The sequence below is a fragment of the Dicentrarchus labrax genome, unplaced genomic scaffold, assembly GCF_905237075.1.
Source record: "Dicentrarchus labrax unplaced genomic scaffold, dlabrax2021, whole genome shotgun sequence".
Lineage (NCBI taxonomy): Eukaryota > Metazoa > Chordata > Actinopteri > Moronidae > Dicentrarchus > Dicentrarchus labrax.
This window is the reverse complement of record NW_026136707.1, coordinates 7,055,836-7,127,924: the sequence shown is the minus strand read 5'-3', so window position 1 is coordinate 7,127,924 and position 72,089 is coordinate 7,055,836. Positions and strand designations below refer to the sequence as shown.

The 72,089-nt window shown below is 40.5% G+C and overlaps 2 protein-coding genes across 4 annotated transcripts; one reads left to right on the top strand and one right to left on the bottom strand.

Annotated features, from left to right (window-relative positions):
- Positions 1–12,061: 12,061 nt before the first annotated feature.
- fhl3a (four and a half LIM domains 3a) lies at positions 12,062–39,736 on the bottom strand. 3 transcript variants are annotated; one of them, XM_051406913.1, is made up of 7 exons: positions 39,498–39,736; positions 36,129–36,319; positions 17,756–17,928; positions 16,775–16,949; positions 14,434–14,603; positions 14,070–14,256; positions 12,062–13,428 (listed from the first exon to the last, which is right to left on the bottom strand). In XM_051406913.1, exons 3-7 carry the CDS (start codon positions 17,909–17,911, stop codon positions 13,277–13,279), a joined length of 840 nt encoding a protein of 279 aa, XP_051262873.1. In that variant the 5' UTR covers positions 17,912–17,928; positions 36,129–36,319; positions 39,498–39,736; the 3' UTR covers positions 12,062–13,276. The 3 variants fall into 3 exon arrangements, with proteins under 3 accessions (XP_051262873.1, XP_051262872.1, XP_051262874.1); XM_051406912.1 differs by lacking the exon at positions 36,129–36,319 and having other exon boundaries at positions 39,498–39,735; XM_051406914.1 differs by lacking the exons at positions 36,129–36,319; positions 39,498–39,736 and adding an exon at positions 38,490–38,510.
- A 6,087-nt stretch (positions 39,737–45,823) lies between these two features.
- On the top strand, positions 45,824–48,200 carry utp11 (UTP11 small subunit processome component). The gene is made up of 8 exons (XM_051407513.1): positions 45,824–46,025; positions 46,211–46,272; positions 46,408–46,510; positions 46,642–46,761; positions 47,241–47,334; positions 47,443–47,573; positions 47,730–47,840; positions 47,961–48,200. The coding sequence occupies exons 1-8, from the start codon at positions 45,966–45,968 to the stop codon at positions 48,042–48,044; spliced, it is 765 nt and encodes a 254-aa protein (XP_051263473.1). The 5' UTR covers positions 45,824–45,965; the 3' UTR covers positions 48,045–48,200.
- The last annotated feature ends 23,889 nt before the right edge of the window (positions 48,201–72,089 follow it).

Here is a 72,089-nt window from a genome sequence, read left to right as displayed (position 1 = left end):
TCACTCTCAAATTTACCGACAGGTCTTTATATAGAAAGACAACCATTAGACTATACCAAAATCTAATTGATTTCTTAATGCTGTTTATGCATTGTGAGATAAAACAATCTCAACTCAAAGGTTCAATTATACTAGCTTTTTCAAAGTTCTCATCTACATCCCAGTCCTCATCAGTAAACAGAGCTGGCTCAGGCGTTATCATGTGACCTCATGTAGTTGAAAACTTTGAGGAAACAATACATTGATCTTTGAAATGATCATGTTTCAGGGTTGCTTTTATCATCTTCCAAAAGAGAACATGGTCTGATCAAAAGGAATTACTGCATACAAAAGAGACACGTCACAAAAAGACTTAAATAAAAGGAAACCCTTCTTCCGTGTTGCCAGTAGCGTTATCCCATTTTGTCACACATACTGTACTGTTCCAAAGGTCAAGAATAAACTTCTAGTTTGTAGTTTGTTTGTACCAGTAATGCTTTCAGACAGTAATATTTACAGTCATGATGCTTTTACTCAGCCAAGTAGAGTTTAGTTGCAACATCATTTTCCAGAAATTACATACCGCTACCTTGGGATAATCCACAAGCTTTACTCTAAAGTTTTGAGAATGAATCATTTCTTTTTAAAGCTACAGTAGGTAACCTTCTGGTCTTCCGAATGGCATTTGCAAGAATCCACTGCACCTAAAGGAAAAACAACCAATCAGAGCCGAGAAAGATAGAAAGCTTTGCGACTTTAAGAAGTTGATTGTTGAGTCTTATTCCTAGTGTCTGTATTTGACAATCTGGGAATGAGAAATGAACAGTCAGCTATCTTTCTTGGCTCTGATTGGTTGTATTCTTTCAGGTGTGGTAGATTCCATCTGGAGGACTAGAAGAAGCCAGAGGAACCAGAATTTTTCACAGATTTTCTGTCTTATGTACTACTGTCAGGATATAGGGAAATTATCATGATATGTTGCTGTTGAGATATTCAAATGTAATTGGTCAATGTTGTGAGAATCATAAATAATAATTATTTCATTTATATTATGATCATATCATTTATCATACATAAAAATGATAGAATGTAATTCCATTCACCTCTACTGGCCTGTGTTGGGACACCAGTCGATATGTCAAAATCTTTGTGAACCCCCTACAAGGTGTAAATGGGAATGGAAAACTATGACCTGACCTTTGAAACTCTTACTCTAGCTAATTATTTCAGTGATGTCTTACTCAAAATGATTGTGAAAACCCTGCTAGACTGCAACTAAATTTCCTTGGTCATCAGTTCCATTATAATGCACAGCACAGTGACATAATTCTTGAAACAATCTCCTGAAGATGTTCTGTCATCAGCTGGGTGAATAAGAGGTCTGGGGTACATGAGGCCATTGGAGTCTCCAACTGAGTCACCAATGACTGCCAGAAGCATCTACTGGACTCTTCCCTCCCAGTATAGTGGCTTCCAGCTCTTTAAAGATCAGCCTTTGGAGATGTCCTGTCAGCAATCCCACTGATCCATGATAATTTCCATCTCTAAAGCTCTACAACCGTCCTCTCTCTATGGCTCAAGATCTGAGAGGTTAAATCTGGAAATCTACAAAGAGAAAATGTCCTCTTTGATTCGAAAATATTCCAAAGAATTATACATCAACACTGACAGCCTGGCATGTTAGATCAGCAACAGATATCTATAAAAGTAGGGCTGCTAAATCAAAATAACAATGCTATTTCATGTTTTGGGCATGCCAATACTCTTTGTGAAAAGGACAAATCTACATCTGATGATAGTTAAGAGGCATAAGTTAGTTGAAGTGGAAATCATAACTGAGGCATGAGGGTGGTGTGTGCAAATCTGGCAAACTTGGATTCAATCTTTAGTGTCAGTGCCAGATGTTTGAATTGTCATTGAGAGATTTGCTGAATTTCTACAGTGTCATCTTCTCTAGGGCCTGTAGCTGAGTCTATGCTCAGTACCTACTGCAGAAAGCAGCAAGAAACAGTAGGGTTTCCCAGGGAGAAACAATGACGTATCAAGCAATAAAATAAGCAAGTGGAAAACCCAGGGTATGCATGGGACAAGCTGCACACTTAATGAGATTTAGTTGCTATTTACAAAGCTTAATCTAACCCAAATGTGTCTTAGACTGAGGAAAGGGTCAGAAACTCCTGATACTGGAGAGGAAAAGTTGGAAGATGCTTGTAGAATGGTAGATATGATACTTAACATGTACTGCCACCTTTTGAAATTAATCAGTACTGCATGGGAAAACCTAGAAGATCTTTAGCACAGCTGAGTTAAGAATGGGAGTGATTCTGTGTGCATGCATGTTTAGAGGGAGAGCAAAAGAGAAAAACTGTCTGCTATAAAAGCTTTGTCGTTGTTGTTACAATAATCACATCATTTTTAATATTATTTTAAATGACTGGGTCCTTGCTTGTAAAATTGTAAAAAAACACAACTGCAGTCTTTATACAAGGTGCCAAAACGTAGGAGGATACTTGTGTATTTGGTGTCGTTGTTTGCACAGTGATGAAGTTCATCCCTTTTTTGTCTATGAAAATAGGTCTAACCTTGCTGCAGATCAAGGAGGAACCAGTATATGACACTAAAACCTGTTTTTTCCCCTTTTTATTTATATCTATATTTATTTAAATTATCTAGGTTTTTTTGTCATAGAAACTTGCATTCTGTTGGACCTCTGTGGCCCAGGGTGAGAACCATTGATCTTAATAGCAAGTGGTTGCTGAATGAGAGTTTATATTTTTATGGACGAACATTAAGAATGAACATCATCATCATATATTAAAGAATTTTAACAAAGCATTACTTTTTCTCCAAACATCATCATCATTCTCACTCTCATATTCAGGTCTCTGGATCCAAGCTCATGGATCACAACTTTAAATCAACAATGTTATGACAGCATGAGTTCATGGTGAGGAGCAAGGAAGTGTGTGGATCAACAATGTTGTGATGTGTGGATGTAAAGAAATGGGTCGCAGGGCAAGGTTATATGTCATAAATTTTATTTTAATTACACAATAACATTTTATAGATTATGGTCTTGTGGTGCACTTATGGTGGTGAATAGTTGCAATGAAAGAAATAACCACAAGAGGGAGCCACGAAGACATAAAATGCATCATGTTCCAAATAAGCAATTAGTTACTAATGGAGAGGCAAACATCATTATCTGAATTGAATGCTAGGTTTGCTGTATTATTCAAGAGGTCATAGTAAAGGATATGCACAATTTAAAAAATAAGTAATAACCCTTTTCAGCCTTTGGAAATGAAAAAAAAGATTTTAAAGAAAGTTCTTGGATAGGAACCCAAGCCAAAAGAAAAACAATAAAATAGTGGACAATGATGAATTAAAATACACTGTAACGAAGATGTGAGACCATATTTTATGAATAATCTGTTTTATACAGAATCTATTTTTTTTCTCTCTTTTCCAGTGTATCAAACAAAAATCAGTCACAAATTAGTCTGTGACAATTGGCTTCTACTGGTGTCCTTGTTGAACTTTTGGTGATGTGTGTGTGACTTTAAATGTCTGCCTTGACCATCGTGCTACACATGCATTGGAAAGTTATGTGTTTTTTTATGGCAATATGAAAGAACAATACTTTGTTAGGTAGGTGATTGCAAGTTGGTGAAAATTAAGAAAATAATGCAGAAATGTGCAAAATCCATTCATGTAGATCTAGCTTTTAATTTCAAGATATTTACAACATGAATAAACATGCCTCTTGACATCTCACACATCATCTTAATAATTCCAGTCCAAGTAAATCCTTTCAAATGACTGATAACTGTATAATCACCAGATTTCCAAACTCTATGTACTTGCTTTTCTCTTTCATTCCATCAAAATCCCAAAATTATACAAGTTCTCTTAGGAATCGGATCATTCCTCAACAAAGAGCTGGAGAGTTTTACTGCTTTTTTAAAAATGCTAAATCTTCCTGACATTTTGAATTATACAGTCAATCTTGGTCAATCCACTCCTCAAACTTTTTAAATTCCAAACATCTCATCCCCAAACAACTGTTCCAACAGAGCTGCCCAGCTGCCAGCAGCAGAGGACTGTAGTTACACTGAGGTGCTCCAAGATTTAGAGCAATGCAACTGTAGGAATATTAAGTTGAGATAGTTTTTAAAAAGCATGCTCAACAAACTGCTGGTTTATCCTAATTCACTTCTAAAAATAATAATAATAATAAATGGAATATAAAATGCATAACTATGTTTTCATTAGTGTATAACCACTTGAGAATAAGTTGTAATAAAGGTTGCCTTCCTCAGAGGCTGCTATGTTGAACCGCCATACTTCTACAGTAGCCCAGAAAGGATGGTGCTTCTAAGAGGAGGGTGAAGCGAGGTATGTAATCTGTAGCTACAGCGCTAGATGCCACTTAATGATACACACTGGTCCTTTAACTGCTGCCAGATCTAAAAACAAATATAAGCTAAAATAATCTGCTGACACAAATTGCTTTCCTTTTCAGGAATAAAGAAACTTTTACTGCATACTGTACATTTCAGGCATTAGATTTTTTTTGTATGTTTTTCGCCAGAGCAATAACCAAGAAGGCAAAGCTCAAAACCACAGTAAGACAATAGACGTGAACAATATTCTTTTGTCTTGAAGATGTCCATGTCTGAATTGCTTTATAAGAATTCATCACATTCCTACGCTCCCACATTAATAAACTGTTTTAGTTTCAAAACCACATCAAAGACTTCAAAAAAAGTGTAGTGAAGTGTAAAAGTAAAGTGTCAAAAGTAAAAATGTATGGGGAAAGAGAATAGCAACAGAACAAACAAATGTGTGTCAGAACACACTGTAGAATGTGTGAAACACAGTGTGGGTGTCAAAATCCAAATACAATGCATATACTGAATAATTGCTTATATAAATGAACATTTGCTGCACATTGATCATTGATTACTTTTCTTCTATAAGTTGTAGTGGTTTTTGTTCATTCAAGGGTATGTATGTGGTAAGTTACTATATCTGAGGTGTCAGGTATGCCTTATAATATTATACAGTACACCAACTTGGATGTCGTCTAGAGTTGCAGTTGTCATCATTCATCTTCAGGAAAGGAGGGATTTTAACAGAGGTTGGATTAGAGGGGTGGATGCATCAGACCCTGAACTCTGGAAAAACAAGCCCTTGTTTTCCTGCTGAGAGCGCTCATTACAAGACAGTATAAGAGCTTCCCACAAGCAAGCACAACTCCTTGACCTCAGATGGGAGTGAATGGAGAGGACGAATGCTTGGGCCAAGCCACAGAGGCAGACAAACCTCGCCAACAAGCACCAGCCCTGTTAGTGTCAGCTTGGGACACAGATGTATGTTGTTTTTTTCTCTCTCCATCCACAGCACATAGGCCTTCCGTACACAGCGACAGCTGCTTTGCTGTAGAGTCTTACTTTATGTTGTGGTACAGTGCTTCACTTAAAAAGAAACACAACAAATTTAGACAAAACAAAAACGTTGTGTACGTTGTGTCCTTGTGTACACGTCACTGCACTCAGAATTATCCAGCTGGAATTGACAAAGTAACTTAAGTATTTGTCTTTTGCTTGGTCTCTGTAAAGCCACAGGTGGTGAACAAAGTACATCTACTTCCCAAGAAATGATAAACAAGACTAAGAGTCATGGGGGGCTACCATGGTCAATATCTTAGTTTAGTGCGTTAGTATTCTTTGCAACTTAGCACCCAATGCAAAGTACAGCTTTTTTGGGGGTTATAAACCAAAGTATTGGACATATTAAGATTTTATCCTGATGACAGCGCTTGAAGAAAATTCATTAGAGAGTGGGACATGAATGTCTGTACCAAGCTGGGAGGAGGCCTCGATTATGTCTTGGTACAGACCAAATTTAAACAAATATGCTATCTTGTAAAAAAGTACAAAAATGATATTCAACAAAACCCTGGAACAATTAACCTTCAGATAAAAAAAAGGGACATCAATTTGTGTAATTTACTGTAGCAGCAGTGTGTTATCAGTGAAAAGATGTCAATATATTTCTTTAAACTGATGATAGCAACTCCATCGTAGCTTACCGAATGGAAACATATCAGTATTTGAAATAAATTGTAAACTGACATGCTTTATAACTTAATTTGTCTGACTCTTCATCACCCCATTCTCCAGCTTCTCCAGTAGCAAACATGCAGTTAAGTAGTCACTGAGGTATGCTGAATTACCAATGAGAGTATAATCTCTCAGACATTTGGGGTTAACCTACGTCTGCTGAGGTTACATGGTACAGACAGGACTGTGGTGGACCATTGCACTTTGTCAAGTGAACACCTAACACTAAACTGAGTAATGACATAGGCCAGGGAAGCGCAGGAAAAAAAAACATTTAAATGTATGGCCCGGGTTAAACTTTCTGCCTTTTGACAGCTGTGGCAACCTTCATGTTCCACCATGGAAAATATTAAAAGTCCTTTTTCTGTCAAAACTAGTCCATCTCTTTTTTCCTCGAAGTGCATACAGTAAACACGAAATATATTGCATTTTTAATTAATTAAAGGATGTTTAAAACACCCTTTGTGACCTTTGGCTAGCTTCATTCTTTAGGTTGCCTCTGTTGTTAAATAAATTCATAGATCTTCCCCTCATAGTCACGAAATATCTTTCTATGTTGACCTATAATCATACGTTGTGTGGTCAAAAAAGTGAAAATCCCAGTGAGAATATATTTGACTGTGGGATTGAATGTAGAAACACAGTGTTAACAACACTGAACAGCCACAATTTTTCCATTCCCACATAAATTAAACTTGTTTCTACAGTTTTTGCACTCACTGTAGAGTGACTCACACTTAAAACAAAAACCCAGCGATGAGTCTGGTGTGAAACAATAGTTCTTGCCCCCTCACTGCCTCTTTTCCAGCTTTGGTTGCATCACTGATGATAACTGGGCATTAGACTCCCACACTTCCAGCTACTCTTGGTTTTCGGATTTAAAAAAGAGGTTATATGAAACGGCAGTTGATTGAGTTTCCAATGGATCCCTAATTTATGAGAGTTAGAATGACAAGTAAGGTTCTTCTTGGAGGCAACTCCAGTGATTAAACAGTCTTAGGAATGCTTACTCACCTATCTGCAGAAAAAGAGCATCCAACTATGTTAGTAAGTCACAAAAAGGGTCTGAACTTTGGTAGGGAAAAGGAAGGAGCTGTTAAATCTTTATCCCAGATGTATTGTTTGAGTAAAATTACATGTTGATGAGAGATTTGGATGTTGGGTGTTTTCAGTACTGATTTAACTGTCAAATTATGAGATTTAAAATATTGAATGTTGACTGCAACTTGTCAACACTTTAATCTTGCATGAGGAATCCAAATTTCAACAGTGCTAATGACACACCATCGTTTGAGGTGTTGCACTTTGGAGGAAAGTCCCAAAACAGCTCAAACGCACTGTCTTAGGTGCAGCTTAAAATACTCTTTGTTAAGAAAATAGTTTAGTAACAGCAGCATTCTGATTGGGCTTAACTTCTTAAAGCAGCAAAAGGAACAGATGACACAAACCTTGCTATATTTATATATATATATATATATTACTCACACAAGTGTTTTTCCCAATCAGTAATCAACAGGTGAGCCACTTACACAATAATTGCTCCTATCAGGTGTGTCGGTGCTGCCAATTCAGCCTTAGGATAGTCAGACTAATAACAGTGCTGTCAATAAAAAATTCTGAAATGAACAATATTGTAAGTCCTTATTGTTGTCACACATATTAATGCAAGAAATCATACCAAATTATTGTCTTCATCTCCTCATCCTGATACTATGAAACTAATAAGGTGTATTGCCTGCAGTATTTGGGATACATGGGATAGAGCAGGCTACAATGTCAACAGCAACATTGTGTAACTGACTCATACTATGGTGTGCTTGTCTAGACATCAAACAGGATGTGACCTGAAGTTGCTGCAACACTCACAGCTGCTGCTTCAAGCTTGATCAAATTTTATTTGATTACGTCTGCCTTGATGTTTAGCAAATGAAAAACAGGAGGATGGTCATTCATTCATTATTTCATTCAATGTCTTTTATACTTGCAATTCAGGGTCATGGGATGGTGGCCGGGCACATGCAAACAAACACGCTGAATAGGTTTACGAAACACACAGGGTAACATAAACAATTACAATCACATTTTTACCAGTAGAAAATCAAAAATTACTATTTGAAACCCATGCTGGCAGTGCTCACTTACCTTCTCACCTATCTTATACACTAAAGTATCTATAAACTTAAGTATAACAGGCATCCATTCATAAACAATGGCACATCTTGCCAATTCACTGGCCAAGGCAGATTCAGTTCACATAAAACTAAATAGTTTACTGTATGTTAAACACACAAACAAAAATGTCTAAAATTACACCTTAGTTTGATGCTTTGGTGTATATTCTCTGACACTGTGGGACACTGAGATAATGATATACCCAGAATGTAGTTCAGTTAATACATGGTTTGTTGCAAGAAGCCTGATTTAGACAGTACCTCCCAGTTGCTTTAAAAAATGTACCTACGGTAGGTTACCCACAATCCTAAGCAGTGCAATAAAGAGGGAAGGAGAATGAGTTGAAAAGACATAAGGTTTCACTGCTGCTACCTCTCAAGTGTAACTTGTGTAACACATCGCTGAGGAGGTAGAATGTGTAGATTTGCTCACAACAAAGACTGCATACTGGGATCCCTGTTGCTGCTTGACATTTTCAGTCACCTGCTCCGGCCAAATGGCAGGGACTGGACATCCATTGGCTGTTTATCTGCTAAATCTGTTCAGATACACATGGATTTAATTTAAATTAACTCAATCACTTATTCAAGAAAATGCATGACATGGATTAAGCAGACAAATTTCTCATATCACATCAAGCATCAATTAAATTTGGCTCCACACAGTTTGATACATACTGAAAGAAATTTGATTAGTCTTTGTTTTCAGACAGCTGCTCCAAAAGGTTTTTATAAAACCGTTTTATTGTTTCATAAAAAAGTGTGGTATTAAGATTCTGACAAATATAATTAGAATATATAAAATTCTCTAAAATCTTTTTTTTGGAATTGATTTAAAACAGAAGCATGTAACATTAAACACAAACCTCATAAGTTATGTAAATTACCATAAATAGATAGATACAGCAGTGTAGTATACCTACTTATTTTTCAGTCGACATTAGGTATAAATAAATCCCCTCTGGGCATTATTATTATTCAGTTGTGTTCTGTGAAATTTATTTTCCTATGGTACACCTATAGGATGGTGAAGGTATGACATAGTTGCCCATAGTAGATGGATAAATAAATCACAGTGTGCAAATACTACTTGGCCATTTTTGGGTGAATATGGATGTAATCTCACTTGTCACTTGGTGTTTATCCTTCGCTGGAGAGGCAGCAAAAAACTGGGGCATAAATTAAGGACCAGTGTGCAGGATTTAGTAGCATCTAGAGGCGAAGTTGCAGATTGCAACTAAATGAACATCTGTATTTGACGACCAGAAGTGTTTTGGAGAAACTACAGTGGAAAAACACAAAGGCCCTATCTACAGTCAATATTTGGTTTGTCCGTTCTGGGCTTCTGTTGAAACATGGCAGACTCCATGGAAGGTGACCCATGGCATCTGCAGATACAAAAGGCTCATTCTAAGGTAACGAAAACACAACAATTCCTATATTTAGGTGATTATACACAACTGAATTCCTATTACCTCTGAATATTATATTTCATTTCTGCCAATAAATCCTCCTAAAAGTTACACACTGCACCTTTAAGAGTATACCCACTTCTCCAGGCACCACTTCATCACTGGATAGATGCTTACAATAAATAGTAATAGTAAAGCGTTTTCATACTCCAATTTTAAGTCTTAGAGAGGGATAAGATTGTTAAACTGACTGCACTCTACAAAATAAAAAAACACTTTTTTATCTTATCACCTTCACCTTAGATTCTGAGGATTTACTTCCCTCTGAAACTGCGATAAGTGATTCTGATTTTAGGCTGAAAAGTGATCCAGCCGGGTGAAAACAGGGCAGAGCAGACATCTGGGAACGATATGGATGGGGTCTGTGCTAATCATCCCTCACTGCTGTTTTATGGAGCCAACTTTCTATAAATCTTTGGGATTGGAGCCTGTATTAACATGATTCTATCAGCCTCACTCCTCTTCTGATCTACTGGTTGGGGCTACCTTATAAGTAGCGATTCAGGAGCACCTTTTTATTCTATACACTACGACTTCAATGTGTTTTTTAAAGGCCGGGTGATGCATGGTGTGGCCAAGATCAGAGTGGTTTTATAATAATATAAAAAAAGATTAGTAAACAATATATTTATATTAATATTGGACAGTATAGTATTTGTGGCTATATAGTATAGCCACAAATCACCACAACAGGTAACTGCATGTTTGACTCTACCTTAAACCTACAAATCCTATAACATGGTGTCTTTATGAACCATAGACTATATATAAAGATGTTTTTTATATTCTTATATTCATCATTCTTTCTTTATATACAGTCTATATGGTATGAACTCACTTCATGCAGGAGAACATAAGCAATGCAAATTACCATATGTAGCTTGCCACTATTTATGATTCAGTGACTTTGTGATTTAGGCTGATAAGACACATTAAATTTTACATGCAGTATAAACTTTCACATGCATGCAGTTTTGATTAAAATAAACTGAGCTGGGTTTGGTGTGTAAACTATACCCAGGTCTATTTTTAGTGAAATTGTAAATGACATTACTGGCAGACAGCCTATGTTATATCAACTATAGATGGCTGATGGAGTCTACTTGTCATGTTCAGAGCCTAAATACAAGTCACACTGTTTGTTTTTGCAGCAAGGGTTGATGTTTCAGTGAAATGTTAGGCCTAGCAGCAAAATAGTAAGTCTAATATATTTTTTGCAAAGTGATCAACCTCTTGTAAGAGAGTGAGGAGCCAGCTTTGCAGCTGTTTGCACGCTTCAAGCCAAGTGAGAGGCCAGACGTGTACTTTTTTTTTTAGGAACTGGTGTTGGGTAAACTTGATTCTGGGTGGCAGTGATAACAAACATGGGACAAATTCAAAGAAAAAGAGAGTGAGAGAACATATTGCTGCTGAAAATCAGAAAGACCATAAGACAGAAGGCTGCTTTTCAAATCAGTAACGTTTCCCCCTCTCACTAGTAATAGATGTTAAAGCTGAACCTAGAGTGCATGTACTATATGATACAGTTAACATCTCCACAGCTCTTCCTTTGACCCTTCCTGCTAGCCGTCACCTCCCCACCCGCCTCCTCCTTCTAATAAATCCAAAGTGGGCCATGTGTGGAGCTGACCCCCCAGTGAAAGTGCCATGGAGCAACTCCAGATGTGAACATCCTCCCTCTCTTTCTCTCTCCTTTCTCTCTCTCCCACACTCTTTTCTCTCCCACTTCCACCACCAGTCACCCCCTCCCTCCCCCATGCAGCTACGAGTTTTCCATTTCCTTTTTTGGTGAAAAAATCTCAAACGGAGGCAGGGAGGAGGACATTTCACCAATGCCGACAGGAGAGTGTATTTGGCAGTCTGTGTATGTGTGCTTCATCAAGGCGATGAAACAGTCGACTCAGCATAAACAACAGTGTATATATATATATACACACACATTCAGGCACACACACACACACATATACACAGATGTGTGCTCACTCTCCCTTTAACTCTTGCACATGAGCAAAAAATACGTTAACTCTACAGACACACACAAACACATTTTACTCTCTTTTATTACACATGCATGGTTTCTCTCTCGAACACTTTCTCACACTTACACACTTCCATGCCCTTCCCCCTGTACTCTCTGTCTCTGTCTGTCACATACACACAAATACGAACCTACGCACACACGCTAATCTTTCCTAGAAAGACTCCAGAAGGGTTTTCTCTGGCTTAGACAGTAAACACAAGTTCACAGAAAGCTATGACCTCATAAATAAGTAATGGATATTTCACAATAACCACAAAAACACACAGAATATAAAAACTGCCCAGAAGAGATCAGTCAGTGTAAATTTATTTAATAAGCCTTCACAAATAAAACTAAACATGTAGCCATATCAATTATCATAATTTTTTTTTTTACAGTAAGTTCATACTTTTAGTGCCTCAATGGCGTATTTTAATCTTAAAATGTGTATTTGCCAACTCTGACTCACCAGCATCAAAGCTGAAATAATGAAATATAGGTTTGTTTTTTTTTAGAATTTTTCACATACATGTTACAATGCAAAACAAAACACTTATAGCATTAACAGCAACAAAAAAATCAAATCATGGCAGACAAAGACATGCATACTCCTGCAATACACAATGGTATTAGATTTCATTTCAGCTTCTTTTGGGTTATAAATGCTGGCTCTTTGAGCACTGGTGGTAAAAAAAGATGCATTACAACAAATGCAAAAAACAACAGAAATAAGAAGAAACTTTATGTAAAAATAAGTGTCATTGCAAAGTTCAACAAAAGCTGATACATGACAAAAAAGTGGTCTGTGTGCCATGTTTTTTTAAGATGTGTTATTATGTGCACATAACATGGTAGCAAGAGAATATCTTACCCAAAGTGCAAATGATTTTATTGATCATAACTACCATAAACTGACTACCTCAGTTTTTTTTTTCATCTTGCTTTTATTTTCTGACATACTGTAATTAAAATGCTTAAAACTGCAGTTATAAGAGCAATACAACAGTACCTCCACCGTACTTTGAAAAACACACTGTACGGTTTACATACTGTGTATCAGTGTTCACTGTCTTCTCTTCAGAGTCTGACCTCTACCTGAAGTGGCAATTTTTTGTATAAAATATGAAGGAATTTCTTGCAAAGTGACTAGCATTTTGCATTTCTTTGGTTCAATAGTACATAACATATAAGCAATGGTATTCTTAAGGCACTCCATTAACTTTGTTGCACAAAATCATTAACTTTTTGGTTCAAGAGGAAATCTTTGTGGTCGTTCATTCAAACAATGCAGCATCAAAACAGGATATTGCGCACTAGCTCCTGGATGAAAATCTCACCCCGACAGGGACCACGAGGAACTGATTTTTTTAATATAAAAACAACCTGAGAGGCAGCATTTGTTAGCCTTCGTTACCTTCCTCGGTAATGACTTGGGGTTCTTGAAATGCTGTGACGAAGAGTGGAAGGTAAGTCAAGGGAAGGGTGAGAATATGGTGAATGACTGCTCTATAGGTTGCTGTTGCAGTCACGGCACAAGATCCTGTCACCATCAGGGAAAAAGCCAGCGCCCACCAGTGAAACAGAGCACTGAGAGCAGGTGAAGCATGGCTGATGCCACTGGCGATCCTCAAATGAGATGTACTTTCCTCCTCCAAAACCTAGGACAAGAAGAGGGACGAGAGAGACATTAAACTGTATGTCGAGCTTTAGAGGACTTTGAATTCAGCACAACTGAAGTTGCAACTCATGTCCACTTCAAAACATAGCAAAAGCATATTGAGTTTAAAAATCTACAACTTCAAATTATTTCTCTATACCACTGATCTAATGTGATTGACTTGAACAACCAACTGTCATCAGATTCTGATTCAAATCCTGCTAACTCCTGATTAGTCAACAGAAGTATCTGATGTCACATTTTTCCAACTGAGCCCCACCCATTTCAACATAGTAAGGAGAGGACAAAGAAAAATAAAAACACAGAAATCTCAGAATCTCGAATGTGATATAACCAAAACTGTTTTGACTTTAAGACATTTCCCATAAATGTTTGCTTCCTAGAATGGAACTTGTATCATCATTGATTTGTGTGCAATAAGGCAATTTTTCGTGATTTACTTAAATCTAGTAGAGTTTGAGACCAGGTGGCACACAATGTAAAAAAATGGCTGCCAATCTTAGAGTCAACTACCTTCATAGTATAAAAAGTTTTTAAAATTTGACCCTAATACAAACAAAAGTAGCACCTGGGGTAGCTCAGATCAGTATTATTGTGTAGAACATAGGGATGTAATCTTGCCTGTGATTGGTTTGCTGCAGGCCTCGCACTTCTTGGCATACAGGCTGCCAAAGCACTTGAGGCAGTAAGGGCTGTCGTCTCGGGAGGTGAAGTGTTGACCTGCCAGCTGTGTCTTACAACTGGTGCAGACAAAACACTCCTTATGCCATGGTTCCTCTCGATAGGTCACACCACCTTTAGCCAAGGTCTGAAATTGGACAATGGATCAAAGGTCATGTGGAGATCCTTATAATTCACTTCTTAAATCTATTCCCATGCATGCTCCTGCAGACCCAGGATTAATCATGTCTCCCAATGTCTACCATGCAAGTGTGAGAGGGAATTCAACCAACAATTCTGTCAGTCATTTGATCATTTTACTGACCTTTTTACAGCGTGTGCAGCGTGGAGCGAACTTGTCCTCATAGCAGGACACACAGTAGTGTTCATCTTTGTCAGGGATGAAAGACTTCGAGCCAATTGGCTGTTCACAGCTGTGACAGATGAAGCAGCCCTCGTGCCATGTAGAGCCTGCATACTCCAACTTCCTCGTACCTAGCAGAGAGAAAGAGACACGACAGGAGGCAACGAGAGAAAAAGAGAAAGAAGGATGGAAAGAATGACAGAAAGCAGAGTAAGAGTTACATTTTCTGTGTAGAATGAATCTTTCACTGTCTTTCGGAGGATTGTTATAGCCATTTTGGTAGTTTTTGATGGTAATTTCATTGAACAATGAAAAAATACACTTGAATTGCATGAAGGCATATAAGACAAATTTTGTTTGACTAAGATTTATTTTATTTTAAATCATAATACCACAAGCCCCACACTTCTTTCCTACTGCTGGAAACTGGCGGCAGGCCTTAAAGTTAGGGATAATGTCATTTTCCCCTCCGTGTCCCCAACCAATCCATCTTCAATCCCTCGGCTGTTGAGTTTTTTATAATACTGCTTGGTTTATTCTATGGTGACGCAGTGGTTTGTGTGGGGCCGACATTTTGTACTACTGCTGTCTGCGGATTGCTAACGTTTCACTGCTGCAGGCTCTGTGCTGTGGTGTACTCTAATCAAAACTGCAAAAATCCCCTGCAAAAACATTCCAGGTTATAAGCTTACAGGAATTACAGTGGCTCCAGGAGGACAATAGTAGTATTTAGTTATGAGTATTTGACAAATAGAATAAAAGCGAACATGCTGAAATGCTAAATACAGTACATATAACTTTTGGGGGCAATTAACAAGTATTCCAACAAGTTTAAAGAGCTTTGAAAATAATTTGATTATTAAATAGGTGTAATATACAGAAAACAGCCTCTGCAACTAATAGAAGCTTTATTATCCTTACAAAGTATTTTATCTAATTCATCTACTTGATGTATTGCAAATACTGTACCTCTACTACACCCGGAAGCAAATCCTACAGTATGCTCTCTGCATAGTCAATTGTCAATATGCTTTGAACTGTCTCTTTGCCCTACAGGTCCTCTGATCCTTGCACCATATGCTACTATGTAGTCTTTCGCTGCAGTGTGCCTTTTATCAATGTATTTCCTATATACATTTATTCCTGGCAAATACATTATTTCGAGCTTCAAAATTAAGCTCAAATAAGATGTTTTGTCACAAAGAATTTTCAAACAGAATAAACTGAGTGACAAAAAAAAAGACCAATGCCTGAGAACACAACAATACAACATCTTACGTGACCATCTCTGGCAACAGGAGCATTGGTGCAGTTTTATCAGAGCAATCTTTTTATCCAAATCAGCTCATGAAAAACCATTTGCATGGTATTGGTATTACGTTTCTTCTCTCCTTTTGCCACACAACAAAACACTTAAGCCTAACATCTAGTCGTTAAACAAAGGTAAGTGTGTGTGTCTGTTTTTGAGGGTGTACATAGTTTTGTATGTTGCCAAAGGGATATGGCCCTTCTTTGCTTGGAAAACATTCAAAAGTTTGCAGTATTGTATACTACTAAATCTTTTTCTAGTTAACTTCAATCAACATTTTTTCCTCACTTGTACTTAACTTACACTAACACTGTAATGCAAATGTGCAATCTTTATATGGAGACATGACATTGTCTACAGTGGAAATAAAGGGAAATGTTGTACTCTTCCTGGAATCATTTGCTGCTTTATTAGGGCTATGTAAGCTGCTACAGGGGTGCTGAAATAACTGAATTGCTTATCTCTTCATATCATCATTCTGCTGGCAGCCAACCAGCCCTGGGGATCTGGCTTACGGACAACAAGTCAAGCAGACTGGCAATTACTCTGTCACATTCAGCCCTGGCTGCTGCTCAATCGTAGACCCTCGCCTCTGTCTCTTTCTCGTCTCCTTCTTTTTTTCCTAAAACCTCTTTCCTTTCTATATCTGCTAGAATTGTCACTTTATACTTTTCATTTGTCCCTGCTTCCTGGAATTTGTCATGTCATCATTTTCCGAAGTCATTTGCCTATGTATCTTCACATTTGCATTTGTATACTACATGGAAAATAAAATGTGGGGCAATGAGACTACTGTTTGTGGGTGGTCATACTATATGGCACCATCAAATGCATTATGTGCAAAATATTTCACAAGTCACTTCCTCTTTTATTTTCATATTTATTTTATTTCAACTCTCTCTTCCTGGATTTTAAGATAAGCATGTTCATGGTTCAACCCCCCCCCCAAAAAGGCTCAAACGTATTAATATTAATACATAAAATAGCCATTACCTGGCATGACGATCTTGTCACAGGCTACACACTTAGAGGAGAACTCATTACAGTAGCAGTCATTGCAGAGCAACGCGTCATCCTGGCTGGTGAAAGGCTCATCTGCCAACGAGCGATCACAACGGAAACAGCGGAAGCAGTGCTCATGATAATGCCGGTCCTCATAGAAGAGCTCCTGGCAGCAGAACAACAGTAGACAACAAGCAATTTGAGGTAATTTCATGAATACATCACAGAAATGAAATTACGTTAATCATTATGAGTGTCTTACAAATGTATTTTCATGTTTAACTTTCAGAACTGCAACAACTACAACTGAGGGTGTTGATAACTAATTGGCCATTTTAGCTAAGCAAACTACTAGACCTTGTAGCATGCCCCATTCTGTAAAGTCCACTAAGTAACATATGTCAGTCTTAAATGATCCACTTCATGTTAGTGTTTTCCATTAGAGGAAGATTCAATTTTAACTTGATTGTGGGGAAGAGAGAGACATTCCCTCATGCTGCATTTTTACAATCTTAGACTAAATTAGCCCGTTGGCTTATGTGGACTTTGTGGAAATTGCCTGTATAATTGCATGTTAAATTAGCCTTTACTATGTCTTGCCACACAAAATATATAGAACATGCCTCATTTAGTATGAATTATGCATCATTAGCATGACATAACTTCTGGTTTAGCTATCCAAGGCCATGTCAAAACATGGTTAAAAAATGGCTTAAAGCTAATTAGGGCAAATGTTTGATGTGCTTTATCTTTGTTTAAACTGTTAATATGTGGCTCACAGAGTGGAAACACTAAAGTCATATGTGTGGTTCATTCCAGTGCATGTATTACAGAAAACAAATGTTAACAGAAATATTTAGGTACATATTTTCTTCTTTTAATTAGATCTAAAATCTGAAATTCAATTGAAATTCTGTTACTGTTGTTCAGCAGATGATTGCATGTCTGATCGTGTCAAAATGGATGCCTCACCCTTGCATCATGGCCGATCAGCTCTTTACACTCGTCACATGTGTTTGAGAACAGGCTGTCGTAACAGGGGATGCAGTAGGGATGGTCATCTGACTGAATGTACTTGCGGCCATACAAGGACTCCTTGCAGTTGTCACAATCAAAACGGTCAGCCATTGTAATTTTCTGTAAACCTGAAACACAGAAAGCAGACACTCAGGTCAGTAATATATATATATATATACATATATATATATAAAAAAAAGTAAGTAGGCACAGGGAGTGGAGTTAGGATGCGTCACCTTTCCCACAACGTTGGACACAGTAAGACCCTGCCAATATTTATGCTGTAAATACTTTGCGTACCACAATAAGCAGAGCCAAAACAAACACGCAGCAAGTCCAAGTAAAAAAAAAGAGCGAGGAGAATACAAGAGAGGCAGAACAAAATGCCTATTAACTTTTATTGCTGTGTGAGGAGAGTGTGGTGGATGCAAAGGGAGGGGACTGTCACTTTGTTTTCTCCTAGTAACTCATTCCTGTCGCTGTCAACCGCTCAAAATCTGCAACCTAAAGATTAAAGCACCAATACACACAGAGCAACCTCACAGATGACTAAGTGGAAGTAAAATAGCATATCCTTGCATGTGAAGCTCACACATCACACACACCTGTAAATATTTATGAGGCAAGAATCTATTTGTGAGCAGAGGGTGGACCACCAACAGATACAGAAACCCCATGAAGCATTTGTGAGAGTTTGTGTGTGCACATACACTTGAAGCTGTTTGAACATGACTCCCTTACAAGTTGCTTCCTTTCAGCATAAAGACACAACTACAGTAACATGCATATACAGATACAAGGGGTATACTGTCAAAGTACATGGTTTTCATTGTGCAATAGGCCCCTTGATCATGACTGAGCACACAACAAAGTGACAGAATAATATTGTGAGAGCATTATGGCAACAATATCAGGTTGCCAAAACATTACAGCATGGCTGGAGGAAAGCCCAGTGATAAGTGATACAGCCCTCTGGCAGGGTGGACTGCTGGCTATTCATTCCCACCACCTAGTAACAATAATCACCTCTGATATAATAATCAATCAAACCTCAAACTAGCCCTGTGCTGCCTGTCTTACACCCACACATACAAAGAGTGTGCACAAACAGCATATACACAAAGCATATAGGAGACATGCTCACACTAAAACACAGAGTGACAGAAAAAGGAACAAAGACTAAAAGCCAAATCACACAGGATCCATCATCAAAGAAAACATTAGTCCCAGACTCTCATGTTTCATCTGTCTCAGCGCTTTGCCAGACAAAAGCTCTTAATGAGTTGGGGTGAGAAAGTCAAGATCCAAGAGCCCTCACCTGCTTGTAGTCCTCGTATTAAACCCACTGACAGGCTTTTTGCTAACACAACACAATTTCCCCAAACTGGAAAGACACTCTCAGGCCCCTTCGACACTCTCAGCCCCCTTAAGACATAAATTAGAACGTGTAAATGCTCGACAGCCCTGCAGCCATGTGTATACACTGGCTCACATCACTAGACCGCTATATCTCTCTATCTAATCATTGAATGGATACATCTTTAGAATCTGACATCTCACATTATAGTATCCATCTGGAGGTCATGGCAAAATATCAGAATAAGCAGCTGTGGTTGGCCTGTGTAATGTACAGCAAGGTGCTGAACTTCTGAGTTTTAACATCAATTTCTGTACATTTGACACACCATCTGCAAACTTTCCATCAGCCCACGTAACCACAATGTCAAGATTAGATCAGCAGAGTATTATGCTAAAAATGAGCACTATGACTTTAATGTTATCTGCAGTGCCAGGTAGGTATGTGCTGCCTTTGCTTGCCAGGTAAGAGAACGAGACGAGGCATGATTCACAAAGCCAAGAAGCCAGAGCTATGACGTCTGATGTCAGCTTTAATTTCCAAAGCAAATCAGGCAGCTGCTTATTGCCCTCGCTGAATTCATATGTATTATCCACATATCCACAAATTAAAAGGCTGCAGAAAGTAGGTCACAAAACTTTTTCAGATAGGTATAAATACAAATGTCATCTGACAAAATGATGAATATTCAAATGCAGATTTCTAACAAACCAACATCCGTATACTGGAGATGGATCACTCATGATGTTTCTAGTTGTGTTATTCCCCCACTTGTTCCATGCAGCCTTGTCTCCCTCTCAAGAAGAGTTTTTATGTTCTCCAGAGAGATGTGTTTTTGAGCAAGAACTACTTTGTCAGCAATCAGGATCAAGATTAAGTAATGGAGAACTCACCAGTGGGATCAGATGGGAACGTTACACTCAATTGCAAAGATTCCAAAGCCAGATATATATATATATGTATTTCTTTAGTAATCAGAAGAAGGGCTTGTTTTGACCTCCAGGTTTGTAGTGTTTCCATTTTAGAGAGATTCACTTTGAGCATCAGTGTTTGAGTGGCAAATGCAGAGCCTGAAATGAACTCCTGATGGCACAGGCTCTCACAGAGAGGGGCATGACGTCAGTGCACTGACCCCTGGGGCGATGGACTAAGACGTGACTGCATGCAGAAATTGCTGACCCAAAACCCACTTTCCCAAATTGCAGAGAAGAGAAGAGAAGAGAAGAGTTGGATCTGGGTCACATTCAACTCCAGTCCGGAGGCCAGTTCTCACAGGGCTTTGTATCTACTACTGTGTGTGTGCTGACTTCCCAGCAGAGGTCCATCTCCTTCAAGTCCAGGACCAGTGACTAAGAACCCCACTCTGGGTTAATAATGTTTCCAAATACCAGAGCTGTGACTGAATTCAGCCCCCTGGGAAAAGTGTGGGCTTCAAGGAAATCACCACTGCCTCCACACAGGACAATGGTCCAGAAATATTGTAAGTTTAATTATAGTATTGAAGCACAAAATGGGGATCTGTTTAATATAGGCAACAGTGCAATCCATTCTTTATTATGATCCAGGGGGAGTTCATCTGAGAGAGAGAGAGAGAGAGAGAGAGAGAGAGAGAGAGAGAGAGAAATATATATTAAATGCAGCTATATGGGTCAGTATGAATGACTCTGCAGAATTGTCTTAACCCTTGTGTAACCACCACAACTGAAAAATGAGACAAATAGAGAACCAACAAATTTAATTTGGACTTCCAATCATCTAACAGTAAGAGGAAGAAAGAGAGGACGTTAGCTATGGGGAAGCTGGAGGCCTGCATCTGAAGGACAGAAGTCCCAGTTAAGAAATTCAGAGGCTCAGACACTATATTTTATGATTTTAACATGAAAAGCGAGAGTTAAATTAGTTGTATGCGTAAATAAACAACATATTCTATTTGATAAGATAGTACGAGGTCTTGGTGTAAACAGAATAATACGCTTCCATGTCATCAATTACAATCATGGAGCATACAACTTGTTAGGTATTATCTCTTACTTAATATTGTGGGGGTGTGATGAACTTTGCATCATCCCAGGGCTGCAACAGACTTTTCATTTGTTTTCACACATCCCACAATAAGATAGCAGAGGAATGGCAAGGCTACATTCTACTAGTCATCACAACCCTCTCTGATTGGCATAAGGGGGTGAAGTTCAGGGCCACCACAGAGCAACAAACCAATGCAAGCAAGCAGACTGTATGCTGTTGCCAGGCAACATAGTCATGGTTGGTTACTGAAGGGCTAGCAAACACCCCAGCCAGTCCAGTCCCACAGGCAGGCTTGTTAATCCCCAGCCCAAACTTTGCTTACGCTCTGGTTGATTCCAAATGAACAGTCCGCACAGCCTGCTGGGAACGAGCCTGCCAGTTCTTCCCCCATTCCCTGCTGTGCATCTTTGTATAATATCTGTTTTACTAAGGCTAGGCAGAGCACTTGACACTATGTTTCATCAACAATGGAGGGAGACTGCAGGCAGAAGCCGATGTACTGCAAAAGCTAAATGACAACATAACTACTGTACGAAATGTCTCTTACTGCCATTAAGTTCTACTTTACACTAGAGGAGAACATAATACACTACTGGCTAATTAGAGAGAATGTATGGTGAAATATAGTTTGAAAATGAAATCAACTGTCATTGTAAAAGTCATGAAAAACAGACTTAGGCTTCGGAAGTTGTATTATCTCTAAATGTCTACTTAAAGGTCTGAAGACAGCTATTGTGGATCAGTGTGAGTTTGTTTGTGTGAGTCAGTGTGGTTAAAGCTGACTAACAATGAAAACATGGCCTTGGGATAAGAGCTTATCTCAGTGAAATCAGACCAATTATATACATTAGTACATATATTAGCTGGTGTTCAGTGCTTTGCAGTATACATACACAGGCGAGACAGAAAATGCTTAATAATTGTAATATGCAGAAGTGTCAACATTTGTGGTGCATTCAAAAACACATGTACACATATTGCTGACTAACAGAATACTAATATTACTCCTATGATAACAGATTACTTCTATTTTTAGTTTCCAAACTTAAAATCTACTTAAATCAATAAGCAAAAAAACATTGTTGTTCTATATGTATATAGTACTACTGTATGAAAATTTAATCTCTATCTCAATTTTATTTCTACTGGATATACATATAATACATAAAAACATGAAATCTAACTTTAGTTTAACATGTCAGTACAAACTATTCCCGGGGGGGACGTTTTCAGTGTTTTGGGCACATTGTCAGTTGTGTTATACATGTTTTGCTACAATAAAATTAAGCCCTATTTTAATTTGAATGTTAAGGATTTTTCATGAGTCAGTAATGTTCATGTCAGTGGAGCAGCTGTTGTTTTTATTGTGCCAATAAGGGACAACTCTTTACAACAACAACAAAAAAAACACACACATTTTGTGGCTATGATATTGCAAGCCAATGTTGGAAAGCCATATCTCCAACATAAAAAAGTCACTGTATGGAAGTGCTGTATCCACCCTGATAAGACAACACGACCCTTGGTGGAAATAGCATCACCGTCTGCCAATGATGCCTTGGCAGAAAATTTAAAAGGGTTTAGTTTATTGCCAAGTGGGAAATGGTACAAAAGTTGTGGCTATGCAGTAGTATGAGGTCTGCAAGGAATACAGTTAAGAAAAAACTATCCAATACCAGGGCAACTGCTCTATTTGTTACGCTGGCTGTGTTTATAGGTCCATTCTGAATATTTTGCTTTTATGTCCAAGTGGATACTTTAAGAAGTGTGTAAAGGTCTGATTTACCTTTAAAAAGTAGCAGCTACAAAAGCCACTCAGTCACCTTTAACTGTCTTTTGGCAGCAAATAGAGAAAGAAGTGTGTTGTTATGCACGTCCCCTTAAAGTACACGACTCTGTTTCCTTTTATACAGGTCTCAGAGAGAGTGATGAAGGAACAAAGGAGAAATCAAACAGTGGGGCAAGAAAAAAGATGAAGAAGGTGACATTTAGAGGAAAATGAATGCTGGAGCAGGAACTTAAACGTATGACAATTCTTAAATCAAATTAGAGGAAAAGTGAAACGGCTGCGTATAAACACATACCATCACATTATCCTTTGTCTGGTGCCTGGACATCTTCCAGACACAGTAAAGCTCCTTGGCTGGCTTTGAGATGGGGAAAAAGTACAGCACTGGACACTTAAGTATATCATTTGAGGGCCTGGTTGAGCATATCAAAAATAAAGCACAATGTCAAAAGCACACTTCAGAAAAGATCATTTGTGTCTCAGCCCAGTGGCCACTTGAAAGGAGCCTGATGGAGATGTCTGATCTTATTTATTCCAGCGCCTCATGACCATGGAAGCCTTTCCATTTGGTGACTAATGTGAAAAGGCAAAGGCATGAATTGCACTAGGCTTTTTTAATGGTTAAGAACTTATGTTTATGACACAATGTCATGTTTTTCTTCAAGGGACTAGAAACCGAGGTCAGGTCCTTGGGGCAAAGCTTCCAGATCCACATATTCTGTGAGACTAGTCACTCCACAAGCTAAATTACATCACATGACTAAATAACACAACACAAGAGTCGGACACAAATATATATTAGTTATATATTAGTCAAATGCTTGGTGAGCTGCTCCTGCTGGCTTTCGCTGCATCAGATAAATGAAGTCCAGTAATCGAAAGGACACACTGAGGCAATGAATCTTATCACAGGAAGAGGAGGAAATTGCTCATGAAGGAGAGATAATGCTGCAGCCCCATGCATAAACAGATGTGCTTATTTAAACAAGCTTACAAGTACTGGTTATGGAAATACAAAAAACACTTTAATTCTGATGTTAAGAAAGAATTTAGCTTACTTAAATGTAATAAAAAATCTACTATTATGGCAGTTTAGTAAAGCATCATGATGTTCAGTGTAGCTGTGACACTGATTCTAAGTCAGAAAACCAAAACTGCAATCATCATCACGACATTTAAGACTTTGAGCAATCCGCAGTTGTCAAAGTTTATAGGATGGGGTCAGCACTGAGCCACTGTTAAGATGCTGTTGGTAAATAACCAGTGGCTCTACTATGAGCGTTGTCATCTTTGTAATCTCCCTGTCTTGCATTAGAGGAGAACCTGGGCCACCCACATTCTCAGGGCACCACATGAGGCTATAAGCAGGAAGCTACTGGGAGCAGTTTCATTTACTGAGTTTCTTTGAACGACTTCAATGGACGAGCCGTGGCAGGGCGGAGGGGAGTAAGAGTGGGGGTTGGTGCAGGGGCACCTGAGACTGCTCCTCTGTGGGAGCCTGGGTCAGACTTGACGATAGAGTATAGGCTGCAGGACCAGACACTGGAACGCAAACCTGTTATTGTCCCTGAGCGTTTAAACACCGCCTGGTGTGGAGTGGGAGGCGACAGAGGGCTCAAATGAAAACCAACACCATAAACATAAAGGAGGAAAATGACTACCTGCAGCAGAAAATGTCACCACTGCCTTTGTAATTTGTCCCTTCTTGGCAACTTTTAATGACCGTGCAAGTGTGGGGATATGACTTGATGTCTCTTAATATTAGCCTTGGTTCTGTTGTGTAGCATACACCGCAGCATTAGAGGAAAGCTACGGCTGAACAGCAGCTGACCTGAAAGAATTGTACGTTAAATCTTCTGGACTCAATTATTAAAAGGATTTGGTATGGTGATTTATATGTGTACAAAAGATAAACAAAAGCACAGCACAAGCCTGCTCTGACGTATGTTTAGGTATACTTAAAACATAAATTTGTCATAATCTGACATTCACTTGGCACACCGAGACTTGAGGACGTGCTAGCGAGGAGGACTCCATGTGCATATGGATGACAGAAGAAAAGAAGAAAAGCTCAACTGAAAATGCAATTGTCATATCTCATCTGTCACCTTCCACAAGCCGGTCTCAATCCCAATGTTCCACAATACTCCACCAACACCAAACAATAACATCGCAATTATTCTAAATCATACAGTACTGTCCCAACCGCCATGAGGGAAAGTTTGGAGTTCAAGAATGAATCTGAATTTATTTTTATATCACTGTGTGCGGATGGCCAAAAGACTACATTTTTGGCCTACATTTGTCTTCCTTTGAAGAAAAAAAAAATGCTGCCATACATTCGTGCTTCACATCTGGTTTGCATTGGGGAAACTATGCAGTCAACTCCTGTGTGCCAGTGGAGGTTTTGGAGAGTCACTGCCTGGAGAATGCAAGAAAGGTTGTCTTTTTTCTCTCTCTGTGCTGGTATTTGCCGGTAAATGTTTAGATGGCAGAGGGAAAACTGGAGCGAGAGTGAGAAAAGAGAAAGCAAATCTTGAAAGCAAGCAAGAAAAAAAAAATCTTGACCGTCTGCTAGCTGATCTTTGGATACACTTTGAGGTGGTAAACAGTGTGGTGAGAGGAGAGGAAAGGTAAAGAATGCAGAATCAAGGGAGTTAAAGAGAATGTGTTATAAATAACAATTAAAAAAACAAATGGATTTAAAGCTGATGTCTGCTGCACAAAATTATACCGTCACACAGACAAGCATGCTGTATAGAGTAAAAGAAAAACTGAGAAAGGTGCTAAAAGATCTCAGGGTAACAGTTACATTTTCTAGGGGTCTCAGTGCTTTGGTGTGGATGGTGGTTTTAGAATAAATAAGTTGAGTAGGGTTGTTCTAAGGCCTCTGTATAGCTGTATGAGAGGAAGAGTATATTATTTCTCTTTGAACAAACACAGCCATTAATCCCTGGAACTCCTTTACTCCAAAGTTTCCCAGGGCAGATCTGTGCCCAAAAATGGCTATCCTAGTCACTGTCCTGATATCTTCACATCCTCCCTGTCATTCTCTATACTCTGTGATCCAAGGGATAGGGCATCCCTTTGAAATCTGAAGCCTTTACTCTGTAGTGGAAATCCATCTCAGTTCTGACACCTGCTTTATTTTGCTGTGGACTGACTGTGGACATGCACATTGTTTAAATAAATTAACTTGATTTTAAAGCACCCAGCTAACACAACTAACACAGCCCAATGTCCATTCAAATCTGAGCAGAATGAGAAGTATGCACAGTGAAGTCAGGGTACTTTTACTTGCAAGCTGGGTGATTCAGTTACAAGTTTGTGAGCCCCTCGAGAGGATGCTGTTTTCACAAGACCAACCCCTGATGCAATATCTTCAGTGGCAAAAAATAAATATCAACTTTTGTGTATGCGCCTTTTGCTACAAGCCAGCAGACACAGCAAATGTCTTGCAAGTCACCACAATGGAAAATTACCTCTGGACTGCAACTATAAATAAAACAAACTTCTTTAAACTGTCAGAGACAAGAGATTTAGGGGCCAACTTGGCCTCCTTTGATTTACAAGTCCTAATATGGATTTGAGGCACGTGCCTTTGAGCTCTGCTATGGAGTTTTGGACCATGAAATCTGATCATAGAGGATATCGAGGATGCTTTGACATGCTGTCTCTACTTTTGATATGACAGAAAATTGGTCATGGACTTTTCTTTGTTTCTTGTCCTTCTGCTATGACTAAATGTCTTTATTGTTGAACTTTGGTAGAAGTGTGTGTTGTACAGCTTTGTGGCCTTGATATGAGCTTCAATACTGTCAGCTGTCTGTATCAATTGTCCTTGTGCTTTGTCAGTGGAAAATGGGAAATTTCACTGTCATTTCATGGTAAGATGCATCGCAAAAACTAGAAATTTAATAAAACAGGACCAAAGCTGATTCTGTCATTACATATATTCATGTGAGCATGGTATATCACTCAGTAGTGGGGGTGGAGAAATAAATAAACTTACAATTCTGCCTTTTTAGCTCAGCTGATTACATTTGCTCTTGGACTGCAAGTTTGTTCTGGTTACAGTGCGATCCAACACGGTTTCATACTTAAAAGAACTCATTATACAGTTGTATGGTATGTCTGTATAATTTAAAATCAACTAGTTAAACATTACTAAAAAGTTGAGAAAGGCCAGTAAGCATGATGACAATGACTGCATCATCATTTTGGCTTAAACATGTCCTGACCACTGCTGTTTACACTCTAGCTCCGTGGCTATTAGTAACCCACAGGGGCTGAACACCAAGGCTAACTGTAAACCAAAAGACACAAAATGGCTCCCACAGACTGGTCATTCCCAGGTGGTCTCCTAATGTTGCTGAGTCAGCGCAACTAGCCAGGACATCAAGGAGCTGGGCTAAGGTTTCACAGGCCGCACACTCAGCAATCTAAGCATGCCACACACAACTGTGCAGTACACACCCACAACTGCTAGCAATTATTTATAACTCATTCAGACTTGCGGCTCGTGGCTGCAGTGATGGCACCTGACCCTGAGGTTAATGCCCAGACAAGAAGGTTTTCTTTTCCAAGCATATATCCCAACATCCCCAGACATGAATATTCAGCATGTTGTTATAAGCAGGTGGATGTTTCCAATCACTGGGTGCCGAGGGCTTTTATGGGTATTGCACATTATAAGTGAACAATCTACATTCTTGACAACAGCTGCACAAATTATCTCCCACAACCGCAAAAGACCAAAATACTCACCTCTCTCCCTGTGTGACTCTATAACCCTGAGAAGATGGGTTCATATGAAGAAGGGAAAAAAAGCATTACGTTAGCTTAGAAAACCGAGGGGCGCCTGCCAAATGTGAAACGACTGGGATGAATGTCTAAGAAGTCATTTCCAGTATATGCAGCCATTTTTCCCTTCTCAGGCACATCTCCATGGCAACGTGTAAACAGTGCCCTCATTCCCCAGGACCATAAACCTCTAGGCAGTGACGTTCAGCTCTTGTTTCATCCTGTGCAGCGCTGATTGAGGGCACAACCCAGCATTTTATTAGGGATACTGTGGCAATGTGAAAATTGTTGTGTTGTGCCATAAAAAATATTGAACTCACCAGGGAACTCAGATACTATATTCATACATCCCAAACTTAGATCATTCAAGGAGATTTTAGACTTCCCAATTATTTCTTGAGTGGAATCTGTAATGCAGATGTAGAAAATCAGGTCAAACTTGCTTAAAATAAATGTGAAAATTCGCCAGTGCATATGGTTAAATGCATACTATTATATGTGTGTTTTAAATAACCACACAGTATAAAACCAAAGATCTAAAAATAGATGTGATAATTTGCATTGACCTCTGAAACATCCCTGTGCACCATTTTCCTGTCATAAAAACATAATGGCTTCTTCCTTTATTCTGGTATGTGCTGTGAGAACCAAATTCAAGTTAATTTCCTACTGGGCAACAACCCCTTTCACCAGTGTGGGGTTGATAACAATGGAGTCCAAGCCAGTATGCACAGACACACTGTGCTTCTTCCTGTTACCCCAAACAGAGACACCTCTGGGACTTCTCAGAAAGACGGTCACACACATTTGCAAACACACAGTCACAATGAAAAACAGGCATATTATGTTTAAACACACTGACACACTCCTGCAGGAGGACAAAGTCGCAGAGACCCAGGCACACCTGCAGCCACGTGCATGACTAGTCACACACCTACAGTAGTACACACGTGAACACACAAAGCTGGTAGATAGAGGGATCAAATAAAAAAATAAACACAGCAGCCAAACTGGGGGACAATGGATGACTTGTGCAGGAAGCGCAGACACAGCGAGCAGTTTGTTTAAGTCTCTTTGAGGGGACTTCCCGTCGAATGTAATTACTACTCATATTCACAATCCCCGGCTTTTCTGTTCACATAAATGAAGCCGATAAGATCAAACAATCTGATGTATTTAGGAAATGAGTTTCAAACAAAGTGGGAAGATACTGGTTATAACAATCCAAACACATCGAATAGATGATGAACTCAAACCAGGCTGAAGCAGTGGGACTGACTACTGCCAAGCACCCCTCCTTAGTCCTCAATCCTCACCAGCAGAACAGAAGATGGAAGCTTTACTTATTCAAACAATGATGTCATCATTGGTAGGACTACTAGAGAGGGAGAGAAAGAGAGAGAGATTTAAACTGCAATGGATGATAAAAATCAGTTTCCATTCAGACTCTACTGGAGATACTATAAATTTCCCCTGATAATTATGCACACTACAGCAAAAAATTTAGCTAGCCTCTGTAGGAACATAGCTCTCTTGACCCAATTTTTATGATCCCAAAGAGGGACCAACTCCTTTTCCTCTGTGTCACTCTCACTGTTTGCTTTGACCTCTAAGTAGGTTACTGAGGAGTGAGTCACGTGTCCATCGGATCCCTTGGCAGCTCATTTTTGCTTGTTGGAACCCAAACACACTGATGAATCGCCACATAATCAGGAAGTGCATATGTGAGTGGTACACTAGTGGAGGTTAGTGACCTAAGGGTCATTTATCCCACTCGCCGTACCGCTAGGAGAATGTCCCTGCTCTGAAATGCAGAAGGCAGGCCGTGTGGCTGGAATGAGCTCACTTCAAAGGTGTCCATAAATCATGCTGCCATGCATCCCACGACTGCCTCCGCCCTCCACCTCCCCCAATCGCTCACCCACCTACCCTTTTCTCTTTTTCACTGCTGTCCTCTAGTCTCCGTTCAGACCTTTTGCCTTTTGTGCGTTACTAGTTTTTACTTGTCATCTGTGTTTTGAGCTTTTGCATCCACCCACACTCCCAGGATGGTTGAATTTGATTGTGTGGTAACCTAGCGGTGAGCAGGTCATGTAGAAATCAATCTTAGCAGAAGAACTGGGGAGCGGTGGAGTGGTAGTAGTAGATGTAAACATGTACTTGCCAAAAACTGATTAGAATTGGTATCAAAAAGCAATACTCCCTTCAGTAGACAATGGATTTATCTGAGGTTCATTTAAGTCTCAAGAAGAGCTGTAAGTTCAGAAATCCTATAGCTAGTTTCTCGACTTTGCCAGAGCAGAGCTGCAATCCGTCAGGTCCTTATCTCCCAGTGTCACACACTGGGATCTCTTTATCATGCAGCCATGCAAAACACCATTCATCTTCCCCACCTAATTCATTATCAGTGATAAAATGCAAAGTCCCAGCTGCAGTTGTTAAATGGAGAGACAACGTGAAAACAGGTGCTTTGGTAAACACTGATAGCGTGGTTGAATTATGTTGCTTCCCAAGCAGACCTGTCTATCTCTTTCAATCTATTAACCACAACTCTCGCCCGACTCTTGTCCGACCTCATTCTGCTTTTATCCTGCTTTTCTTTCCTATATAGGAGTATTCTTGGCTTCCAGGGATGCAGGAACAGTGCTGAACACAAAACAGACACAAACAAAGTGAGAAGCTAGTTGAAGGCACAAGGTTCTCATCACGGCGCCACAGCCTCTTCATCGATCAAGCGACGTGTAAATGTGTGTCATGCGTCGTGTAAATTAACAGGATATATGGCTCTGCCTTGATTATTGGACTAGCACAATCCAGTGGCGCTGGTAGATGAATGTTAAAAGCTACATGGCACTAACTTACACACAGTGCTGTGGAGAGGCACTGTAATACTACCATGACAGATCACCACAAGCATGACATGGTGTGACCAATGACCATCATCCTGCATGACTTCTCATACTATAGGACACGTTTTCCTCAATTTTTTTCTGCAGCAATCATTAAACCTTAAACAGTTTCCACTCACCACTGTTGAGAAAGCGTGCGATGGGATGAGGGATGGGGTTTTTTAAGGGGGGTTGAATACTTCCACAGTGAAGTCATGGTGCTTGTGTCATTGGCCCTCTGCTGTGCTTTGCTCACCGTCTGGCCCCCATTTTACCCATTGATCTAATTTCCATTGCCAACATTGGATGTGGTTCTGTTTGAAGCTGAATGTTTAGACCCATTAAAGCACTGACAGAATTACAAACGTATGGTGGACCTTAGGAAAAGTAAAGAAGAAAACAACTTAGTGATGTTTGCCAGATTCCTGAGAGGATTTGGGTAAACAGAACGTACAGTTTTGAGCAGCATTCAGTGAGGTGGGAAAATCTGCAACCCTATTTACACCTGGTGTTAACAAGCTTCTTGCATTGTAGCTCAGCGCTGGTTTTAATTAATGTTTGGCGTTAAAGTGTAAATAAATCACCTAATATATCACCTCTTATTATATTCTTAATGCCTGAGCAGCCTGCGGCCTATTTGAGCTGCTTCAGCTTTTTGTTGGTTCAGCATGTAACAGTTTATGTCCATTTATAGAACGCCTATATAGAGATTGGTGGCAGAGATGAAGAACATTTGAATTTTGCTGCTACTAATGCAGTCAAGCAAGAAAAATCACCTCTTATTATATTTAAAACTGAGAGTTAATCTTGTCTATCTGAAAATCTTTTTTGATTGTATCTTAATGCCTGAGCAGCCTGCCGCCTATGTCCATTTATAGAATGCCTATATGGTGGCAAAGATGAAGCACATTTGCACTTTGCTGCTACTAATGCGGCCAAGCACCATCTCTGTAGGTGGTTTGGCTGAATGCCCGAGAAATATACACTACGTCAAGCTGCCAGTTGTAATGGGGGTCTGTATCTGTCACATAATTTTCCCAAAGTCACTGAGACGGCTTCATTTCTTGGCGTAACTGCAAAGATCTATACAGGAACTCTTGCTTAGATAAGACAAAATACACCACACTATTGTTAAATAGAAGTTAAATCCACACCTAACTGATGACTTCATTGAGCGCAGTGGGTCTGTTTTTTTCTTTAGTGATGTTTCAGATGATAAAAGGTTTTGAATGGCAGCATGAAAGACTTTTCCACAGACATAGAAATATATTTCTTTTAAAGCTGAAGCTACCATTGACGACAATGAGGTCCAGACATCTGTAATTTTCCCCCATCAAATGAAATGAAATTGCTACAAAAGCACACCAAGTCACTGCTCTTCTACTTCACTGTACCATCTGTATATGTATTGCTGTACCACATGCACAGCAGCAAGTGCTCTTGTGTGTGCCCGTCTGTGTTTTTCCAGCTGTGGAACAGAGACAGGAGGCTATAGTTTGTAGGGTTTTTTTGTATGTAATAAAGTATATTTATGATTATACGTATATGTTTTTGTAATCTCTGTGAGCTGTGGTTACAGCTGAACCAGAGAATGGTAGCATCACAGGACTGCATTTATTAGCTATGTAGCTAAATTCTATATCTATAAATAAATTTAAAAATGTTTAAGTTCTTTATTGGTTTCTGAATTTGTGCTCACTTACAGCCTTAGTGAATTCTGTGGAATGCAGGTTTCTATTTGCAATTTTAGGGAAATATAATAATGATATCATACAATTATCTTTTGCTTCATATAACTTAGATGCATATACATAGTAGAAATATATCGGAGAATCGCAGAGGATAGAATTTAAAATGAAAGGTTTTTCTCAAGGATGACCGCTAAGCTCAGTGCTGGACTTCTGGAGCTTGGTTAAAAAAGAAAGAAAAAAACCTTGGTCTGGCTACAGCCCCAGAGGCTTTTGTATCTTCAAGGGTCTATCAGATGATAATGCTAAATAACTGTCAAAGCAAAGCAACAGCAACAGTATTGTCTGGTACTGGGGGTCTGTAAATCATTTGGTGATTGTGTTGAATGTAAAAGTTCAGATTTTCCTCTGGACTGAGTTATGTCCGATTACTACAAACATCCTGAGCTCAATATGATCTGCTGGTTGTGAACACACTGTCAAACAAAGCAGTACTTCACTGTAATGATCTCACTGCACCACTTTCAAGAACTTTAATTACATAAGGTGAATGAGAGCCTGACGCCGAATGCTTTGGGGGAGTCACAACATGTTCTTTCTCTTGTGTACATTTGTTGTGATAAGGATAAATAGTTTCTGCACAGTAATAGAAACTTTTCCAAAATGGAGAGGTGGTACACAAAGCGTAAACTATACACAGTAGGGACTTCATTTGTCTGAGATTACACTTTTCGGTGACAGCCCGTTGACAGATGAACCCCACAGGCAATAATAGTGTGCTTGGGCCACTCCTCTCTCCATCTCATCCTTTCATTCTCTTTCTCAACTTCGACTGAAGAAGCCAAGAAATCCCTCCTTAGCTCTCTGTTACTTGTCTCTGTCGTAAATCACTGTCATCTTCTCATCGAAGAGCTGGCGTCCTTTTATAGCCACACCATGGACACTTTCTGCCATTTATGGCACCATATGAGGACCGGTCAGTATCCCATGAAGGTGAAGGAACACAGGGAAGCAAAGGAGGCCAAGAAACTTCCAGCTTCCTACTCCTATTCAATGCAACTTTGACAGCTTTGCAAATTAGTGCCAAAGTGTGCCCTAGCAGTGCCAAATGCACTCTTCTCTCTGACTGACATAAATCCACACCTCAGTGTATGTAGCAAGTCTGGCTTGTCTCAGCCTGTCTCCTCTGTAGACACTATTGTCTCTCCACAGAGCCACAGAGACGAAAGTGAGAGGGTAAGACAAAGTGCATCTGTGTATGTGTGTGTGTGTGTGTGCGCATGTAAATACTAGTGAGTGAAAGACATACAGAGAAAGAACATAGAGGGATGGTGTAAGACATTCTGGGTAAGGAGTCACATTCTTGATCGCTCGCTAGTTTCATCATGCAGAGCAGGCATTTTAACATTGTTTACTTTCAGCGAGGGGAATGCTCTCGCTCACAGCTGCACTCCAAATAAACAGTCTTGTATCAGTGACAAGATAATACACATCTAATCTGAACAAGTAACAGCTTTTCATGCAGTCCCAACAAGTCAGATCCTTCTGGTTCATCCCTGGAAGACAGTTGTGCAACACAGAGAACATTCACACACATTTGAATAAAAATGTGCACATACTGAACACAGACACCTTGCCTTACGCCCACACTCTCATGACTACACTTCCTGTGCCATGATGTCACAGTCTGGGCTCATTCTTTCATTCTTTGCAGATGTGGGAGCCAAACCTATTAAGTGTTTGGGAAGCAATCAACACTAATGCAGTTGGCATTATGGCAAACTGAAGTTACTAGCCATATAAAGACACAACTACCACATAAGCAGGGGGTGAAGGGGGATACAGTAGTGGCATGGTGGAACAAACAACGCACATATACAGTGCCAAGGCCAAATTACTTCTCTATGACATCTGTTATGAGAACAGAGTCCTGCTAGCATGTTGTTGTAGAGAAATACTTTATTAACGGCCCACTCTCTCTGGGTTTACAGTGTTCTGAAAGGTGACATTTTGAGCCTCAGGCATTGCTGCCTTGTTTGAGGCCTGCTGTGTATCACTGCGTGGTTAAAGACTACATGCCACATGGTCTCAAATTATTGCCCAATTAAGCCAGTGTGCGAGAACATCCAATGGGTAGGATGACGACATTGCTATTCCCATAGACATAAAACCAATCTGTCAGTTATATGTAGGCGGATGGTTTCTGTGAGATTATTGTAGACTTGTTCATACTTTAAATATTTTTTTATTACAAGTCCCAATTCAAAGATACCATGGTGGGTTGGGGTGTCAGTCAGTGTCAAGATTGGGTCATTCTTTACTGAGTGTATAATAAGTATAGCATAGAGAAATTTAATAGTGATCCACTTCTGACAGAAGCCATGATAATTGTAGGTCAGTGGACCAGTGATTCCCTCAATAACAATATTATCCAGAAGGAGATCACTCTCTCATACCAGATATGAAGATGTGGTGTTACAGTATGAAGTGTAAGCCATGTACTGTACTTTGTCATTTCTTTTAGCAGAGATCCATCAGGGTGAAATAACATCCTATTACCTTGTGTACTGGAGAAATTCTCCTCACCCAACATTCTTCTCCTCAAGTGCCTCCATTAACCATAGGTTATCCTATGATTTAGCCATTAGCCACAGCCCAACATAACCATTAGTTATACGAATTCATATTACATATTGCATTACCAGTTGCATAAAAACCACTGCAATTTGTCCGCGGATTTTAAATTTGTGCTTCCCTCTCAATCTTCCCTTATCCCTGTTGCTTGATGTGACTTGCTTCGTTGGTTTTGGAGGCCAGTTTGCTGACAAAATATAACCAGTTGTCGTGCTTATTTATGGATTTCTGCTACATTTATTCCTTGTGTAGAAATGCACTGTTTTCCCAGGATAACATATTTAATGGGTGTGAATATATTGGGTAAACAGTAACATTAAGCAATTGTAGATAGATGTGCACACTTCTTTGAACCCACAGTTGAGGTGAGGGAGTTCCAAGAAAATACAGACAGGTTTATCTGGAATTCTGTTCCCAAGAAAATAAAACAAGGCAGGTTATGGACATGAGTTGATAAACCGCCGCACGTTTTGCAACATAGTATTCCTGTCATCAAATCCTGTGAAATGGTACAGGCCATACACGTGTGTTGGACCATAACCCTACCCTGCTACCTTTAGGCAAGGGTGCAGGGAAACAGTCACCGCTGACTCACACGTTTCCCCAGCCCAAGTTCATAACATTACAGAATGTGATGATGCAGCAGTGAATCGACAGGATTCTTGTACCCGAACAACATCTGTTTCATGTGAGACATGCAAAGGAAACACTGATAAAGTAGAGGGGGTAACATTAATTCAGTGTGTAATAAATATAACAGAGCGATAAGGAGTAGACCAAGTGAAAGGTGTAGTGAGGCGAGGCATGTTTAGTTTGTATTAAACTAGTAAGTGTGGAGTTATAAGGCATCTGCAGTTCTGTGCTTACAATTTGGTATTTCCTTTGAAAACAGCACTTCCTTTGAGAGTGGCAGGTAAGTGCTAGGTATAGACCTGTAATTGTATTCCTAGAAGAATGTAATTACCCCATTAGCACAGAGTCAGTTACCTTTTACAGTCCTTAGCTGCCTATATAAAGTTTATGTTCTCTTTACATAAAATCTTACATGGAGTGAACACAGAGGCAAAGAGTGTACGGAGAGTGAGAAAGAAGAGACGGAAAGAGAGCGAGGCAGGATGACTGAATTGTGAGGGGGGCACATTACCTCCCACAGGGGCCCAGGCTCAAAGGATCACATTTCAGACGTTTACCAACAAAGCATCCATGGAGGAAGTCTTGCGCCCCTCACAATAACACCACAGCACCTGGCCATCCCCACACAGGAAACCTGAGGTCACTTCCCCCGTTGCAGGGAATTCAGACGCACTCCTGCTGCCAGCCACGCGCCCCCACAGCCTATTGAAGAGGCACATACAACAAACTAAAAAGAACATCTGAATTATGACAAAATATACAGCCACGGCCTTATGATTTTCCAGGGTTTCACTGATACGTGAGAGTTGTGTGCCAGACAGCTATTGTTAACACCAAAGCAGAGTTTCCCTTTTTTGGTCTCACATGTAACGCAGATGTGATGTTTTTTTAATCATTTTGAACAGCTAAAAGCTGGATTGGGTTGCATTGTTTAATTCTGGTTGGAACCACATGAATAAGAGGATGAAAACAAGGTATGCACCCTAATAGCTGTGCTGGAATGTTCAGGAATGTCAAAATTTTCGCAAAAATTAGGACACCAAGACACAAGAAAGAAAAAAGTAAGAGAACAAGCAGGTGATGATTAGAGAGAGACCTCATATCTTTTAGAATTTTACAAACATGTTTGAAACATATCAGATATGACCAGCAGTTTGGAAACTAAGAATGGAAACATCCTGACTGAATGTAGGTTTGCACAGAATGTGACAAAAAAGGGAAACAATACAAACTGTGTCCCATGTCCTCATCATGGAGGAACAGACAGCTGCAGAACGTGAAAAGAGAACGGCTTCAACACAAATCTAAATTCTGCTCCCTAACCACCTGCAACCACTTGACCACTGATTCTCCATCATTATCGTTGGCCTGGTTTCAAACGATGCCAACCCATAAAACCAGCCACAACCAGTCCGAGTCATTTAGTTGCAGTTTAGAGCTGGCCAGGGTCCAACCACCACGCGGGGCTAACCTTTGGAAAACACACTGAGACCTCTGAAGAATGTGACCATGGTCACTGAAACAGAGAGGAAGGGAGGATGAGGAAGAAAGCAAACAAATACATTATACAGCCCATGGGCTCTGTCAAGGCAAACTTCCCAGATGCTAAATGGGACAGAATGACTGGCTTTTGGCTGCTAGGGGATTATTTCAGCTTGTTACTGTGACAAACAGTTTGTGTAAAAATAACCTGTCAGTGGTGAAAGTACAGCGTGATGCCTAAGAAACCAAATTCCTCCAAGGTGTAATTTCTGTAGTAACAGACAGAAAATTGAGGTTTGGGAGCAAATTCTCATCATTGGATGTGTGAATTGGAAGCGTTCAACTTATTCATTATTCAATTATTCAAAACCTATTTTTTGCAATGGCTATGACATACAGTTTAAGGAACTGAGTGGTTTTATATCAGAAATGTTGTATTGGGGCACCCTGGTAGCTTACCTGGCAGAGCTGGTGCCCCCATGAACAAAGGCTGAGTCCTTACTGCAGCGGTCTGGGTTTGAATCCAGCCGTTGCCCTTTTTAACCTTTCATTCTAAATCACACCTGCCTGAAACTCTGTATGGTAAAGATCAATTAAAGCTTCACTATCACACTTTTGGCTGTTTTGTTTCTCACCACTCTCGTCAACCTTTTTTCCTGCAGCATTATGCAGTTGTTTTCAACAAAAAAATGCTCCACAGCCACAGCCCACTTCTTGTCAAGAACTAAAAACGGGAGAGACAAAATTAACAACTGGCTGGTGAACATAGTGGAACATTTAAAAGCTAAAAGGCCAGATATAACCGAATCAATTTTAAATTTTCAATTTAAACTCAAAAGGTTATGACAGTATTAGGTACACAGTATATTTCTCTAAGTGGCCAAAAGAACAGCTATTGCCGGTTTAAAGAATTAGAAGGATTTTTATATCAGAATTTTTCAATTCATACCTCCTTTCTAATTCAAACCTGGCTGCATAAGGTGACTACTAAAAGCCATACCTGACTGACTGAAATTACTTTTTTTTTTGTTTTTTTCCCTCAGTATCTCAGACCTTGTCGGGATAGTGGGCATTGTGCTTAAAATGAACTCTGACGCATAATAAAATCGTGTGTGTCTTGTGTGTCTGAATGCCAAGCCATGACATGAAAGGTTCTTCCAACTGGAACCAAGACCAAACATGACATATCTTTTAGTGGCAGACGAGAGGTGATATTTTCCAAAGAAAACATGTAAGATCTTGATCAAATTTTTCCTTTTGGCAAGCACATTACTTTCCCACATGCACCCGCTGCACCCAAATGATGCAACAGGTGAAAAACTAAACAATCGTCATAAGGATGACCCTACTACTATGCACTGTGATGTGAGAAAGCACGCCCAAAACAAACCTAGAAGCTGCAGAACAGACACACCCTTCCTCGACACACGCTGCCATATCCCACTTCCTGCTGCCGGAGAAAAGACAAGTTTAGCCCTGAGGGACTTTGCTCTCTGAGGCCTTCACACACCGCTCAGCTTCTGTGACAACAGTTGTTCCTTAATCCTTCCTCCACACAGTTCAATGGGTCACATAGTCCAATACAGTCCATTCCTCCACTGATGAAATGTTGTCTATTTGCCCTACATGTGCATGTGTGTGTGTAGATGGGACAGGGGGACATAAGTGCAGGTGTCAAACTGTGATTAGACAAAAAGAAAGAGGCATAAACAGGAAAAGCAGAAAAACACATGGGCAGACAGAAAATGTCCAGACCCCCTCACTTGTCACAGGAAGTGGTTCCTCTTTTGTAAGGGTTTTACTTTGCAGGCTTCACCCCAGGCAGCATGTTTGACTAAGGTGTGAAGTATTAAGGCATGTCATGATGTCAAGCCCACGCCTGCTTTCATCTTTACACTCACATATTTAAACAGCCAAAACGCTTAAAATCAAAAGTATAGAGTAAACATGATCTTGTGTTAAATTATACATTCATAGATCATAATTACTGTAAAAGATACTAACCGCACTACTACTACTACTACTGATAGTACTACTGCTACTACTACTAATGATGATGATGATTATAATAATAATGATGATAATAATAATAATAAGGCAACAACTTTTGCCCCAAACACTGTTTCCATTAATTATAGATTTAAATAGCAACACTTATCACAACGTTTGAGGTTAACAGACTTAAGTGTCATTCATTTGAAAAACTTTAAATGACATCTGAGATACACTACTTTATTTCTCCCTCATCTTTTCTAAATCATTACCTAATATTAAACGTCAAAAGAGTGAAAGGTGTGCTCATTGTTCTGTGAAGCCCTACTGCGTTCGAAGACACACTGAAAACGTTAAAGAAAGAAAAAGTCTAGATAGGTATATATATATAAAAAAAAAGTCCTACCAGGAGTAATGTCTGAAGTCTGGAGGCACCTTCTGCAACACCACTGGTAACCCGCCTCCCTCTCTCTGTCAGCAGACACTCGCTCAGATCAGGACTGGGATCAGTTTGCAGGTCGCTACTCCGGCGGCTCAGGAGCGTCGCCCTCCCGCAGTAAAACTTTTTGTCTTTCTTCTGACAGTAGTCAAAACCTCTGCGGCGGAGACTAATGCAGTTTGCCGGCTACATTTGTCCTACTACTGAGGAAGTTGCCTGTGAGTCACAAGATCCCGCCCCCCAAAAAACACCATTCCTCCCTCCCTCTTTTCCAGCGACTTCAAACGAGACCAGAGAGAAGTGCAGGCAGTGGAGGGTACGTTGGGGGGCTCCCAACAGGCCCCTCCGTCTCTGGTGCCGCTTATTTTCAGCCTGTTATAATAGAATTATGTTTTATTGGTGAGTATTGGTGGATAGGCAAAGTCTGCTTTTAATTAAGTTCCCGAAATAGAGTGTGGACCCCTAGGTACTTTTGAGCTTCTTTCAATCAGCCAGTCAACAAATGAATAAATTAAGATAGACAATGAACATATTTTTAGTGATATCAACACCTGAAATCGATCTGCAAACAAACTAGATTTCAAAATAAAATGTGATGTTTTTATGTAATTCCAAAAAGCACTCTGATACTGGTCTTTTGCTCAAAGCTGGGTGTTGACCAAACTTTCATGGTAGTGGAGCGTACTCCCTCCTGACCCACAGCTATAAAACTGTGAAAATGGTGCAATTATTTTTTTTAACAATTAATACATCCTGGAGTTACTGATGGTGGATTACATGGGTTTTGGCCACACTTTGCTTGGAAAGTCTGAATCTTTTACTATCAAATGACCACTGAAGTAAGAAAAGAGGAACCTCCAGGATTGGCTTCAGACTTAGAAATATGTTGTGTAGGTGTTAAGTTGAAGGATAAGCCCAAGTTAAGGTCAGGGTCAGTGCTACATATTTTGTATAGGTTCCTTTTTTGTCCTTGGTGTTGTTACTTGATATCCTCTTGTCCTTTAGACTAAATGTTGTTTCAGACAAGATAGTATTCTGAGAGAAACATTTAATACATGTAAAAATTTGAGCATTAAATTGGTGAAATTGAATGGCAGCAAACAGCCTCCATATAAAACAACTCATATTAGTGTTCGATCTTCCATATCTCTCTGTATTCACTGTGCTCTTAAATGGCCTTTGTTGACCATCCTTCCTAAACTCTAGCATTACCAAACAGGGTAAAGAGCAACCCAGCTGTTTCACTTCCCTATATTTTACAGTGTGGATCCTTTCTCCAGTCCTCATGTTTCTGTTTTGTCATGACTCAACCAGTTGGAGTGACGTTTATCCTGGATGCAGCTGGCTGCCGTTTTGTCATACATGAAATTATTTTTCATTTGAGTCATAATGGTATCAGTCTGTGCCCACCCTATTAAAACACAATATTGTTGGCAGAAACATCACCCCATAGGTTAGACAGCATTGTTCTACTGTTTTCCCAGGACTCTAAGGAGTCAAAGTGGTTGCCAGTATCCCGCTTACTCACCATGTACTCGCCGTGGTTGGCGTTATCTGCTGTTACTCAAACAGAACAACATTAGTTTGACCCATATGACACTTTGTAGACTGATACCAAGACTGTAGTCATCCAGACGTAATATTTTCAGTTGTTCCTTACTTAGAAATGACAAGAATTTAGTGTTTCACAAATAATTGTGTTCATTGAGGAGTAAAAAAATATCTACAAGGCCAATTCAACTATTGTCCTACATACACTTAAGGCGGTTTTATGCTCAAAATCAACTAGCTCCTACGATGTGTTATCCAGCCGGGCAAAATAGGTATTCAAGAAGACCACAAAGGAAGGCCAGAGGAAAAGTGTGCCATCACAGAGAGGGACAAAACGCATTTTTTTCCCTCCTGGATGTAATTCATAATGTTGCACTCGTGTATACACAGCAAGTGTCAGAAATAGCTGTGTGAATATTGAAAAAGAGAGCTTCTTACCTTCATACACCTGGCCAATCTTTGCTTTCAACTAAAGCAGAATTAAAAGCATTAAAACACTATTATGTAAAGGTCTGATTTTAGAAAAATAAGTGCAGCTGCAAAATGTTACACATGAAATATCTCATTGAACATGGACTTTTTTACATAACTGCCTGAACATGTGACTCTTATCTTTCATGGTCCTGTGACAAGTGAACGAGTACTGGTGTGACCCCTGTATTCCCCACAACCCCTTAATTATAAATTCTAATTTTACACTCTGAGGCGTGGTCCTGTTAGACTGCGTGCAACAAATTAGAGGATAGGTGCCTGTCAATTCATCAAGGCAGAAATGGCCTGATGACTCCCTTACTGTTTTCTTCATCGTAAAAAGGTTAAGAGCTCTTCTTACCTACTACATCAAACATCTCTCTGTTTTAGTTTTGAAAAACAAGTTAAAAGGTTAACAAGGGATTAACTGAGTAATCAGCTCAAAGCATGAACATTTATACTGAAGAGAACATACATTCTTTTCCAGATAAAGTGTCAAAATGGCCCTTTAAATGGAAAAACTGATCAAATTTAACTTTATTTAAGATGTTTTCTACCCTAGGCAAAGAATATAATACAATTTAAAACATACTTTATCTTTTGAAGCATCGTGTGAACAGTGACGATGACGTCTCAGGTGACTGTCATGCTCTGCTAAATGAAATTAAAATTAGTGCTACACTGTAAACCTTCAACTTTTTCTTGAATGTTTCGGAACACCTGAGTGAAATTAACTGTAATGGGCATCATGGCCTTGAGCAGCAGACTAATGAGGCAATTACATTGTACCACTTAAGTTATAAGTAGGTATTACTTGTAACAGAATGTGTCTGTTCTCACCACATGATGGTGAGTGGAAATTGTGGCATGCTGCTATTATGTGATAAAAACATTATTTCATGAAATGGTGTAATGCACAAAACAAAGGGAGTATCAATATAGAAAATACATTTACAATGTTTTTGTAGCTTTAGTAAGAAGATGATACAGGGGGACGTGTGGAGTCATAATCTCCAGACAAACCATCAACTGAAAGACCCTTTTGATGATGTTGGTGATAATAGTTTTTTTTACAGAGCACTTGAAGCATACTTTGCCTCAACCCATCCACTTCTCACCACTTCACCGCTGTGATTGTCTAGAGTATAAAACAGGTCAGGCTACAATATACACTTCAAAACTCAAGCAGGGAAAATAAGCACCGTATTGGCACTTAATTGTAGACAATTTCTGTTTTACAGAAGTTTGTGGTTAAGGGACTGTGGTGAGAATCCCACCCAGGAGTGCACCTACTGTATGGCTGGGGCATTCGAGAAGTCAGATAACCTGTGGTTGAAGTATTCAGATCCTTTCCTTGATCAAAAGTAGCAATACTACAGTGTGAAAATACTTTGGTGGATCTACTTTTAACGACTTTATACTGTACTGTAATTAATCTTTTCTGTAATCTTAGCTTTTTGTGAAATACACACTTTTACCTGTTATCAGTTATTTTAATTCAATCATCTGAGTAGATAGTAGACACAGCTGGTAGGGTTAGAAGGCAAAAAAGTTTGGAATCCCTGGTGTAATCTTTGAAAATGCATTGTGCTTAATCAGTTTACCATATGTCTCTTTATGTAAATTCGTAATCTGAAATGTGATGAGTAAATGTCGCTGTGTGCAGTAGTATAAAGAAAATGGGAATGAGTGAAGTAACTGTACTTAAGTAGAGTCATTAAGTAACTAGTAATTAGTCATTTCCACTACTGCTAATAATACCTTATTTAATTATTGAATTGAATCTTATTAGAATCTGTCTGATAATGCCTTGTGTGAATTTTAGGAGATGCAACTAAATAATCACACAGGAGGAACTTCTGGCTCATGCATTTTTCAACTGGGCTGGCCTGGCTGCTCGCTGCAGATGAGGACCAACCATGGTCAGGGGAGACATACCAAAGCCCTGAGCTCAGCCCAAGTGCAGCAGTCTTACAATATGTCAGCAGTGTTATTTTTACAGGGCCATATTAGAAAACCAAACGGATCTGCATCTGCCCCACAAGGGCATTCCTCCATTGCTGACCCTGAGCAAACCCACAACCTCTTGTCCTCCTGCTCTTGCATCAGCTTGTTACAAGCCCCTGATTTCCAAAGTAGTATTTACCCCTGTCGTGGCTCACCAGGCATTTCACTTGTAATGATAAATACTCCCATGAATTAAACAGCAAGGAGCCAAGTAAGTCAGAACGCAGACATTTAACCCGTAAATCCTGGTTGCCTTCTGTGTCTGTCTAGTTATACACGTTAAAGGGTGAGTGGATCAGTCGAGCCGTGGGCTGAAACCTTTCACGGAACCGGAGTCATTAGCCATCAGACTGATAAACAAGTCTGTGACATAATGTGGAAACACTGATCCCATTCATAGGTCTAATCACCCACAAAACATTCTGCATGCCGTGCAAATCTCACACATATAAAACAAATTCCTTGCGGTTGGTGGGGGGATAGTAAGTAGCCATGGGGGGAAAATGGCTGTTTAGTGGAATATCACTCTCTGTCCTACTGGCTTCTTCTCACATCCACAGAGAGTTGGGAGTCTGGGTGAGATTAGGGAACTGGTGCCGTTGCGGCTTTGTCTTTGTCTACCCTCTACCCGAAATATCATGTCAGGAAGTGGATAGTCTTTTCCCCCAGAGTAGAGGGGTGACCCCTGTGTCTTCCAAGTTCCTGCAGCACTCTTTTCCTCTCAAAATGGAGAGAAAAAAACTGTACAGGCGCCCTTCATATATTTATATCTATTGTCTTTGCATGACGGCTAAATTCACAGTCTGTTAGTTCTACCTGTAGGATCCATACAACAAAATATTTGAGTTCAAATGAGATGATAGTAATAACATTCACACACACACACACACACACACACACACACACACACTCAAACAGGAAATAAACTAGAGACTTTCTGTGTAATCTCTTTTAGGTCTATTGGTCTGGACATAAATCAGAACAGGGGTCTGGAAACATGCAATAAATGTCCATGTTGGAAAAACATAAACTTGTTACCAATTAGTGTTAACTGTGCGCTCTGGCAAATGCAAGCCCTCATTATAATGACCAAAATCATTTTGTGTATGAACAGTGAAGGCAAAATATATTAAGTCAGCAGCATTGTGATAACCCTCACTTGTTTTAAGTGGTTACTGTGCCAAGCCCGGCTTGTATACAACTTGAAAATGGCAGATACCAATTACATTGGTCTTCTACTTGGATAAATATGATTAAACCCATTTCCCTTTGCCAGTAAGCCCTATAACGCAATGTTTGTGGACTTGATTATTTAAAGCCAAATAAATTATTACCCCACTCTGAACTTAAATGACATCAGCTCATTAAATAAGAAACATTATTAAGGAAATTGGGTGATTAAGTTGTTCAAATGTTATTGTTAAGTAATTTCCCCCTGGGATTTTGAAAGTATTTCTGATTCTGATTCTGATTCTGATTGTATTTCCATCCATTTAATCGTTTCTAAATTATTAATTCACATAACTGCAGGGTGGAGGACATTTTCAGATCCTTAACTTAAGTAATAGTAGCATAAAACAATAAGAAAATACTTCAAGTGAAGGTACACGAAAAGGTCCTGCATTGAAAAAGTAGAAGTATAGAAGTATTAGTATTAACTTAAGGCATCAGTAAGCAGCTGAACAGTCCCTGTGAATATTATGCAATTATATACAAGACAGTAATGGATTAATATAACCGACATGTAAGATACATTTTTATGTTGAGCTGGTGAAGACGGGACTCATTTTAGTAGTTAAATTCATTGACTGGAGTGGAGTAAAAAATGTGTAGTAGTGTGAGTATAAAGTAGCATCAAATGGGAACACTTAAGAAAAGTAGAAATACTTTAATACCGTATGTAAGTCCTAAGTACAAAACCTAAATGTACTCAGTTACTGTCCACAAGTGGATACTATGATTCCACAACCAAAGGCTCGTACAGCAGCAATATGAAAGGTTGGATAACAGTTTTAAAATATGTGCAACAGCACCACCTACTGTTAGTTACTCGCTTCTGCAACCCTTAGCGTTAAATTCAAATGCACTTTATTATATCGAGAAAATAAGTAATTTCTTTCTGTTTTCTCTAAAATAACAAATGCTACTCAAATTGTTTTTTAAATGTAAGTATATTGTGATATTTTAAGTATGAGTTGAGTTGCGAATCTGCGGACGGGGAAGTGAACAAACAACCGGCTCTGAACGAGGCAGGAACCCACGTGTTCAGCCAGCAGGGAAGCACTAGAGCTGGAGCAGCACTCAGGTTTCAGTGTCTCTATAGCTTATGGGTGGAAAAAAAAGCCCTAAATATACCTGATTTGACTCAACTACTTTACTTTATTACACTCGAGGACATTTTCCAGAATGTCTTCGTTCAGGAAAGCGTTGAAATCCCGGCAGAGGAACCATCATGAAAGATCTCAGGTGAGGATTTCAGTGTTTTGCTGGCTAGCTTGTTAGCATGCTCCTGTACTGTGTCACTTTTGAGAAGTCTATAATGATCGTCAAGCTAATAAATGTGATGTAATGTTCCTGTTAACACACGCCGTAATAAATGCTAATGTTGATTGAGTATATCTTGTCTTAACTGTTTGATTTTGCTCTCTCAGCCTGGTTTCAGGAAACATCTGGGATTGCTGGAGAAGAAGAAAGACTACAAACTTCGTGCAGAGTGAGTTAAAGACATGTTTTGGGGGTTTCCAAGCTTTGGATACAAAATGATCTCTTTTTTTTTTTTAATGTTAAACATGCTTGAGGAATAAGTCTTGTAATGAGCTCACATTGCCATTTCTGTGTTGTTTTATAGTGACTACCACAAGAAACAAAACACTCTTTCTGCTCTGCGAAAGAAAGCTCTGGAGAAGAACCCAGATGAGTTTTACTTTAACATGATCAGCTCTCAGCTGCAGGTGAGATTAGCTTTATCATCAGAGCAACAATAAGAGCATCTTGATCCAATAATCTACTGAACAAAGAAAATACAGTTGATCTAAATTCATAGCATTTAATGTGAGTGGCTAATTTTGTGGCATGTTGACAGGATGGAGTTCACGTCGCCAAAAAACCCAAGGAAGAGGTGGAGGTGACAGAGGAGCAGAAGAAAATGATGAGGACGCAGGATATTAAATATGTAGAGATGAAAAGAGTTGCAGAGGCTAAGGTAAGTTTATATTTAAGTGTAAAACATTTATTGGGAACCTCTTGTGACTGACTTAAGACAATTTTTTAAACTTTGGAATTAAAGGACAGAACTTGAATTGATAAGAACTCATTCTTATTCAAATGGCATGGATGTGGTTACTAACTTCTCAAATTGCTCTTGGCTTTTTTAAACATTAACAATACAACGTGGCTAAAGCGTAGAAAGGGCAAAATATCAGTTTTGTGACATCTCTTTCACATTATGTGCAGATAATTCATAATTATATAGCAGAAGTTGTTCCCCTAGAGGAAAGCAGAGGTATTTGCCAAAAATCAGTACTAGTTTTCCATTAGGGTTATTGTTTACAGAGCTTCTACTGGAACTGTTGCATATAGTCTGTGTTGAGGGAAACTGAAATTACAGATGTTTTCCAGCCAATACCTTGGCTTCTGTTGTTGCCTGCTGTCATCTTTGTGTATTTATCCCTTTGCTTTTAGAAAATTGAGAGGCTGAAAGGAGAGCTTCATCTTCTGGATGCAGACAGCAAACAAAAAAACAAGCATACATTTTTTGTGGACTCTAAAAAAGAAGGTACATTTAAATGCACATCAGATAAGATATCATTGTCCTTGTGGGCTGGTTATTAGGTTATCTGAGAAGCTGAAAAGTTTTAATGAAAGTTTTACTGTGTCTCCTCAGTGCACTCATTTGACCTGGCAGACCACCTCAACACAGCTCCTGAGCTGGTGGACAGAGTGTACAACAGACCAACTCTGAAAACTCTGGAGACGAAGAGCATACAGGGAGCTGTAGAGCCTCACAGTATGAAGGTCTGTATTTTAATGCATGTGTAAGCTAATTTCTTGTGTGTCCCTCCAGAGCCTCTGTCAACTATATGACATATGTGTATTGAAAAAAAGTGTCATAGTTTTATATATATTCATATTGTGGTGACTTAAGCTGCTTTTTCCTCACTCAAACTGTAGAAGTTGGCCAAGCAGAGGAACCACCAGTATAAAATCCTTTCCCAGAGGATTGACAGAGAAAAGAAAATGTTTGTAATCACCCAGAAGATTCAGACCCGCAAGGACCTACAGGTGAGAAATGCCATGTCTTTAATCACAATAAGCCTTTTGGTGTCAGTTTCATTTGCATTTCAGTATGAACTGTCAAATCAACATTAAGATCTTTTTTTTTTTTTTTACTCTGTGCATCAGGATAAGAACAAGAAAGTGAAGGTAAAAAAAGAAACCCCCAATGCTGCAGCTATCTACAAGTTTGAGGCGAAGAGGAAACGCTGAGAGGGAAGTAATCATCATCATGCTGAGAAGAAATCAACAACTTTGCCAGACATGAGATCATTTTCTTTTTCTCAAATATTGTTGCTACCACGCAGTTTTGTACATATTTCATCAAAGACTTTTAGTTTCTTTCAAATAAATATCAAAAGAACATAACATTTTTGTGGTTTTTTGACTTCCATATGAATTGTGGTTGACCGCTTTTGGTAAAGTAGTTAAATCAATTTTAATTTTGTTATGTTTTTTTTTTTTTTTTTTTTTTTTTTTGCCAATGGAGAAACTTTAAAAATAATAGACTCAAACAACAGTAAAATAAGGGAAAGTGGCCTCACACTGAATTTGAGGATGTTGTATGTGCTCCGGTCGGCATCAAAATTGTGGCAGTATATTGTATTCTGTTGTTGTTCCAGTAGGTGGCATTAGTGTTCTTTATCACCCTGTTAGAGGGAAAACAAATCTTGGTGGCTGAAGACATTAGAACATGCATAGAGTAGACTAAGCTGAATGTCACTAGTATGACCCAACATTTAGACTTCAGATTTTAAATGTGGTTGTGATGTTTTCTGTAAGATGTCACCGATGTGATCCGTCTTTGTGTGCTCTGTAGTAGGTTGTGAACTGAGGACACAACCCTTCATTCGCATTTCAAACCTGTCATAATAAACCGCGATGTTCCATTTCAAAGGCTTCTCCAAGAAGTGGTTAAGAAATGCATTCTTTTTCTGCCATAATTTGAAGGACACAACTATGGCATCCCCTCGGTATCCCACAGCTCATTTCAAGCGAGTCAGCTGCATTCAGTTTATCCTCGTCGACTCATTAAGTCAGGAAATATCACATGTCCGCGCAATATTTATCACATATTTGCATTCATGTGGCCATCAGTCATTGATAAAAGACATGAAATGGCCACTCCAAGGTGTAAATAATTTAAGTCAGGCATAAACTCCACCGTTTGTTAGCAGCCATGATACAGTATATTGTTAGTGATAGGATGTTAGAGGAAATTTTAAGTTACAAGGATATCAGTAACCTGGGTACACATAGTTAGTTTTGGTGTCTGAGGCCGGACCGTCTTGTGTAGGGGAGGCACACGTCCATCTTAAAGTCTTCAGAGCCTCTGAAGGACACACCTATGTTGCCTTTGACTTAGGATGCAGGATACATCCCCAGCAGACCCTTTTCACATGTCACAGCAGGGCAGACACAGCTGCAGCTAATAAAATGAAGTATGATTTAGGTGTCAGTTTGCAAGCATTGATAATAATAGTATTGTCAATGCTTGCTCATTAGCTCACTTTAATCAAAATTACCCAATATTAATTTTATTAGCTGCAGCTGTGCTTATGCAATAACACCTCAGTTAAAAGGCTCCCTTGAGAGGCAAATTTAACTATTGTTATAACTACATCCGTTTCAACTGTATATTCTAATTTTGTGAGTCATCTTGATGCGATGCTGCCCCAGATTGTCAGAGATCATCAGGTATCCCATCAGTACCCCTACTTCACAAAATAATGATCTGCCTTTTTCTATAGCAAATGTTTTGACTTGTCACAGAAGGAAAAGCAAAGATGTTACTAATCACATCGCCGTTGGCTCTGTACTATTCAGGTGTCCCAGCATGCCCAATACCAGGACCCAGAACCTGAAGCAGTTAAATGGAATTCAGCCTTCATTCATTTTATTAATTAACATCGGTGCGTTCCCTACTGTGACATGTCAAAATGTCTTCCATGATAAAGGCCAATGAGGATATGTCACTTTCCATGTGTTCCTCACAGGTTTATGGTCTGCGGCTAATTAGACTTCTCAGGAAAGTGTGTGTATGTGCCGATCAGTTTGCATGGGTTCCATGGTGGAGCAGGGATTAGCTCAGATGCCTCTTTTTAAAAAGATCCATGGTTTGACTGCCAATAAGACCAGATCTTCAGTGATCCTCCTGCCATCAGTCCTCGCCAAGTCCCTGTCATGACAACTGAAGTCAAGACTTCTAGGCTCTCTGAAATGTACCGAAGCACCATATTTCAGGCGAAGCAAGCACGCTCACATTTTCCTGTATCCTTTTCTAGTTCTTTATAGGGCTGTCTTTCTCCATCAACCTCTATGTGGCCATGTATGTGCATGTAGTGAGTACTAACAAACTGTATGTGCGGTTCCTCCAGCCGATAGTGTGAAATAGACTGAAGGCCTGGCGCCCAGCAGCAGCGGATCACAGTGACCCAGGTTTGATTGATCACTGTGGTGGCAGCAGCTTCATAAACAGGGCCCATCCATCAGCCTCTCCTGGGAGCCACCGGAGGGGAAGAGGGGAGTGAGGGAGCCAGGCAGAAATGTCACCAGGCGCAGTGAGAGGTGGAGGGGCTGGAGGAGAGGAACCAGAGGCCTTGGCCCAAACACTGCTGACCAGAGCAAAGGTGAGCCAACACCTCAGGATGGGCCAAAACAAGGAAAGAGTGATGGTTGGTGTCCACTTGGACTGGTTGCTCTCATTTAAAACTCCTTTAAGAGCTAATGGCAGTTTCCTAATTGCAGTAGAACTGTTGATGAGGATGTTTTTAAATATATAAGCATGTATAGGACCATGTGTATACAAATGTACAGTTTATGCATGAATGTGTGGATTTCACTGTACAGCTTCCACACAAGCACGCACAAGACCTGGCAAAGGTCCTTCAGTGGCATTTCAGTGTTCACCATTCATGTCAGAATTTTGTTGTACCCAGTAAAAGAGTGATTGACATCCTCAGCCAACTCTCCTTCCCTGCTTCCTCACGCCTTCCTCCCACTCTCCTTGCCCTCTGCTACTGCGTCACACTGTTGAGAGAGTGTGCGTGTATTGGGACCCTCGGGCCTAGCGTCCATAAGCGGAGGGGGTGGAGGTCATTGGGGAGAGCCCAGGGGTCAAAACACTATGTGCGCAGTTCCGGGACCCCTATCTGACTGTGCGACCCAAGCACAGACAAGCCACTGTTCCTCCTCAAGCTCGCCTTTCATTCCCCACAGCAACTGGACTCTTACGCCGGGGTGCAGTGGCAGGGCTCAGGGGTGGGCAGTGGGCGACCTTCTGATTTTAAAGATATAGACAGGCATTTCTCTATTGTCAAAAGCCTCGTAATTCATTTGACGACTTGCACAGGCCATCCTGTCCCCCCTCAACGGCATCTCTAAAGTTAATGACCCTGGAGGTTTGCAAACGAAGAGTCATTTTTGGAATTGAGGGGGGGTTAGAAGTGCTATGTGGAAGTCACACAGCTGCAGGGTATGACATTGACCCCGATATAGAGTAACTGTTTGAGAGTAAAAGTGTAGCCTGGTTAAGAAGGGGTACAATATAATGCATCTTTGTTCTACAAGTATAGTTATTAAACAAATTATGGAAAAAAACTACTGGCAGAACAATTTTATTTAAAGGGTCAGTACACCCAAATTACCAAAAACACTACAGTTATCACGTGTTATTGACCTTCAAATACATTCAGGTTCATTTGCCCAGGTTTTGAGATTTCAGCTGCCCTCCCAGTACAGTAGAAGTAAACATTTCCTATGTAAAAAATTAACTCCCCTTTCCAGCGAGAATGTGCAAGTTACTCTATTTAAGTTACAGACCTCATTATGACCTTTTTATTGGAACTAGTTTCTACTGACGAAATGTTTCCATGAACACTGTTAACAGTGCATTTTCCAGAGTGAAAGAGACACTATTTCTGGAAAGGGATGTAGCTGTTAAATTTTTAAAATGTAATATTTCAGTGCTCACTTCATTTGTTTGGGGATTGGGGAGGCAGAAACATATACCAATACCATATTGGCAAATAAAAACAAAACTACCAAATGTTGTATTGTATTTCTGGTGAACCAACCCTTAGTCTTTAAACAATAGCAGATGCTTTTTTTGGTCACATTTTCTTTGCTATTAAATGATACAGAATACACAAACAACTCTCACCTCCCCTCATGGTTTTAACCTGGCACTTGATCTTTGCAAACCACAAGTGCTGCACCTCCACCCACCTTATTCACCAGCACAGCTCTGCCCTGCTCCAAAGCCAGCATACAGAGCCGAGGTTAAGGATGGTTAAGGACAATACTAATCGATCCCCCAATTACGGAGAGCTGGAGAGCAAGAGGTGGGGAGAAGAGAGCGGTAGCCTGGGGATTGAGTGTTGGGAGGGTGTCTTAGAATGCGAGGGGTGGGGGGATGAGAGGTAGTCTTTATCTTCGGATCCCTCTCTCCTTTAACTTGAAGCTGGGTGTCATGGGGCTTTTGAAGTAGTGGATAGAGAGGAGGGACAGAAAAGGGGGAGGAGGGGGAGAGGGGGGTTGGTGTGCGTGCAGGCAGGGTCTCTCTCCATGCCAGGGGGAAGACGTCTGAAGGAAAATCTTTACAGCCTTGACAGTGCCCCTGACGTGTGTGCTTTTTTGTGTGTATTTGCGTGTGAGTATTTGGATGTGTGTGTGTATCTTAGCATGTTTGTGTGTGTGCATGTGTGCATGTGTGCCAGAGTTGAATGTCTGGCTCATGCGATGAGGTGGGGATCACAGAGCCCCCTTTTTAAATTGCCGCTAATGAGCCCTGGCTGGCGAGAGGTACTCGAATTGATTAAATTTGCATGGGAGCCTAAATCATGACGGGGGCCTCATACTTGTGCCCCCCACCTCTAGGTGCACATACACACACATACACACAGCACCTCTGGTACCCCCCACCCCTACCCCCAACCTCCACATCAGACCTACAGGGGGTATCTCTCTGCAGGAGAGAGGGACAGGATAGAACAGGGGGAGGGTGTGTACATGTGTGTGTGGTGTTGAACGGGGCGTGGAGGGCACCCATCTGCCCCGGTATTACTGTCAGTCCATCATTCAGGGGAATGCCAGGCGCGCGCCTCGGGGACGTGTTCATTACGCTTTAACTACCGGATCTGTCCTTGTCTCACAGCCTCCCCGTGTCATTGTCTGCCTGAGATTGCGTGTGTGTGTGTGTATATTTATGCATGTGTCTGCTTGCATCACAATTGAACGCACCAGCTCTTGTGTGTATGGGGAGCTGGGGTTGTTTGATATTGAGCAATATTCTGGCAATACACACACTGGACACTGTACTGCATCGGTTTGATACTGTTTTTGAGTTTTTGAAAACTACTCATTATATTAGTTTCCTCTTCTGTCAAGCTCTTTCGATTGTACAATTCTTAGTATCTTAATCTCTCATTCTATCTGTCACAGAAAACACACTCTGCTGTTGCCATGCACGTTTTTGTCTCTCGCATTTGTTAGTGTGTTGCTTCTCTAACGGTTACCTGTCTTATAGCAACTATTTGACAATGTGTGATTAGAACTCTTTTTGTGTACTTGTGCGCCCTGTAGCTGCTCAACAGTGAGGTGTTAGAATGAGTGTGCGTGTGTGTGTGCGTGAGTGTGCGCTGGTGGGGGACAGTGCTTGTGCGTGGTTAGCCTGTGTGATTGCAGTAATCAGATGGGGGTGTTAATCAGAGTTTGTTCGTCAGTGGCCTGATGAGGGGCGATGAGGGCCGCTGATTGTAATACGATGCTTCAATCGGTCTCTCTGACGACTACAGAGACAAACCGCCAAGCGAATTATTATCACACACTTTTTTTTCACCCACTTTTGGAACACCACAACAGTGTAAACAAACAAGCAAAACACCACACTTTTATATGCGGCAAAGTATGTCACTGGGAAGATGCAGATTCAATTATTATTATACGGGATGTTTTCATTCCAGTGGACACAATGAAGCCTCGTGACACGATGTGATATATATCACTATTTAGGTGTCACCCCTATTGAATAACACGAGCAGGGGGAAGGGATGTGTTGGGGTTAGAGGGGAGAAAAGACGCAGTTGAGAGAAAGGTTGGGGGTGGGGAGGTAACTGTGACCCCATGGTTTATAGTCCTGTCTTGTCACAGACAGGCTTGCATCAGATCTTTTTTCCCCTTTCTTTTCTTTTTTCTGTAAAGGAGGGGGGGGCAATCGCTGATGCTATTATGGCTGCCTCATCAGCCAAGTCCCTACAAGGGCTGATACAAATTAATTAACCTAATTAGGGGCTGCGATTGCGGGTGTGATTATAGGGGCTGGAAGGGGAGGGAGGGATGAGGCAGAGAGGGATGGTTCATGGAGGTGGGGGTGCGCTGGCAGCCAGGGCCCAGGCGATGATGAGCCGGGAGGTGTGGGATAGGAGCCAAGATGCTCTGCATGGCTAATGAGGAAAGCTAGCTAGCTTCAGCCTTCCCTCCCCTTTCTCTTTTGAATTCTCCATCTTCTGTTTACTTCCGTTTTGTCCTTTTATTCTCCTCCTTCACATTTCTATATTTCAGTTCGGGTATGCTCCAATTTCCTCCTTAGCATAATTATTTCTTATAACTGCATTTTTTGCATCTTTACTCTTTCTCTGATGTATTTTCTCTAAATTGCATGTTGTTTTCATTACTTTCCTGTTTTGTCCTTCTGCTTTTGTTTGGACTACACGCTTAGGCTACAACAGCGTCATAATGCACCTGTTGCAGTCCAGTTAAACTGAACGTATTCTGTTGTCTTTTCCAAGTAGGGGGTCAAAGCCATTGGCCAATCTGATCCAATTATTGGACCTTTTGTGGCTCAAAGCTCACAACATTTTGACAATTTCCAAAAGTGAGGAAAAAGATTCCAGATTCCTCTACAAAGCTATGGTCTGCCTTTTGTTGATGTTCTGTAGTATCATGCTGCATAGGGTGCAGTGCAGCACTGCCTATTGTTCACTTTAACTGTTCTCCACACAAGGAACAGACATACCCTCTGGGAACACACATAGTGTGTCTCACACACACACACACACACACTCATACAAGCTCACACAATTTCTCATCCTTTCGTATGCACAACCAATCGTGGCTCAACACACAGATGCACACAGTACACTGAAACTCTCTCTCTCTCTCTCTGCCTCCCTCTCCTACATAGCCACACAGGCACACTCCAGAGGAGCAATATTTAAATCTCCTTCTATTTGTATTGGAAACAGAACAAAGATATTCTTCAGACCGAAGCAAAATGTGTTTTCTTGCCGGCATCAGCAATTCTAATGTTTCTAATGAGTTGGAGGAGAAGACAAGCGACTGGAAGCGGTTAGGTATCAGTAAATAAAAAAAGAATCAAAAGAAAAGAGAAGAAACCTAGCAAAAGTTTCTCAGAAGTGCAGTTTTGGGGCTTCTACCTTCCTGAAAGTGCAGGAACCCATGCCAGTATTGTCCACTGATTGCAATGTCACCTCTGAATATTCTGGCTGTATCTGTGCCATACTAAGCATGCAGCGGATTGTGGCATTTGATTTCCAAGATTGTGCCTTTAGCTCTCTCTCTCGCTCTCTCTCTCTCTCTCTCTCTCTCTACCCTGCTCTCCCTATCTCTCCTTTCTCTTCTTCTTGCTCACCCTCCCTCTCACGTTCTGTTTCTGCTTCAGTATCAGTTGCAAGGATGTGATTAGGAAGCCACTACCAGACAGTGATAGGGAGGTGTTCATATCACCGTACTAATCTGGAGCCCCAGGAAAAAAAAAAAAGCCCCTTCTGTTTTCCTCTTCCAAGGATTTTGCATTGTAAATGGCTGCAAGGCTTCTCTCCTTATATGGACAAATGCAAGGCGGATTTTTATCAAGTACAAAGGTTAAAATAAAAAGGTAAAATAAAACGTGAGATTTAAATCTGCTGTAATCAAAAATGTTATATTAGCAACGGATGAAATGAAAGTGAAAATGGAAGCTCATAGTGACAAACCCACAGTGAACTGATCATCACACTCTGCAGTTCCACTCAGCTCTACGGAGCGTTTTAGCATCTTTCAGTTAATTACTTTGGTTTTTACGGCCACAAAAGGGTACAATTTCGGTTCACTCTCATCCTCTCATCCTCTCATCAGAATGATTTCCAGCTGTTTTCCGAAAAAACTCAAAAGAAACCCCACCGTACATTACCTGCCCGACACCAAACGGCAGGCAAGTTAGCAACTAGCAGGTGAACATAGTGGAACACGTAGCTGCAGTTGGTGAAGTAAGTCCTCAAGTTGCCCTCATTATGAATAAATGTTGGATGTGTAAATAGGCAATTATTTGCTAATTTAATAAGGTAGCAGTATGACAGTGTTGTGTTTACAGCTTGTTGGACTGCCCCCAAGTGGCCAAACAATAAATTAATCTAAGCATAGTGAATATGATGTTGATTGGGGATAATACAAACTTGAAATACTGTAACAAAGAAAAAAGTTGTAAGGTTGGCTAGACAGCGAAACATGTGCATCGGAAGTAGGTGTAATTTCTATAGCGTAATATAAACCCACAATTGTATGTTTTACAGAAAATATTTTCAATGGATGTCAGGTATGATTTAAACCTGTGCCACTATATTCCAAGTGTTCCAATAATTAATTTATTTAAATTTGCCCTGCTCTGCATGGCCATCCCTCGCATCCCATGATCTCATTGCGTTCCTTGTGAGGGACAATAGCCAATTTCTATTTATACCATTTAATATTCTGCAACATTGTCATTAAATCCTTTTTGCATTGCTTTTTCTCTTGCTATTCCATGTAGAACTGAAAAAACTGATACCAGTTTTATGAGCTTCTACACTCCTGGTTTTAGACACCTGGGTGTCAATTACATCTTTCAAGGGAAAAATCCTCTGAAGTGAAATGTTCCAGCAACAGAAAAAAGACTTTGTTTGTTTGGAATTAATAGAAGAATAATTAGCATGAATCGCTACAGCCACATGACTGAACATAAGAAATTCCCCTTTCACACACTGTTATGTTGTTTTGTTTTGTCTTAATGAGGTGTTACGAATGTTGATTTAGTTAAACTCTTTGTACTTACTGTATGTTTCATTAAATAATTTAAATTCTTGAAATTGATGAGAACCAATGTGAAGCATTTGCATTCTATATGCATCAAACAGGGAGGGAGGCGTCACAAGATGGGTGATGCTCTGGTTGAGGAAGTGTGTGTATATGTATAAATGTGTGTTGAGGGATAGGGGCCAGAGCGATTACTCAGGCCTCTGAGAAGTCCCTGTCTCTTGGCTCTAGTACTAGCGCCTCACTGATAAGCATGAGCCCTGTCAGAGGGAAGGTAAATACAGCACTTAAGGATTCCTCTCTCATTTTGTAGTCACACTTGCGCTTTAATTAAAGCCAGAGAGAGAGAATGAGAGAGCGTGATAGCCCTGCAATGAGCTGATGCTATCAGGGGGCCGGACAGGTAGAACCTCTGGGAGATGAGGGGCCGATATCTGGCCTCCGACCAGTATATGTACGTGTGAAAGAGAAAACATTATAGTACATGTTTAAGCATGTATATATGTGCACATGCATGCACATGCAAAATGTTTGTGTGTGTGTGTGTGTGTGTGTGTGTGTGTGTGTGTGTGTGTGTGTGTGTGTGTGTGTGTGTGTGTGTGTGTGTGTGTGTGTGTGTGTGTGTGTACGTGCGAGGCGCTTTACGTTGCTCTCCCAGCTAAACAGCTGTAGCGAGGCTGCTATCAGATATTTATAAGCGGCTCATGAATATGGATGGGCGGCGAGATGGGACTGATGTTTGTCCTCTAAGAGGGGATGAAAGGAGAATGTGCTCCCTTCCCAGAGAGACCCAGTCAGGGCCGCTCTTAGAGCAGGGGATGGGAGCTCTGGATTGGGAGTAAGACGGGGATTGGGGTGGGTGCCGGTGGTTCAGGACAGATGGTAAAATTTAATGAAATGTGATTTGGATACTCAAGGCAAAGCTTTTCCCTTATGGATTTCTAAATTAAAAACTTGTAGTGAAGTATTAACACTCTCATCAGTATGACTGTGGGTTCTTGCTACCTCATCCCATATCCTCCATTCAAGATTTTCATTGAATTAATTTACATTCATGATAATGAAAAACGATTGGCCCAATATAAAAAAAAAGACCAGAATTGGTTGAAGTGTTGTTGATCAGTGGCCTACTAATTACTTAATAATTACAAATCTGAGATATTTGGCATTAAAAATCTTTTTTTTGGCACTGTTCTTTTGCGTGTGTGAGTGTGTCGTACTAGAGGATCAGAGTCCAGGATGTAAAGTTTCTACATTTACATGCGCATCTTAAGTCCATTTATGTAAGGTTAGGCAATGAGGATGAAACGTGCCTTTCTCCAGTTTCTAACCACAATCATGTTCTTCCGGCCAAATTAAAAAAATATATTTTTCAGCCCTCATTAAAAAAAAATTACATTTATTTGTCATTGTCATAGTGAATAACAAATGTCCTTGTCCATAGCGGTCACTCTAAATCCCAGCAACAAACATTTGGTCAGGGACGTGCATAACTGACCTAAGTGTCCACAGTAGAGGTCACCACATTGAGAGACGGGATCAGAGGACGGCAAGCACAGGGGCAAGCGGCAGCGCTGTACTACAATGTACCTTTCAATGCTAATCACTGAGTCATCTATCAGAGCTAATACATGGGCGCTAAGCAACCTGTACATGCATTAGACCTCCGCAATTACCATAATGGGTTGGTTTTTAATATGGCTAATAGGCTGGCACGACCTTGCCCATTCACTCAGCAGGTACATGCACCCAGCCGATGTGAAATGGACATATTTAGAGACTAAATGACCATTAGGGACTTTTAGCTGTTATGGGTCTATAGTTATGCATCTGAAAAGGGAAGGGTAGATGGATAGACAGATGGATACATGATAAACAGGAACATTTGTGGGCAGAAGACAATAAAATGAGAGGAAGAAAGCTGAAATGGTGATATATGCAGAAGAGAAGGGATATTATTGTTGGTTTTGCTCTTTGGGAGTACAAAACACAAAATGACTATTTTATGGGGCAAGATTTTGACCAGGCAGCCTTCTTCATCTCTGAATGTGCTGGTGTAGAAGTGCCCTGTGGGCACCGCTGGGAAGTGCGTCAGTGTGGGCGCAATGTGGTATCAGGAGGGCGGATGAGTGGAGAGGAGGAGAAGGGGCAGAATCTGAAAAATGTGCCTCCGCAAAACCCCGGGGGGTTAACATTTTGGTTTTCTCTGAGCCTTTGTGGTAGTGGACAAATGATCCCAGGAGTTGGACAATAATGTTTTTATGGGATTCTAAATGTTGAGCTCAACAAGGTCATTGTGGGAGTGTAATGGCCAACACGTGGCCAGGCTTGAACTCCAGCAGCCTCGCAGTTGGTCCGGGGGCCAGAGGGGAGGAGAGGAGGTGGGAGGAGAGCAGGGACTCACCCCTCTGCGTTTCTCCAACAAGCCTGCACTTTGTCCTTATGGGAAACAAGAGCCACTCAGAACATAAAGTACCTAGATGACCAAACTATGCCCAGCCAGACTGGGTCTTGTAAACTGGCCCAGAGAGATAATGTTTCCCTGTAGCTAATCTGTGCCTGGATGCCCACGCTCTGGCATCTAGTGAACAATAACCCCTTCCTGCTTCAAACAAGAATCCTTTTCTTGGTCTCTCTTGGGACATGTTGGACTTTTACTGTCTGTCACTCCCGTGTGTGTCTGTGAGTGTGAGTGGGTAAGAGCTGAGTGATTTATCTGTTTTAGTCGGGATAAAGGACTTCACTGTAGTCTGGCTGTCCACTTCACTGTCCCCAATAAAAGAAGGAGATAGGAGCACAGTGTGCACCTCGATTGGAACTATGGTGTAGATACAAAATGATATCATACAGAACTTTTATATCATGTAAATGCTAACAAAGATAGTGTTTGTGTGGTTTTAATAGTGTTTATGATTAAGTTTTCATTAGTGCTTTGTTTCACTAATGTGTATCTAGTCTATAGTGTTTTCACTACAAAGAATGTGTACTTAATCTAATGTGTTTGATCATGTCCTATGGGTCAGTGTCATCTCACAAATTTGGAACAGCAATTGTTAATTCATGTTTGTTGTTCGGTTTAGCTAATAGTATAGACAGTAAGCTAGAACATTCCCACGCTCCTGGACTGATAAGTACTGTAACTCTGTGCAAGTGTATGTGTGCACTCATTAACATCTAATGTTGACAGTCACTGTAAAGAAAATGCATGGCACGCTGACAGAAGCAGAAGATTTACTCTCTCCTCTGAGAAATATGTTTTCAGCACACATGCAGTCCATTCCCCGTCTGTCTTTTGTCAATTGAATATCAGTCACATCATTTCATCCGAAAAATGCTGATATGTGACAATACATTTTAGGACGTAAACCGCCTTTGAGTCACAAAATGTGTTTGACCAAGGATCGACTTCTTAGGTTGGCTGAACAGATGTTTAATAGGACAGAGCTTAAAAAAGGCAGCCTCATCTTGTCTCTCCTTTGTCTCATAGTCCTGATAGTCGAATGGTAAATAGGTGGACCTGTGTGTCCCTCTGAGGCCCCGGCTTCATGGTCCCCTGAGTGAAGCCGTATGTCTGCTGTTAAAAAGGGCAGGAGCACCGGACAGCTAATCAATAGATCAATCATAACATTTCCACTTCAAATCAATTATCTTGTGACTTCCTATCCATCTTTGTTCCTTTGTTTCAATAGATTGTCCTTCATCCTCTACGAATTATGTGCTTCATTTGATGTATTATTAAGAATTAATGAATTTGCTTTTATGTTTTTAGGCTATACTCATAACCAATTTTAAAAGTACCATGAAAGATTTGCGTCACAATGAAACCGTCAACACAATGAAAATTACAGATACATTTACAGAGGGGGAATGATTCAAAGCCAAAGAAGAAAGAGTGAGAGTGACAGAGAGAGATAGAGAAAAAGTAATAAAGAGGGCACATTGTTTCCAGTCTGCACGCATGAGCTTGTCTTTTCGACCATGTTGAATTCCAGCCATTCAGTTGACTGGAGTGCGTAGGCCAGGCCTCCAACGCGTTTCCCCGTCACCATCACAACAGTTGCCATTCATGAGGCTTCACTGGCTGTGGGGACATCTGCACCACAACTCTTGTCACCTCAGCACCCCCCCCTTTCCTGCTGCACACAGCCCCACTGAAACAAGCACACACACACATACACAGGCACACGCATACACTGACACGTATACGCGTGCACACTAAACTTCTCCAGCTAAATGCCAACAGGGAGAATCAGAAGGGCATCAGAGATGGTTGTTGTCTGCGTACGCCCATGTGTGGGTTTGTGTGAATGGGACCCAAGGGTGGAGAGGTCTCTGATACCACAGGGTGCACATTGCTTGGCCCTCTCGGGTGTGTCACGATGGTTGGAGGGTTGAGCGGGTGACAAACCTAAGGTTTTCAACCAGAACGACCCCCTGGCATTCCACACGGGCTTGTTACACCACAGTGACGTGGGTGGGCCAGGTGACCTTTGAGCCTATGAAGCGCTCTCATATGTGTCCATTGTGTTATGGATTCTGTATCAATTTCACACATCTACACAGTATGGATCTTACTGGGTTCCTATTCAAAGCTTAGTGTTCAGACTGAATACAAAGCACTCCGGACACAGCCAAAACTAAAAGTTATTCGGATGACTTATAAGTTCTGTGTCATTTCACGATCTGTACCACGATTAATACAGTCAGTCTTCTCTGATTTGTAATTGTATTTAGTGTGTAGAGTTAAAAGCACTGAAATATGCCTCAGGAAAGTAAACTATTCTATAAAGTCCCCATTCATGATATTTGAAGCTGGCTCTTCTGCTGGTATTTCACACTATTGGGTACTGGGCGTCAACACAGGGGTTTGTTGGATAAACATCCAACGCTGAGTAGGAGCGCCAAGCATCACTGTTATTGTTACTGCTTAATGCCATGCACCAGCATTGTTGTTTTGCAGCAATCAACACATACATATGTAATAAAGCTGAGAGGCAGTGGCACAATACAAGCTATTGTAACGCCAAACTCAGATCAGCACAAAGGCCCCCACCAGTCTAGGTCGATGCTGACACTAGCTTTGCATAACTGTTTTCCAGAACTGGAAATAACTGTTTTCTATTTGAGAGGGCAGACTAATGCGATTGGTCCCTGTTGAATTACTTTGGTTTAGAACGATCTGTTGAGCATTCTGGCATTTTTGTGAATGATGAAGGTTGATGGATGGTGATGAGAGTTCAATGGAGGGAAGGACAAGAGGTGACCGGACATTTTGGAGTGGCTGCAAAGATGTTGTGGATTGTCTATATGTGTGCTTCAGTGTCTTTGTATGTGTGAGTTTGTATGTGTGTGCGTCTAAGGGCAAACGTCGATGACTGTGTCAGGGGTGAGTGATAACCGTGGTCTTTTCAGCACTGCGGGGCGGGTCAGACGGATGTGATGGATGGTTAGCAGCCTGGCCCCCTTCTTCACGCCTCTCTCCAGTCCAGTGTCTGGAGATCTGGGCTGGGGTGGAGGGCTGAAGGGGCTGGGCTGCCGGGTGGATGGGGGTGACTACGCCTGGCCCTGGTTAGACAAAGGTTGTCTGCACTCTAAAAAGCTTATTCAGTGGTTCTTTATAGGCTAAATTGTATTTAATAGAACAATTGCTATTCGCTAAACCACTTGAATTTCAGCTGTCAGTTATTCAATATAGCACCTGGACTTGCTCTCAGGTTTGACATTGACAGCTAACACATAAAAACTGCTTTGCATGGAGAGGAGATTTTTTGTCCCCTGCTTCGAACCTGTGAACTGCTACATCTTTTCATGTATCTATGTATGAAAAACAAAATTACTTGAGGGTAAAGGAGGTTATTTTTTTCAGGGCTGATATGAAATATTTCTTATATGTTCAAAGGCTTTTATAGATCACATCATTTTTTTTCAATAGATGAATTTACTTTACTGCAGGACCAAAAAGAGTCCCTTGTTCTTTACAGTATTGTTTATAGACTGTTTGATATACGCTTGGTGTTAGGAAAACAGCTGTTTAGCCTGATCGGCATTAAGGTAACTGAGTGAAGTTAAAAATAAAAGAGTTAAATGTCGGATTATATAAAAATATGAAGGGCACTTTTGATCTAAAGTCTACTTTTTTGCCCTCTCTGCTTTCCTTTTTACTCTTCTCATTCATTTTACACTCCTTCTCATCCTCCTTATCTGAAGTCCCTGTCCTTTATCTATTCTTTTTCTTTCTCCTATTCCTTTTCATACTCCTTTTTCTTTTCATGTCATTTTCTTTTGCTTGATTTTCTTCCCCTCCATCCACACCTTCTCTTTTCCTTCCTTCAGTTTTCACTTCATCTCTTTCCTTCTCCTTCTTCTTCCACCAGACTGTCTCATCCTCATCCTCATCTGCCTCCATCTCTTTCTCTTAGCCTAGTCCTAGCATTTCTCCTCTTCCTTCTCCTTCTCCTCCTTCACCTACACCTTCTAACATCACACCAAATACATATATTGTACATACACACCTCATGGGTCATTTGTCTTTCTGCACTGGTAGAGGTGACGGTGTGTCTGACACAGCCATCCTTTTCTGACGGAGGTTGGCTTTCCATTGCCAGGCTTGTGTTTTCCCTCCTGTGTTTGAAGACTCTGTGGACATTGTGGTCTGCTGCTTCAGGCCCAGGCAGGCTTCGGAAGGGCAGACAGCAACCAACACCCCAGAGAGGCGCTACAGTAACCTGCCTTGTGTCTTTTCTCAATCTTCAAACACGGGGAAGACACAGAGGGAGAAGGAGAGGGAGAGAGAGAGAGAGAGAGAAAGAAGCAACAAAGGCTTATGTGATAGAGCACAAGGCCTTCGCACACCCAGGCTTACTAATTGACGGCTGCAGGGAGTGGGAGAGACAGTGGGAGAGATAAGAAAGCCACCAGACCCTGCTTACACTCTACACATAGAACATTCAAATGTCCATGCAGAAAGACATGGATACATACACACAAACATATGCACATAGCACAGATTTTAAAGACTGCGTTTAAAATCTTCAACCACTGTCATTCGTTTTCCTTATGTCTTTGATGCTGCCATACCTGTAGTTCTGTTTAACACTATTTACACCTCATGAAACAACTTCTGCAGACACATGCAGAATGTGATTTATCCCTCCGGCATATGCATTTAGTGCACAAGTATGGAGAGAAAGGCCCAATTTGCTGCTTTGTCACTGGTTTAGTAATGGCAAACTAAAGGCCTAGGGCCACTATTTAATTGCTTTGGCCATGTGCACCAAAGAGGTGCCATACCAATTAATCCCCTCGAGTGTCCTGTCCCATGCCTGCACCCCCTGGTAGAGCTGTCCCGCAGGGGAGAGGTGGGTGGGGTGGAGTGGGTGGAGAGGCACATGGGAACCCCTACCAACAATGGGTACCAAATACATACCCTCTGCTCTGCTTCACCACCATCCCCCTGCAACATCAATAGATCACCTTTCATCTGTGCAAGTAACGCTAGCTGATTGGCATCAGTGATCCACAATTCATACATTACATAGCTGCATAATCATATCTGAATTGAGGTGAATATGGAAGTTTTATGGCAAAGATTTGACAATTTGTACTTCTTGCTCACAATATGGAAGTATTCAGATTCTTTACTTAACTAGAATAATACCACCAGGAAAACATACTCCAATACTGCATAGGATGTACTTAATTGTCCAGTGTGTAAGATTTAGAAGGATCTATTGGCAGAAATGAAATAAAATATTCATAAATTGAATTTAATTAGTGTATAATCACTTGAAAAAAATAATTGTTGTGTTACGTTACACTGAGCAGTGAACTCAGGTCGCTGCGGTAAGGGGCTTGCATCTATATTCTATAGATACTTGGAAGGGGGGACGAGTCAAAGGGTGTTCAGTTGGTATCCTACACACTGGAACTTTAAAGTATTAAAAATAAAAGTACTCGTTATGCAGAATGGTCCTTGTTACATTATTACATACAGTACTAGTCAAAGGTTTGGACACATTTACTCATTCCAGTGCATAGCAAAGTGTTTCCAAACTTCTGACTAGTACTGTATTAATATTATTAAGACTGATGCATTAATATGTCAGCAACAGTCTTAACTAGTCAAGGTGGAGATAACTATTTTACATACATAAGTAGATTAGCTAGTAGAAGAAGCAAAGTATTATTATAGTATATAGTAATATTTGAGTATTTGCATATGGTTACAATCCACCACTGATGTCTTTACCCCAACAAAGGATCTGTCATTTCTACCCATCATCCCCTCATTCCGTCATTCCCAGACCCCTCGACTGTGATTGAGGAGGGTAACCTAACCTAGTCTCAACACTGCATGGAGAGTAGCAGGTGGACAGGCAGACAAAAAAAGGCAAATCTGAAGGAAAGAGACAGAGAAAGTGGATTGGAGTGTCTTTCTCTCTTTATATGCCTTTCTACACAGTGAGGAAAGCATGGGGGGGATGGAGAGGGTAAAAAAGGGGTGAAGCGAAGAGGAGGAGGGCTGTGGGTGGATGAAGCATCTGGCTGATATGCAGCCGTGTACTGAGGCGCCTCTAGCCCAGGAGGAGGTAGGGGTGTTTGTATGAGGCCAACACAGATAGCTGTATAGATAGACAGTGACAACAATAGCCTCCTGTAGTCCACAGCACCATTCATTTGCGCCACTGACAAACTCTCTTGACCATATCATTCTGTGAACTTCCCTTTACATCTTACCTAAAACTTTGCTCATCCTTCATTCAGTTTGCGGCAACAAGACAGAAATTAGGATCCATCATGAATAAAGAAGAACCATCACATACAGGGAGGGAGATCACTGCGAAGACAGGTCAGGACACCGACTGACCTTTTGTCTTATTTAAAAATCAAAGGGGTGCCACTGCCGGCCCGTGGGGGAATAGAGGTGGGTTGGCTGGAGAAACCAGGGTTAGCGGGGGTGTCTGGGTGCTAATCCATGGGACCATCGATGACCCTTGACCCCTGGGGGTATGGTTTGGGCTGCCAAAATGTGTCTGTGAAACTTGGGCCTTCCCTCTGTGCTTCAGGCAAGTCAGACCCTTCTGAGCCCTCCTTCTAGTAATGATTTATAGGGCAGGGTGCGATCGACACACGCTCAGCCCTTGGGATGATCCTAAATGGTAGTTTTGACACCACTGAAAGACAGGGTTAAAGGTGATCAATAACAAGCCACTGGAGGAGGAGAGACAGAAGGACAGATAGAGCGAATAGGAGAAAGGGAGGTGGTAGATGCAGAGGAGGAGGAGGAGGAGGGAGCAGCTTTTTTTAATTGGCCTCTGCTCATTACTCAGGTCTTTGTAGACCATCGCCTCTTTTGTGCATGTCCTGGCCTCTAGCTCCAGGGCACATATGTGTTGGGGTTGTAGGTGTTTTTGTTCAATTCTTCCTGAGCTGACCTCAAAATGTGGTGCTATCAAAAGATTGGTTTGAAGTTTGACCTGAAAGTGACTCAGAGTAAAACAGCGAAACATTTTCTTTCATGATATTCTTGAATCCTACTTCCAGTCAAGTATATTATAACTAACTATGCTTGTCTCAGAAAAAAATGTGACAAGGGCTTCTGCCAACTTCTCTTCCTCTATCTCTCTTTTCATTCTCCCCTTAATCTTGTCCTTCATCATGCCACTCGGTTTCCTACTGTGTATACTGTGCCCTCTGTTCCTCTTATTCACGTTTTCATCATTGCAAGTCTTTGACACTAATGCATGCAGTACATGCTGTAAAAAGCTTCCCCTAATATCAATGGTGGCCCAAATTCTAATCATAAGCAGATCTTGTGTATGTGTGTTACGTGTTCACATTAAATGTCTGCTTATACCCATTCCTGTGATTCCACATCTCTCGATGTCTAACTTTAGGTGCATCTGTGTCTGTATGCCAGTTTCTTTAGTGTACCCTCCCAGAGCTTGTAGTGAGGGGAAAGATGCCTAGTAGTGTGTCACACCCCCTCTACTTCTACTAGACACACAACCCCACACACACACCAGCAGTCTTGGAGTATCTCTCAGAAGTGAGCTGATTAGGCCTAAGACTGGGGACTGCTTTGCCTAATCATATCGCTGCATCCAAATCATCTGTGTACATTTCTAATTACATAGTGGCACGCGGCGTCCTTGAGCACAGTGGCAGGTCTCCATTTCATCTCTGTGCTGTCTACCCCCCCCGCTTGCCTTATTTTTTCCCTCTCCTCCATCCTTATTTATTTATTTCCATCAGCCTTATCTTTGTTGTTGTTTCAGTTGACTGTGCGCTGAGCAACAGCACTCATTTGCCCACCGATCTTTCGTCCTTTGAACTCAGCATCGCAGGGCAAAGCCGACTGTCGGGGGCAGCGGGATCATCTTTGATGATCTGTTTATTGTCCGGCTCCAATTTGCAGGGGTTCACAATATAATATCCATTCCAGCATGCATAACACGAAGGATCAGTCATGGGTAAAGGACAACGGCAAAGAATATCGTTTGGGTTTAGATTATAGGGCTGGCACACAAACAGTTTAGAGCAGAGCTGGAACTTCCTCAGTTACTTTTATACTGCCAAGATTTCTGTTTGAGAATTCTTTGTTATCCTCTCTTAGATTTGCCCATATATCTTCTTAAAGAAACAATACATACAATGCATACGTGTATGTATGAAGAAATTTAATCTTTTAGCAGCTGTGCCTATACATTTGTCAACTCTGAATAGCCCTGTTTTTTTCTTTTTGAATATCCTTGATGAAGGAAGGCCCTGAACATTTTGGAGTGCTCTAGGGTTAGATGGCCTTCCTATTGTTTATCAGCATGTGTCTCTCTACTGCAAGGTCTTGTCTTTTCTTTTCCTCTCCTCTTCTCTGCTGTGAACCTTGTAATGGAAGTCCGGACACATTGCAACGCCATACAGTTGACAAAAGCCAGGCTTGAAGGTGAAGAGAGGGTACAACCTTTAACATGGGAATGTCTTATCCATTTAGGCGCAACAATTAACTTTGCAACCTTGTGCAGTAGTTTAAAAGGCCTCCTCAGCAGCTGTGCTGTGTGATTTCAGATGTGTCATACTGAAAAGACCAAAAAAAAAAAAAAACCCATTATTATTACGCTTTTGTTTGGTTAGTCTGTTATCCCTAATACATTTCCTTGGGCTATTTGCAACCTTTTGTCAGACATCTACAAATGCAAGGCAGCTTGTGCAGTACAGACGATTGCATGTATCTTGCCTCTCCCACTGGGTTCTTGTCACCTGTCACAGCCATTGTTTAATACCAACCAGCTCAGTGAATCAGTAGTAATTGCTGCTGCTGAATGCCTCTAAAGTATGACTTTCTTCTCATTGTATGCCACCAACAGTAACATCTATGTGCTGCTGCCTGGAGGCAAGTTCCTGAGATATTAGTTCTCCACTCTCAGAACTGTTAGTCACACTGACAGACACCTGAGGCGATATAAAATGTCCCTCAAAGCCATGAAAGAGGGAGACGGGCTACTTCTCTTCTTCAAAACCTCTGAGTGAGGAGCAAAGGGATGCAGAAGGGAGGGGAAAGTAACTTTCTAAAGCTGCACTTAAACCCCTTCGCATATGGGGGCCATACCTTGGAGTAGACATGAAGGGGGAACCCATATAGCTACAAGGCCCAGTATCATAAATAACACAAGACTTCTCCTCTCCCGTCTCCGTCTCCTCCAGTTCACTGCTGGAGTGTTTCATATGGTAACTAGGTGTTCACTGTGTGGCCACATTGTTGCCCATCTTTCAAGTGGCTCAGAGGAGGAAACCTTGAGGTAGGGGAAGAGAAGGAATTTTTGATGAAAAAATGCATTATTCTGTTCTTTTTCCAGTCTCCATCCCCCCTTTCTCTGCCACTCACTGTGGGAGTGGAGTGTTTATTACATAAACGGTAAAAAGAGGAGAGGAGAACTCGGCTGGAGGAAGAGGTAGTAATAGAGAGTAAGAAAGCTACAGGCTCTTTCACCTGTCAGGTTAAAAATGTGGGAGAATTATGTATTTGGATGTATATTGTAGATGCCCTCTCTGTGCAATTTAATCAGGGTCAATTATATCTCAGTATTGATCCAATAGAACTTTAACATTACCTGCCATAAAGTGAAAATGATGCATATATTAAAGAAGATTTTTTGAGCCTACTAGGATTTCTTAACACAGTACCAATGAGGCACCACATTTTTTCCTGAGCTTGCCATCTGTCGCTATCAAGCTAATAAGCACTTTCTAATACTGTCTTGTCTTTATTGATGGGTAATAAATCATTCATAAATACTTTATAGATCAGTAATAAGCAATTAATTGGGACAATTCTTGGGTTGGGACTAGCCAGCTGCACACTTGTTGAGTTATTATTGAGTGAGTAAAACAATAATAAAGCCGTCTTTCACACAAGTCTGGAGTTGTTAATGGATGGGTTTTGGTTTTTTCCACAGTGGAAGATATTGAATTATACATTGGAGGGGAATTCCTAACAAATTTAAGAGAGCGTGAAAGATAAGTGTGCTGGAGAAGAATATACACCAATCAAATTTCACAGCCTGGCTACCTAAAACTTGTCCTTACAAATGGCTTATTACTAATCTATAAAGCAGTCATGAATGAGCTATTAAACATTCATAAAGCCATTAAGATACATAACCCCTTAGAGCATGCCTTATTAGAAAGGGTTCCCCCCCCAAAAAAAATCTTCTCTGCGTACCAGTAGCTTGGCTCTCCAGCATCACCCCACATCTCTGTACATGAGGATGATCTGGAATCCCAAGAATCCCAAGTAAATTATTCAGCCGCTCCCATTATTTCCATAATTGCCAGCATTGTAGTGGTGTTTGTAATGTCATTAATAACAGGCGTTGGCGTATAATACGCTTAATGTTATTTATCTGTTGGCAGATAGCTTGATGCTGCTAATCCTCATTCATTTGCTGTGGATCAATGCAAATCCGCTAGCGTGAGTGAAATCCCCTCCCCCTCTCAGAGCCGATGGTTCCTAATGTATTTTCCCACCATTAACCAGCCATAATCCCTGCTAATCATCACTAATCCACATCTCCTGTGTGTGACGATACTTCCATGATGAAGGAGGCATCAGTGTTCACGAGCACCCGGGCACTGCTGAGGCTGGAGCTCCTCTGCGAGTGCTGCCGAGGGCCCACTCAGTGTAGGAGAGCAGACTGCTGAGAGGGAAAGAGGATAGGAGGACAGGGTGAACTGTAGCGATTCGTAGGTCAAATAGCTGGGTTTTGCTGTTTTGTGATGAGTTCTGCTCATGTATTATTGATTCATCGGCATAATGGAGGTTGTGTCCCTCCATACGGTACAGAATAAAAATTACATATCATCAAAAAATAACAGTTGGTACCAGTCACCACAATCTCTCTTGTCTGGTCAACTGTGGACTCCTTCTGTTTCCTCGTCTATGTTCACTCTGCAGGCCTCTGTGCTTTGCATTGCGTCTCAAGCCATTTCTACTGGTCACTTAGAGGCCCTCAGTGGTTTGAGTGGTTGTCCTGATTCTGGGAGAGGTTTGATGGTTGATCCCTGACTTAGGCACATTAACAACTTATAAAAATGGGACCTGATGTCTCTCTGCTTGGCTCACCACAGTGAAGAAGTGACAGATTGAGGACAAGTTAACAAGGGGCATCCAAAGGACTTCACAGAAACAACAGTTTACCTCCATGTTGTACACCTCAGTCCAAATGAGGTTTAATTATTATCTTGATATTTGACATGTAAAAGAAAACACAACTTAGTATAAATATATCTATAAACTTCCAGAAAGGTGCAGGATACAGTAACTGAGCAAGTGGAGCTACTCGTTATGCGTGTTTGCTGTGTGTGTTTTACACAAAACATACGCAAAAAGGTGAAATGATGATGGCAATGATGAATTTTATTATTTTTAATATAAGACAGTTGTTTTTGTTATTATTGTTCATTCCTATCAAACTTTAAGGTAGAGTTGTATGTCGCAGTACACAGGTGTTACCAGCAGGGGGCGCCTGTGACCCGCTGTTCTCTGCCAATTGCTTTGCTCTTTAATGTTGGCCTCTTCTCCCACAGTTTGACCACCTCAGCCAGTGCAAAGACACTTTTTCACTTGTAGTGAGGCAACACAAAAGGCCGATTTCGGCAGGCTTATATTGTGTCTCAGTTATAGTTAGGTTTATATTATGTTACTTAGCTATAATTCTTTCAACGCGTGACAAGGCTGTGCCAATGACGCACACAAATTCTTCTTTTCAAAAAATCGTATTAAGCAAAATGAAAGAAAATATTCGTGGATATTGGTTGTCAGAGTTGTCTAAATGGCACAGAAATTAATAACAGTAATATAAATGCCTGTCTCCAAAATCTGACCTCAGTTTTCTTTTGAAAATGAACGCTGCTTCAAACTTTGTATTGCGTGTTCATGATTGATAACGGCACACTTTCAGAGAAAGTAGCCTGATAGAATACAAATGCGCAATTGTTAACTATCTAAAATCCCCTGATAATTAAAATAATGGCCTAAATGTTGACAAATTTATGCTTCTTCAACAAACCTAGACTTAAAAATTACAAGCTTCGTGAGTGTAGAATCCCACTCTTCTTTTCACTTCTAACTTTCCATGGTGGTTTTGAAGATTTATAAAGGAAACCGTGAATGTGGTGGAAGGAATTAAAATGTATCAGGCCCCTGCAATGAATCTCTCAATGAAGAATTGTATCCTAGTCTAATACATATGAATGTAAAAACAATGCGCACTGCCGCTGTGGCCCGCGATTACACGGAAGACAAAAGGGCCAAACTTTGAGACTACATTTAATACATGATTTTGATATTTATTTATGTGCTGAATAACATTTAAATATGTTGCCTTTGAATGTAGGCCTGTCTTTACCCTTATTAAACCTTAGGGCCTGCCGTTTTCGTTTATCCTATATGTGTTTTTTTTCCCTCTCTCTATCTTTGGAAAAGAGGCTGATTTTTTGCCTGCAGGCACCTCTTTCTCAGATCAAAGATTCGTCACAATTCGCCTTTTAAATGCTTAAAACATGACAAGTGATGGTCTATGGTTTATGTAGGGGAAAAACAGCTCAAATTTCAATATGATTGAAGAAGGCCTATTTGGGCTACTTTGAATAAATAAGTGATCTGGTGATACTGATAATAATAACACTGATAAT

Bases quoted from the DNA above. Each gene is read 5' to 3' on its own strand.
- fhl3a (XM_051406913.1), bottom strand. From the start codon at position 17,911: ATGGCTGACCGTTTTGATTGTGACAACTGCAAGGAGTCCTTGTATGGC. The intron at 16,950-17,755 runs GTGAGGCATCCA...TTCTGCTGCCAG, and splicing joins TGATCGGCCATGATGCAAGG to GAGCTCTTCTATGAGGACCG. The intron at 14,604-16,774 runs GTAATGGCTATT...TCTCTCTGCTAG, and splicing joins TGACAAGATCGTCATGCCAG to GTACGAGGAAGTTGGAGTAT.
- utp11 (XM_051407513.1), top strand. From the start codon at position 45,966: ATGTCTTCGTTCAGGAAAGCGTTGAAATCCCGGCAGAGGAACCATCAT. The intron at 46,273-46,407 runs GTGAGTTAAAGA...GTTGTTTTATAG, and splicing joins GACTACAAACTTCGTGCAGA to TGACTACCACAAGAAACAAA. The intron at 47,841-47,960 runs GTGAGAAATGCC...TCTGTGCATCAG, and splicing joins AGACCCGCAAGGACCTACAG to GATAAGAACAAGAAAGTGAA.